Source organism: Capra hircus (assembly GCF_001704415.2).
Source record: "Capra hircus breed San Clemente chromosome X unlocalized genomic scaffold, ASM170441v1, whole genome shotgun sequence".
Taxonomy (NCBI): Eukaryota; Metazoa; Chordata; class Mammalia; order Artiodactyla; family Bovidae; genus Capra; species Capra hircus.
The window spans coordinates 12,072,986-12,143,598 of NW_017189516.1; the positions used below are offsets into that span (position 1 = coordinate 12,072,986).

General features: G+C 48.9%; 2 protein-coding genes and 1 pseudogene across 5 annotated transcripts; 1 reads left to right on the forward strand and 2 right to left on the reverse strand.

The window, feature by feature from the left end:
• Positions 1-1,834: 1,834 nt before the first annotated feature.
• Positions 1,835-30,942, reverse strand: FAM155B (family with sequence similarity 155 member B). The gene is made up of 3 exons (XM_018044030.1): positions 29,915-30,942; positions 5,042-5,213; positions 1,835-4,684 (listed from the first exon to the last, which is right to left on the reverse strand). Exons 1-3 carry the CDS (start codon positions 30,779-30,781, stop codon positions 4,299-4,301), a joined length of 1,425 nt encoding a protein of 474 aa, XP_017899519.1. The 5' UTR covers positions 30,782-30,942; the 3' UTR covers positions 1,835-4,298.
• Positions 15,121-15,844, reverse strand: LOC108634281 (annotated as a pseudogene).
• A 6,324-nt stretch (positions 30,943-37,266) lies between the features above and the next one.
• On the forward strand, positions 37,267-42,026 carry PJA1 (praja ring finger ubiquitin ligase 1). 4 transcript variants are annotated; one of them, XM_013976424.2, is made up of 3 exons: positions 37,276-37,412; positions 39,796-39,990; positions 40,555-42,026. In XM_013976424.2, the coding sequence occupies exons 2-3, from the start codon at positions 39,863-39,865 to the stop codon at positions 41,582-41,584; spliced, it is 1,158 nt and encodes a 385-aa protein (XP_013831878.1). In that variant the 5' UTR covers positions 37,276-37,412; positions 39,796-39,862; the 3' UTR covers positions 41,585-42,026. The 4 variants fall into 4 exon arrangements, with proteins under 4 accessions (XP_005700770.1, XP_013831878.1, XP_017899424.1 ...); XM_005700713.3 differs by having other exon boundaries at positions 37,267-37,412; positions 39,796-42,026; XM_018043935.1 differs by having other exon boundaries at positions 37,278-37,412; positions 39,802-42,026.
• The last annotated feature ends 28,587 nt before the right edge of the window (positions 42,027-70,613 follow it).

The following is a 70,613-nucleotide window of genomic DNA, read 5'->3' on the forward strand; positions in this document are numbered from 1 at the left end:
TAAGTTGCTGAGCACGGCTGCTGAGCACATGACATCATGTTATCTGTGGACCAATAACATGTCTATGTCTTGTTACTGGCTGTATTCCAGCACATAGCATGGTACTTGACTTATAGTAACTCCTTGATAGGTATGTTTTGAGTGAAAGAATGGACTAAGTCGAATACAGGCAGGATGTGATAAGTACCATGATTAGGTACAAAGTGGTGTAGAAGTACAGAAGAGAAGAGAGTGTTTAGCCTGGGAGAAGGGGAATAAGGAACTCTTTGTAGTAGAGGTGGCATTTGAGCTGGACTTTGAAACCGAGCTAAGGCAGTGATGGGTAGAGATGGAGCAAAGACATCCTGGTCAGAAGAAACCATGTGAGCCAAGGACAAGAGGTGAGAAGGTGCAGCGCTCATTCAGTGAAAGGTGTATGGGATGGGAGTGCTTGACAGTCTCAGACTGGTTGGATGGGAATCAGAATCCAAAGAGCCTTTAAAGTCTTGCTAGGAAGTTTGAACTTGATTCTATAGGCAATGTGGAGCCATCTGATGTTTTTGCTCATAGGTGTAATATGTTCTCTTTGGGAAGATTGGATGTGTATTTTACCACAGCAGTTCTTTCCACAAAATACTTATAGTGTGCCTCTTAAGTGCCAAAGCATGTAGTGCTGGGGAAGATGGATGAGAATCAGAGCAACTGAACAAGAGATTAGTTGGGAGGTATTGTAGTAGGACCAGGCAGAAGTTGCAGAGGGCCTGAAGTGGCCAAGCGGGGAGGCAGGGGTGGGAAAGAGGGGATGGACTCGGACACATCACACCGGAAGAGTTGGCAGAACTTGGTGACTGTTTTAGGTGGAGGTCAAGGAAAGAGTTGAGAGACTGAGACTGATGACAATAATAATGACCCATAGTTCAGCAGCTCCTTCATGCCAGCTGTTGTGCAGAGCCCTTGATATCTATCATCTAACTCTCACAATAACTCGGCTAGATAAGGACACTAAGGCTCAAGGAAGTCAAGGAACTCATGGCAAGTTGTGAACTCAGAGTCCAGAGACTGCACCCTAAACTCCGTGCTCTGCTGCTTTCTGGGGGAGTTGGGGGACTTGGGTTTTCTCAGTGAAGAAATCCGGTAGCTCAATGAGGACACCAAGACTCTCTCCCAGGTCGCACTCTCCCCTGGCCCGGGTGTGTGAGAATGTGGCTGTGGGGGACGCCTCTGTCCGCTGCCTCTCCTCTGCTACCTGAGCGCTTTCCCACCTGGGATGGGAAGATGGGCCTTGTGAGGTGGTGTGGGAGAGATGAGGCTGGGAGACTAGGAACAAAGGCTGCCATGAAGGTGAAAAACTGCTAATCCCTAGGCCATGTGGGGCCTGCATATTTAGCCCACAGAGAGGTATGTGGGTTTTTTGTTTGTTTTACACTTGAGCCAACATTTCAACATTCAAGGCTTCACATAAAAATCTCAAGTCTTGATATCCCTTGAAGAATGAGATGACCTGTCATCATTGGGCCCATATTCCCACAAGTCAGTCCCTGACTTGAGCTGTCCATGTAGACGCCTGCACCCTGCACTTGTCACCGCTTCCAGCCTCGGTGTCTGTACTTCAGCCCAGCCTGGCCCACTTCCTTCGCTCACACTTATCTGCCTGATCCCTGCTGGAGGTTGAATTTGGGCTCCCTTCTCTAGAATGGCCTGCTACAGAGGTTACTCTTTTTTTCTGAGACTTGAGCCAACAAGCAGCGGGGCAGAGGGGTCAGCATCTCCTGGTCCCGCCTCCTTTCCAAGCCATAGACTTTTTCCTCCGGCAATTTTGACGCCATGGAACAAAACCATGAAGGGAGGGTTATCATCAACTCTTTACCATTTATTTCTTTATGGGGTTAAACAAGAGCAGAGAGGCCTCTGCCCCACAGTGCAACAAAACAGAAAGCGGTACACATACAGACTCTCACCGAAACACAGAGGCAGGGGTAGGGCAACAAGTGAATCATAGCCAGGTGAGGGAGGAAGGGATGGGGACTACTAGGAATCCGACTTGGAGACTCAGTCATAGGAACTAGTGCAAGAAAGTCCTACTCATGAAGCACAGTGTAGAAAATGGCGTAAGAAAGCTGCCCAGCTCCGCTGCCTGTGACGAAGGGCAGAGGCAACTGGAGGGGGGGTAGAAGATCTGGGCAGTGGGGTGGATGGGGACAGTCAAATGACTTCGAAGTGGAGTGAGGTGCCCCTTTCCCCTGCCACTGGGCAAGGCCCTGGGCTGGTCTGAGCCAGGGGTCTCCTGGGCACTTGGTGAGGGGGAAGAAAGGGTGGAAGTCTCCAAGGGTCCATTTCCTGGGGCCCTAAGGCCCCCCCCTTTACTTCCCAGTCCCTTTTCCCCTCTTGAGGATGCAGGAATTAGAAGGCAGTACCTAGGGTCTCTCACATCTACAGAAGCATCTCTGGAAAGGAGCCAGCACCTCTTACCCTCCCCAGCTGAAAAGAGCACTCTAGGGATGGGGTATGTGGCTAGGCCTGAAATGCTGAAGGCCGAACAGGGAGTGTGTGGGCAGGGCACAGGGCTGGGGGTGGGTGGAGGGACACGCTGTGAGAAATGAGAAACCTGGCATGGGAGGGCTCTGCAGTCTCACAAAGCCTATTTGGGGACCCTGCTGAGGCCCCTGAATGATTCCCTCTCTACTACTGAGGTCTCTTATTTATCCTCAGCCAACCAATTCCAGCTATCCCCCTCTTGGTTTTGCCTAATGCAGCTCCAGGTCCACCACTCCCCACCACCCCACCTAACTCACTGGCATCTCATCCCAGACACAGGCCCTTCTGGCCTGTCCCAGAAACATAGTTGTGCCTCCCTTTCTTGTCTGTGCCTGTTGGTTTGTAGATGTCCCAGGCCTTCCATTCCCAGGAGATCAGCACGAGGCTGATGGCCCCCAAGGGTCTCTGCAGGCCTCTTCTCTCGTGCAGCACTGTAGCCTGACTAAACTCTTCAAGTCTCTTGGCCAAGGGACCACAGCACATTGTCTTTATCCAGTGGGTCCTCTTGCCAGTTTCTGGACTTTCTCCAGCAAGGGGCAAGGGTGGCTGGATTAGGGGACCCTGCTATAGGGTGAGGAGCAGTCAGGTGGTTCCACAATTAGGATAGTAACGCATGGGGTCAGGGATCGGAAGGGATAAATACTCTTTGGTAGGCTGGGAATGGGGACAGGCTGGGGATGGGGAGGCTCATCTCTGGAAAGCCCTGGGGCAACACCACCAGGGTTTCCTTCATGGAGGCCTGGGCTAGGATGAGTTGGGGGAGTTTGGGGACCCAGGCCAGGCTTGACCCTCTTGGGCTTAAGTCCCTCCTCCCCGTGGAGATCAGAAATGGAAACATCTTTGGCCCCAAGGCCAAGATCTCCAGGGCAAGAGTGGCCCTTGGGAGTATGTGCACCTTCTGTAAGATATGGCCCTTCAGACAGTGGCAGTCTGACCGTGTGCCCTCAGCCTTCTGTTTCAAGGCCCAAGACCCCAGTCCCTGTGCTCTTTCCCCAGAGGGCTCCTTTTGCAGCCTTTTCTGATTTGGGGCGGTGTCCTTGAGCCTGCCTCAACACTGATCATCTGCTTCCCCAGGGCCAGGTGGCGACAGGCCATTCAGCCATCTTTTTAAGCCCTCTGTGTTCCTCTCTCCTCTCCACTCCCGCCCTCCACTATTCCTATCACCTAGGGTGCTGGGGCACAGCTTAACTGGGGCCCCGACCTAGCTGCAACTGCATACGCCTCGTGTCCCAGCCTGGTCCTTCCCTGTGGCGGGGCCCCGCCCCGCCATGGGACACGGGGCGCTGGAGCGTGAGGAAGGCCACTGCATCGTCTGCCATTGCCTGTAGGAGTATGGGCAGGAGGGAATTAAGGATCGTGGCAACAAAAGGAATGCAGAGGGGAAAAGAGTTTCTCCCCTCTGTGCCCCCCAACATTCCCTGCAGGGCCAAGACCAGATAAGCAGCCTTCTTCCCTGGGGTCAGGGCTCTCAGTAGGGGTGGGCATTTCCAGCCCCCACCCCCTCCCCTTTTCTTTTGGCTAAGCTCCATATATGGAGCCTGGGGGGCGCCTGCCGCTCCTGCCTTTTTCTCCCAGATGAGTTTTGCAGTTTCCTGGGGCCCTTTGGCGGCTCTGCTGGAGCTGCTTTTGGGGTGCGGGTTGGTCGGGGGTGATGTGTGATCCCCCATTTCCCCCGCCCCCCACCTGGTCCTACACCTCCCATGGGAGGGGCCCCTCCCCCTCCCCCTGGGGGGGGCTGGAGTTGATGTCGGCGCGTGGTGGAGGTCTGATCTCCCTCCCTGTGGTCACTCTTCCCGAGCCAGGCCCTCGTCTAGGGCAGGCAGTGCCTCCAGGCCCGGTCCCCCACCACTCTGGCTGCTGGAGAAGGACACCATGGTATGCAGGAGCATGAGGACAAGGATGTAGAGCCGGATCCTGCTGGGGCTGAGGCGGGAGCCCCCAGAAACCGGCAGCAGGGAGGGCTTGTGGCCGAGACGGCCTGGGGGCTCGTGGCGGGGGTGGTAGTGGTGGTACTGTTGGTGGTAGTGGTGGAAATAAGAGTGGTGGAATTGCTGGTGGTGGGTTTTGGGGGCTTCAGACTCCTTGAACTTCTTCTTCTCCGACTCGCAGGAGACCCACTGCACGTCACAGCACTTGGTTTCTGGCCGCTTTGGTGAAGTATCCAGCAACCCTGCCAATGGATAAGGAAGGCAGGGTGGGGTGCTAAGGGGGCTGCTGGCTATGCCTTTCTGAGAGAGGTGATTGTCAAAGCTGGGGCTGCTCTGGCAGTCCTGCCCAAGACTCTTTCCCTTGTCCCTTAGTACCATCCCTTTCTGGACACTGTCTCCCAGGGACCTCAGATAGTTTCTCTGGGATAACTCCCTGGCCCTATTCTACTTCATCCCATCCCCACCTGGGGCCTCACTACCCACTCGGGCAGCCACTAACCTTCCCCTAACCCAGCTTCCCTGTTGTCCTCCCCGACCACAAGCCTAGCCTGGTGCCTGCCTTGGCCCACCTCCGCCCTCTCCCAGGGCCCTGTCTTTACCTGTACAGATAAAGCCAGGGAGCCCTCCGTATACCATTTCCTCATTGTCAGGGAGGATAAAGGGGCACCGGGTCTGCACCTCCAGGCAGTATTGCTTGCAGGGCACCCAGCGCTGGCATTCCTGCTGGGTCACGCTGAAGTATTCTGAGCACAGCCAGGCCTTGTAGACAGCCTGTGGGGAGAGGAAAGAGCGTCAGCCCAGGTGCCAGCCCCTTCCGGCGTCAGAGGAAAGTGATGAGGAGGGGTGTACCTGTAGTCTGTTGGGGGAGGGTATTGTGTGCTTACTAAGCCAACCCTAAGATCCAGGGGCTGGGGAAGAAGGGTTTGGGTCAAAACCACTACCTCCTACCCCAAATCTCACATTCATAGCCAGAACTCATAGTCCCCAGTCTGTAGTGACCAAAGACTTTTGATTTATTCACTGGTAAAATCACAAAATGACTCCTGTATCTGAGCTGGAAAAGGTCTTACCAGTCATCCCGACCAACTGCACCATTTTATAGCTGGTCCCAAGAGATGTCCTGACTTCTCTGAGGTTACTTATATTGAGGTAAATTTCACTTGCTTTCAATTCAGCAAACATTTCTTTGGCTGATGGTGTTAAGTTTCTAAACTCAAGAAAAGAGATGGAGAGGATAATTTTTGCTCTATCTGATTAAGGTGTTGTGTGGATCAAATATTATGACATGTATGAAAATGTTTTATAAATTCTATAGTGCAGTACCAATGCGAGGGGTTATTTTCTAATAAAAACAGGAATCTGCCTTTCTAAGCACCAGATGTGCCTTCAAGCTCTACTTAATCCATACTCTGTCCTGTTGGCTTCGGCCTTGGAGTGGAGCAGACACCACATTTATTTGCTTCAAACTTTGCTTGGCCATTTCACTTCACGTGTCTACTTTCTGCTCCTCATCTAGCCCTCTCCTGCCAGGCACTGGGTCCTAGCTAAGAAAGGTTTCCTGCACTGTACTCTTTGGCTATCATCAAGACCAGAGTTCCTCAATGGTGACATTCCTGACATTTTGGACTACAGGATTCTTTGTAGTGTGGGCTGTTCTGTGCACTGTAGAATATTGAGCAGCATTCCTTGCCTCTACCCAGCAGTTGCCAGTAACATCCTCCACCTCCCCATTGTCTCTGCCCATTGCCAAATATCCCCTGAGCAGGGTGGAGGGCCAGGGACACAAAACCATCTCCCATTGAGAACCACTGATCTAACTTCTTGCTCCTGAGAGTGTGGACCTGGACCAGCAGCATCACCATCACCGAGGAACTTGTGAAAAGTGCAGATTCCCAGGCCCTGCCCCAGACCTGACAAGTCACACCTGCATTTTAACAGGATGCCCAGAGCCATGCCCACATCCAGTCCCCATGTCTTCAGTTGCTCCTTGTATCGATGGCTCTCTGACTTCAGTGTGCCTCAGAATCCCCTGGGATACTTGTTAAATAGGCAGATGGCCCCTCCAATTCAGCTTCGAGAGGACTGAGGAGGGCTCAGGAATCTGTCTTTGGAACAAGGGTCCAGGTCATTGTGCTTCCAGAGGCCTTTCCACCACACTCTGAGCAACATGGTCAGAGCTTCTTACACAAACATTAAACATGTACACTCAAATGCAAATAACTCCACTGTGAACCTGGACTTTGGCAACGTAACCCCACACTGACCTTTTCCAAAGTGGGGTCAGGGGTGTGGTGGTGGGGAATGGTGGTAGTGGGTTGTGGTGCAAATTATCCTCCTGGGGAACACGGCTTTGCTATCTCACTGGCCTCTCAAATTTAACATGCTCTAAATCTTAAAATTCAGTTCCTGTCTTCTTTTTTTTTAACTCCAAATCTGCCCACATCACTGTCTTGACCACTTCAGGTAAGTGTCACAACCATGCATCTGAATATTCAAGCCAGAAACTTGGGTGTCGGCCACCATGTCTCTCTTAACAGGCTTTCCCACACACAGTCTATCAGCAAGGCGCGCCAAGTCTCCCTCTATGTCCGTGGCTCTGTGCAGGCCACTGTCAGCTGTCACCTGTATGAGTCTCCTATGTGGCCTCGCTGCCTCTGCTTTTGCTCTTTCCGATCTACTGTTTACACAAGAGGGATCTCAATATGACATTTGATCATGTTACTCCCTTGCTTCATATCCTTGAATGCATTTAGAATAAAATCCAAACTTTCAACCACAGACTTCAAATTCCTGCATAATGTGGCCTCTGTCTGTCTCTCCAACCTCATTTTCTACCTCTCCCTTCCAGCTCATCGTGCTCCACATGCTGAGGCTTGCTTTCTTTTCCTTGAACATGCCCTACTTCTTCCCACCTTGGGGCCTTGGCACACACTGTTCTCTCGGCCTGATATGCTCTTGATTCCCCATTTCTGGTCTGCCGGAGTCCTTCTCAACTTTGAAGCCTCAGTTCAAATGTTATCTCCTCAGAGCGGGCTTTTCTGACCACTCTGGCTAGACAGTGCCCCCTCGTCATTCTTTTCCTTAACTGTCTCTTTGCCACAAGTAGGAGTTTGTCTGCATCCTTGTTTTGTTTTTCTCTGTCAGCCTCACTAAAATGTGAGTTGTATGAAAGCAGGTGTAGGTGTGTCTTACTGACCATTGTGTACTCAGTGCAATATATGGAAAAAAACACAACTGTTCATGGAATGAACCAGACAAGTGTATGAGGACATGTCCCTACTCTCAGAGAAATTCCGGTTTCATCTAACTTGAAACTATGGCACATTTTCTATAAGAGAAGTTAAATCACTGGCCATGGGAGGGAAGCAAATAGGAAAGCTGGGAAAGATTTCAATAAGGGGAAAAGAGTTGAGCAGGGATTCAAAGTACGATTTTAGATGGGAAGGGCAGAGATGGGACAGAGACAAAAGGGCATTTTGGACTGAGGCAACAGCTTAAGCAAAGATATGGACGTGAGTGCAATGTACAATGTGTTGGAAGAACAGAGAATGGTTTTATATGAATGAAATGCAAAGGATACCAATTTCTTGTAAATGGACATTTATTTCCAGGTTTTCATTATCACAAACAATGCTTCAGTGAATAGTTCTATACACATCTCTCTCAAATACTTGTGTTAAATTTTATTTACATAAACTCTTAAGAGTGAAATTATGAGGATAAAAGGTCTGTGCAATGGAGTGAGAAGGGAGGGGAAGGAGGATGGAAAGGGACAAGTAAAGGTAAGAGGCAGGGGAAGAGGGAGCTGGAGTGGTAGGAGAGGGGCTCAGGGGTTGGAGAGAGTGGTAGTGGGGTCAGCAGGACAAGGGAGCAGGAGAGGAAGAAAGAGAGGGCAACAAAGAGTCGGAGCTGGAGCGGGAGAAACGGTGGTGCTTGCAGGATAGGAACAAAAGGGTTGGGGAGGAAGCAGGGGAATGAGAGATGGAGGATATAAGGGAGGCAGACAGGTATGGTGAGGGTGAGAGAAGATGAAGGGTAAGAAAGAGTAGGGGATAGTGGTGAGGTACAGGAGAGGTGGAAGAGGGCCTGCCAAGAGGAGAGGCAAGAAAGAAGGAGTAAGAAAAAGGGTTTAAGAGCCAGCAAGGGAATATGGAAGGTGAAGAAGATGGGAGCAGAGGAGAGCTGAGATAAGAAAGAAGGATAAGAGAGCAGAAGGATACGGGGAAGAAAGAAAGAAAAGACAAAAGGAAATCCGTAATGCTAAGGGCCCCAGGACCTCAGAGAGCCCCCTCCATCCTGTTGGCCCCAGAGTTCCAAGAGAAATCTCTCTGCCCACAGCCTCTTCCCCAATCTCTACAGACTGGACCCAGAGTCTACCTCCACCCTCACCCTGGACTGTGTGGAACAGCACAGTCCTCCACCACTGGGGTTCAGAGGCCCCCTCGGGATTCTCCCTGGGCGATTCTGGTTCAATATTCCTGCTTCCAGGTGAGGAGGTTGCAGTGGAGGGTCAGCCCTCCTCCCAGGAAACTGCAATTAGCCTAACAGCAGGCACTGGTGGCTGGCACTCCCTGTCTCTGCCCTAGGAGAGAGGCAGGGAGTTGAGGGAGGTGAGGCAGGGAGAGGGGTGGCCTGATTGTGGGAGGGAGGCCTTTCTCCTTAGTTAGATGACCCTCCCTCAAGCCCCACCCCCAGAGTCACCATGGCAACAAGTGGGCGAGCAGATTGCCTGAGGAAGACACCAGGCCTGTGGGTGGCAAGGCAGGAACAGGCAAGGAACTAGTGAAGGGAATGGAGGAAGAAGGGGCTGAGAGGTAATCCAGTTCCTTGGCTCAGCAGATAGCCAGCTGAGGTCACTGCACTGGTCCACATGCTTTAAAAGGGGCTGGGGTCCTTCTCAGATGAAAAGTCTGGCTTTCAGGGTGACCACCTGGACAGCAAGCCTGCCTTAGTCTCTGCAGCCCTCTTCCCTAGACAGGCCTAAGTCACTTGCCTCATCTCATCAGTGTTAGGACTGAGCCACAGGGGATTGTGTTGCTTAGGCAGCTGCAGGGGTCCTGGGCATTCATCCACAAGGAAGGGGCAGAGCTGAGAGAGCCAGGTTCGAGAGCTGTGGGGCTGGCTGGAGACGGGGCATGCAGGGCAAAGGAAGACATGTCTCAGAACCAGACAGCAGTCAGTTGGGAGACCCTTGGAGATCTTTTGCTCGTTTCTCAATTCTGACTGCATATTAGAATCACTGTCTTTTAAAAATGCTCCTGCTTGGCGCACATTGCACTCCAGACCAAGCAGTTAGAATCCTTGTGGGTGGAACCTACACATCTAGAGTTTTTCAAAACAGCTCAGGTAATTTTCATATGCAGAGATCTTAGCCTTGCTTTATTTTATAGCTGAGGAAACTGAGGCTCAGAAAAGGGGGGAAGGACTTGTCTACAGTCACACTAAATAGTGGCAGAGAGAGGAACTTGAAACCCAGTTTCTCGACTCCAACTCCAGGGTTCTTCCTACTGGACCATCCTTTCAGTGACTGCATTCTAAACTCAGGACACAGGTGTGTGGGGAGGGGAGGACAGCTGAGGAGAACCAGGTCTGCTCTGGGCTTTTCTTCAAACTCCAGCTCTGGCAGGAAAGGCTTCTTTATCACGCCCTGTACACTGTGCTTAAGCATCCTGGACCCTTGAAGTAGCAGCAGACAATGGGTGGGGTGGAAGCTTTGACCTGGCAGTGCCCTCTTTTCCCCACAGAAGCCCCTTCCCCACGTCCAGCAGGCTGCTGCTGGGCTCACTCAAGTTCTGGCAGATACAGCCAAGTTGCTATGGGAACTGGGAGGGGAAGGAAGCAGGGAGTAACTAGAGGGAACACCAATTAACCCAAAAAGGAAGCGGAGAAGGCTATCCCACCCCTCCTCCCGGCTGGGCTGTTAAACCACTCTTGAAATGGGAGCGGGTAAAATGAGAGGGATCCCCACCCATCCTGGGCTCTGCAGCTGCTAGTTTAGGGGGGAGTGGGAGGACCTAAAGAGCCTTAACTTCCTGCTCCCTGGCGTGCAGCCCTGGCCCAGGCATTCTCATTCCTATGCTCTTCTGGGAAGAAGCAGGTGACTTGTACAGGCCCCCAGGGTGCTGCAGGAATGCACACGAGTGTGTGTATACATACACAGCCCACAGCCAAGACTCAGGGCCAGAAGGTTTAGGAAGAGGGAGGCCACCCTGGACTCCTTGTTTTGGGGGCCAGAAAACCCTCCAGAAAGGAGAGCTTCAGTTCCTGCCAACCAGAAAGTTGGCAGTTTCCTTCTTGGATTCCAACTTGCTTCCCTCCCTAGGGCCTGTTTTCCCATCCAAATACTCCCAATAGACCTTCTCTTCATCGTTGCTTGTTGTCCCAACGCACCCCTGGGACACTTGGCCAGGAGCTGCAGCTGCAGAGACTGTGCAGGCAGAGTGGCAGTCTGGGCTGGGCTTGGGGATGAAGCCCACAGCACACAAGTAAACCACCCTGCCCCTAGATTTTACCTAAGGGGAAACTGAGGCCCAGAAAAGGGATTTGTTTCAGCCAACTCAGAAACATGCAAGAAATCAACTATTAATACAAAGCCAGGACTAGAAGGGAGTTACTCTGATGACTAATCTGATGTCTCTCTGCACTGAGTCCACACGTAGCATTGCGTGAAGGACCTCCGTGGGCACGTCCGAAAACAGCCACGTGCCCCTATTCCTGATTCTGGGCTTTCAAAGAGTTGGATCAGAACAGGGTAAGGTTAAAGTCAATCTCTCCAACCCAGGGGAGGGAGATAATGGACATAACTCTGGGAGTAGTTCTTTGGGACTGGCAAAGTCAGACTGAGATTAGAGGCATTACAGAGCAAATGCAGGTGGGTGACATGGCTTTACTTAAGTGGCTGTAAAAATAAGCAACAGCTTTCCTGCTGCTGAGAATGAGCAGCCATGAGTCAGAGTGGCCTGGTCTGGCCTGGAGGAACGACAGGGGAGATAGCTGGAGAGGCATATAAGAACCCAGAGCCAGTGTAGTTCCAGAGGGGCCAGTTACCTTCAAGCCTCTTAGGCCACCTGCTCCAAGACCAGGGGCAGCCTGGTTAGCGCAGAAGTGGTGTCCCTGGTGCAAGAGCAGCTCTCTGAAGAAGCCTAGATGACCCATATCAATCAGGTGAGCAGAGGAGGCAGGTTCATGACCACGCAAGAATGGAAAGGACTGTGACAATCATAACCCCACCTCCCTATCTGCTGTTGGAAGTTCCACTCCAACATCACTGCCGCATCTTATCCAGCTACTGACTGTAAACCTCTTGTCATAGCACACATTCTCCTATGGAAGTCTGTATCTTCAGACAACTCTCACAGTTAAAGAATTCTTTCTCCTTTTGAGCTGACATAATGCCTCTCTGTGGCATTACTCATGGCTCCTACTAGCTCTTCTGGGGCCATAAACTTCCTGTCTCCATGCCAGCCCTGCAGGAGGTATTTGTAAACTTCCTTGAATCAGGTCAGGTCTTCCAATTCATTTTTTTTCCTGCAATGATCACTTTTTGAACATGTTTGAGTGCCTGGCACTGTGCTGGAGAGCTAAAGATGATAGAGTTAGGGAAGACAAGATTGCTATCTTTAAGGAGCAAGAGAGACAACCTTGTGTATCAATCATTAGAGGTCACTGTAATAAGTAGTATGTACTTGGTACAAGTGATCCCATAAAGGGAGGAAGGATCAACTGTATTTTGAGGGGTGAGGCATGAGAAAATATCTCCATATGGGAGAGGCTAGAGTTGGGGCTTGGAAAAAATGAGTTGAAGTTCACTGGATAGAATATGGCAGGAGTAAGTGCACTTAAAGCAAAGGAATAAGCAGGTATAAAGGCCTGGAGGTTTGAAATACTGCCAGGTTCAGACACTGTTGGTAGTTCAGCATAGTTAGAGGGTACAAAGGGGGCCATGATGGGAGATCAGGTTGCAGAGGAAGGCTGTGCCCATAATATCATAATATATTATGATATGTTCTGGATGCCAGGCTTCATCCTGTAGGCAACAGAGAACCTTTCGTGAGTTTTAAATAACTGCTTTTTAAAAGACTGCTTATCACATCTATGACTAACTTTTTAGATTTATGTTCCGGAAATGTGGATGATGGATTATAGGCATCAAAACTGGAGGTAGAGAGATCAGCTAGGAGACTATTGCAAACAATCTGAGTGAGAGATGATGGGGGCCTCAACTGAGGCAGTAGCAGCAGAATTAAGAAATGGAGAGAAGGGGATGGATATGAGAAGAGATAAATTAGGGATATGGGGATTGAGGGTGAGGAAGGGGGTCAAGATGACGACCAGGTTTCTTGTTTGGGTGGCAGGATGAATAGTAGTTTCATTCATTAAGGAAGGGAAGGCAGGAGGAGAAGTAGATTTGGGGGTCAAGAAGAAGAATTCAGTTTTTGGTCATGCTGACTTTGAAGTATAGGTCAATATATACTAGGCAAGGTAGAATGTCAAGGAGGCAGTTGGACATAATGGTCTGAGTTCAGAAGGAAGGTCTGGGCTAGAGATAAAGGTTTGGGAGTTACCAATGGTTAAGGAGTTAATCTTCAGGAACATAGTAGGACTATACTTTCCCACACCTTTTGAAATTAGCTGTGGCCATAAGACTTTGGCCAATGAAATGTGAGTTGAAGTGACCTGGATCACTTCTGGGGAGAAGCTTTAAGAAGCTGGAGTGTGATTTGCCACATTCTCTTCCCTCTGCTGCTGACTGTGGAAGTGATGTTGAAATGGATCTTTTACTAGCCTAGGTCTCTTGGTGACTATCATGAATAGATGCTCCCTGACGACCTGTTTTGGACATATATTATGAGCAAGAAATAACTGCTGTGATAAGCCTCTGATATTTGGGAATTCCCTGGTGGCTCAGACGGTAAAAGCATCTGCCTGCAGTGCGGGAGACCTGGGTTCGATCCCTGGGTCAGGAAGATCCCGTGGAGAAGGAAATGGCAACCCACTCCAGTACTCTTGCCTGGAAAATTCCATGAATGGAGGAGCCTGGTGGGCTACAGTCCATGGGGTCACAAAGAGTCGGACATGACTGAGCTACTTCACTTTCTTTTTTTCTTTCACAGCACAACCTAGCTCACTCTGACTTATAAAACAATGGTGGAAGCCAAAGAAGTAGAGGATGTTGCCTAGGGAGAATGAACACATAGAGCAAAGGACCAAAGGTGGATCCCTGGAAAACATTAACATTTAGGGGGTAGGTAGAAGAAGGGAGTATGATGAAGATGAGGGGGTGGTTAAAGAGCTTGGAGAAGAAACAGAGGAGAGTGGCATTCTGTAAATTAGGGAAGGGAAGTTTCAAAGAGTAAGAGTGGTCAGCAGATGAGGACACGCTGGCAGTTTCAACATGGTGAGAGCAGTTTCAGTGGAGCAGCGGGGACAGAAACCAATTTAAAAGGGAATGTGAGGGAAGAAAAATGGAGAGAGCTATGTGTATACTACTTTTCCAAGAAGCCAAACTAGTTTCTCAACTATTTTGGGGGATGTAGTTTCCATTTCTGTTTTATCCTGGTTGTTCCTATTCAGACAAATTCCTATTTTTTTTTAATTTTTTTAAACAAATTAACTTTATTAAGTTACCACTTCAGCCCTTACATTGATTTGTTTACAAAAATATCAGTTTGAAATACATTATTGAAAGTGAATTCACACAATAAATAGAAAATAAGGATGCATGGTGCTGTAGACATATCAACCAACTTATCTTCATTTATTGTCCATTGCTATAGATAAAATTTGACACTGATTCAGCATTATTAAAATAGTCGAAGGACTGGGGAGAGGGTTGCAAACAAAGAGAAAAGTAGCTTAAAACTCTGGACCACTCAACAAAAAATTATTTATCTGGAAGCTAAACTCAGTTTAACATTGAATTATCTACACTACCCATAGGAACAATTTAAAAATAAGAAAGGTGCCAGGGAACCTTCATTAACAATATTTTTAAGTCAAAGTTTTACTTTATCTGATGACCACTCAATATCCTAAGCCATGAGGCAGGCCCTAAAACAATAAGTTATAAATAGTCTGAATTTAATAATTTAAACATGATATGGTTAATATTATACACACTTCATGAGTATCTCAACCAGCCTCTTCATGTGACATGAAAATTAAAAGGTTAAAATTTACAGTTTTGATTTCTGTTCAGAAGAGTGATGTCAGTATTCGGGCAACAGTGATGACACCCCTTTATTATAAATATGCTAATATACATATTAGTCTGAATTAAACTTGATTAAATTCTACATACATGTGGTTCCATATTTCAAGTGCAAATTTTCAATGGTACAAGTTTATAATCAAAGCTGGGTTTGACAAATGCTTTCTGACTTCCCTGATGGCTCAGACGGTAAAGTGTCTGCCTACAATGTGGGAGACCTGGGTTCGATCCCTGGGTTGGAAAGATCCCCTGGAGAAGGAAATGGCACCCCACTCCAGTACTCCTGCCTGGAAAATCCCATGGTCAGAGGAGCCTGGTGGGCTAGAGTCCATGGGGTTGCAAAGAGTTGGACATGATTGAGCGACTTCATTTTCTTTCACTTTTTCTGACTTCTAAAAGCAAATGATGAAAGCACTTCCTAAAAGTAAACAAACTAGTTGCAAGTAGGTGACCACTTTGTTTTTCTCTTTATGTGAGATGAACTTCATGAAGCATTAATTCCTGAAGTATATTTGTTTCTGTACCATACAGCTTACATGCTCTTCTTTCAAAGGCAGACACCATCTGCTTTACAACTTCATTGAAAAACCATGTGGCAAGCTGTGGTAGAAGTTTGCAAAATTCAAGAGAAATTGAAAAAATCCAAAGTACAAGTTCTTGGGTAGCCAGGAAGACCTGGGCTAAAATGCCAAACAGTCTCCAAATGATTGAAGAGCTTCCCATCAGCACAGTATGCCTTTACCAAATGTGGTTACACTAAGGTTACTACTGATATATAGTGCTCCACTGCAGGTAGAAACCCAATTTTTAATCATGTTTTGCAGAATTCAGGTCTCCTTGATATTACATCTGATTTTTTGCACCAAGGAGCAAAATGCTTGTTATCCTCCATTCCTAATACTACATCATACATTTCCTGCATAGAACATCCTATAATTCTCTCTGAATATTCTTTCCTTTCGTTTATTAATGGTGCAGTGATTCTGAAGAAAGTTCTTGTACATATCTCCTTAGGCAAAACTGAAGTGTGTAGTGGAAGAGTTCTGCTCATCAGTATACCACAGGGAGCTAAATATCTCACATTCTGCGCAGGCCCCTGTGCTGGAGTCGGGGCTCTGACTGCTACAGCCAACTTTGGACAACATCCCAAGACCACTGTTTTCAGGGCACTCTGACTGGTCCAAGCTGCCATGCCATCATCATTTTCTGACAAGTTCCTATTTTTCCATGTCCCTTGCAACTGAATGCAATCCCTAGACAGAGTTTATCAACAGAGTCAAGTAGAAGTATCAGCCCTCCAATCCTAGAAGCTCTGTTTCTGTTAATACAGTCTAAGAACACATTTGCTCTCTGGGAGACTATATTGTATTCTTCTGATAACCCAGTGGAGATGGAGGGAGGAGTTCTGCCTAGAGTGTGGGATCAAAGACATAGCTTAAATCAAAGTCCCTGGAAGGCGCTCAAGCCTTCTGGTGAGATATCTGAATAAATTATTTACATTCTTGGGACTGTAGGCTCCCTGAGGACAGGGGTTGTATCTTGCATATCTGTGTATTTTCCTCAGGACTTCACAAGGAACTAGGTGTACAGAAGAGATGCTTGCTAAGTGCTTAAAAGCCAAGCCTCTAGCAACTAGTCCAGACTGGAGGAAGGTGGAGATCCCCAAGAAAAGGATGGAAGCAATGGGTTATGTAATGTGTTACATGAATTTTACAGCTTTGATGGAGAAATTGGGAATGCATTAGCAAAAAAAAAAAAAAATCGTAGAAAACTAAGCAAATAGGGGGAAAAAAGAGGCAATTATTAACTCCAGGAAAACAAGTTGGCCAAAGAAGAAAATATAATCACAATATTCTACATGACTCAGCTATGAACAATATTTATAATCCTAATAATATAAATATGGAATACTGTTAAAACCAGAAATTATGGTATGACAATATTGGATATATATGAGAGAAGTGTGCATATGGTGTTGCTGGTAGTAAGACAGCTAAATCCCCCTCTATAAAAAGTCAGTACATATTTAAATCAGAAAAAAAATCAAGAAATAATAAAATTGGCATACTATTTAGAGATGGGAGGTAAATATCAGAAAAAACAGCTAAGAAGTTTAGAAGTATTTGACTCTGAAGAATGAGGCTTAGGGTTGGAACAGAGGGCTTCTGCTTTAATTATAAGCATTGAGATTGCTATTTATTATTTAAAATATATTATATTATATATAATTTAAAAGACAGATAGATGCTACAAGGATATATATATATATGTGCTAGATATACATATGTATATATGTATATGTGTGTATCTTCACGTGCACAGATATTTCAAACAGAAAAGTCAAAAAAATAGCAGCAGTATTGGCACATCATGAAAAATGTGACAATAAATATCAAAAGAAAAAGCTAAGTGTTTAACTGAAGATTCAGTATATATGTGTAGCTTATATGTCTTTTAAAATTATGAACATATATTACTTTGATAAAATGAAAGTAAAATAAGAATATAAACTAATATGCAGCCATGAACTTCAAAAACAACAAAACAAAGTCCCCAACACTTGACCTGATCAACCTTACCAGACTCAGCCCCAAAACCCCAGGTCCTAGTGTCTAGTCGTGGATCATCTATTCCATCACCACCATGGGCTTGGGCCAGGTTAACAGGCCAGCGAAATTAATGAGTGGTCCCATAGCCAAAGAGAAGAACTAGTGTGAGAGGAGGGGAAATTTGGTGGCCTCTGTACCCAAGTGGTGCAGGCTACCACCCACAGAAACGGTGCCACTGTGACACTGACAACCATAGCTTCATTTGAGCTGCACACAAATGTGCTGGGCATGAAATCCCACTGCCCACTCACAGGCATGCCTGTCTGCCACACGTGGCTAATCCTGGGCTCAGGCTCAGGCAGGTATCTCCAGCTTCCTGCAGGTATCATTTTGAAAACAGCTCCTTGCCCTTACCTTACTTCCATTCTCAGACACAGAACCTTGCTAAACAGATGACAGGCTGGGGAGAACAGAGACCTAATGAAAGGACCTGTCAGTTGTGCTTGGTCTCTGAGGGTGAGGGACATAAAGGCTTTGGAGTCTTCCCATCTCTGGCTCTTTCCTCTCCTACCTGAGTATGTCTCTGTGTTCTCACTCACTAGAATCTATCCAGTTGCCTTCTGGCTCCTAACTTTCCACCTCCACACTGAACATGTCACCTCCTGCTCCCAAATTACCTTTTGACTAAGGTCCGTCTAGTCAAGGCTATGGTTTTTCCTGTGGTCATGTATGGATGTGAGAGTTGGACTGTGAAGAAGGCTGAGCGCCAAAGAATTGATGCTTTTGAACTGTGGTGTTGGAGAAGACTCTTGAGAGTCCCTTGGACTGCAAGGAGACCCAACCAGTCCATTCTGAAGGAGATCAACCCTGGGATTTCTTTGGGAGGAATGATGCTAAAGCTGAAGCTCCAGTACTTTGGCCACCTCATGCGAAGAGTTGACTCATTGGAAAAGACTCTGATGCTGGGAGGGATTGGGGGCAGGAGGAGAAGGGGACAACAGAGGATGAGATGGCTGGATGGCATCATGGACTCGATGGACGTGAGTCTGAGTGAACTCCGGGAGATGGTGGTGGACAGGGAGGCCTGGCGTGCTGCGATTCATGGGGTCACAAAGAGTCGGACACGACTGAGCGACTGAACTGAACTGAACTGAAGGGAAAGTGTTGTTGATCTCAATTGAGTATTAAGCAGTCATTTAGATTAAATACATCTAATTAAGGTGAGAATAATAATAGCTACCATTTATTAAGTGCTTACTATATGCCAGGCTCTGTTCTAAGCAACTGACATTTATTAACTCATTGAATCCTCACAACCACCTCCTGAGATAGAGACATATTTACAGGTGAGAACAGGAAGGACCAGAGTTTAAATAGCTCATCCAAGGCCACACAGACAATAACAACAATGGTGGCTACCATTTCTTGAGCACTTTCCATTTCATAGGCACTGTGTTCTTGAGAGATTAGCATGTTATATGTTATTGAAACCTCACAATGACCCTATTTCTTAGTTTTGAATTCAATGAAAGTGAGGTTCCAAGAGAGATGAAAGGTCTCAAGAACTGTTTAATGCAGTAGACAGATTTTGAGCCAGAATTTGAAGTCAGGTTTACCTGGACTTCAGTGCCCAAGCTCTTATATATGATATTGCCTCTTGGATGGTCCCTCCATTTCACTATGACCATTGAAGTAATTACCTTGTTACTCAAATCTTTTTGATGGAATTTCAGGTCAAGTTGGGGAGAGATTTCTAGGAGTGGATGGGAGAGTGATTTTCTAAAATCTGTGTATGCAGCTCACTCCTGATATAAGTTTTCTTTGTAAGGGGGTGTGGGGTGAAGAACATTCAAGTACGAGGGGCTACAAAAGACCATTTCCATTCCTCCATCAAAGTACTCCCTTTCCTCTTTTCTCTAAATGTATGCATGTGTGCAAGCACAGACACACACACACCCTAGGAGTGTTGAAAAGAGGCAACTGTTCCTGCTTTAGCAACTGGTGATGGGAAGGCAGCTGTCTCCTTGTAGAAAGGTCTTCTTGTCTTTGGACATGAGATTTCCTGTCCTAGGTCTTACCATGTAGGGGCTCCTGGAACTGCCTTGCTCTAGAAGGCTCCAAAACCAGGGTTCAATCCTTTAGAAAGGTTTCAGGGCAGCCACACACTCTACCTAATTGCTCTTTCTCCCCAGTTTGCTCTGTAAATATTCTTCATCAAAAAGCCTTTGCTCTAGTCAGGTAGTTAGCCAGAGCTGGGTTCTGCCACTAACTGGCTGTATGAAACTTAGACAAGTCATCTGTAAGGAGGGAGAGACTCAGTCACTAATTTGCTATGTGACTGTAAGCAAAGTACTCTCTCTCTCTCAGCCTCAGTTTGTATCCAAGAAGATGGTCCCTAGGGAGGCAGCATGTATAGGGAGAAGACAGGGTCAAACATCTTTAACCTCAAACAGTCCTGTGGTCAAAGGTCAGGTCTGCTCTCACTAGTTATGAAACCTCACACAAGTTACTTAAATTCCCTGATCTATACTTTCCTCATCTACAAAATGGGAGATAGTAAGAGCATATATCCTTAACCTTTCTGCAAATAATGTCTGTAAATCAACTAGCACAAAGCTTTACCAATAGTAAAATTACACTAGTACAGATTGGGTAGTACCATTGCCTTCTGGTAACTAAATCCCTGGATTTGACCTGAATTCAAATTCCAGGTCCAACTCTTACTAGCTGGATGACCTTGAGTTAGTTACCTAACTCCTCTGAGCCAGTCTTCTAAGTAAAACAGGGATAAATATATAGCCACAAGACAGATGTAAGAATTAAGTGAGATAAAGTATATAAAAGTGCCTGGGATAGTTCCTTTTCTTCCAATGCACCCCTTTCAGCTCCAAGAGTCAAATAATAAATGAAAAAAGAAAACTGCCATAAATGTAATCAGAAAAAAACTCATTAATACACATAAAAGAGTACATACAAATCAATAATAAAAACATAAGACATAAACAGACAATTCACAAAAGAAGCAATACAAATGGCCCATAAATAAGAAAAACAAATGTTTGACCTAAGGAATGCAAATTACAACCAATGATATACCACTTTTAGCTCCAAATTAATAAAGTTTTAAAAAATATGATACTCAATACTGGACAAGAGTGGTAAATTAGTCTCACATTTGTGGTGAGGGTTTAAATTAGAATCACCCTTCTGGAAAGAAATTTGGTAAGAAAGGAATTTGTATGCCATAAGCTTTAAAAAGGTTAATACTCTTTGATTCTGTAAGACTCATCCCGAAAGTTCATTCTGCAGAATTAATGTATATGCTTTCAAGTGTATGCAAAACAAGGGAAAGAATCATTTTGTGTACAAATGCTGATGTAAGCTCAGAAAGAGGGATGGAAGGATACACACCAAACTGTTAACATCAGTGGCCTCAGGGCAGTAGGACTGGGAGAGGAGGGAACAGGAAGATTATTAAATATTTTTTTATAAACCTCTGTATTGTTAGATTTGGTACAATGAAGGTGCATTATTTTGTGATTTAAGAAGCTTAGCAAAGTACAGAAATAAGAAAAAAATGACTGAGGTAGAAAATTTATTAGAAAAAGAAAATTGTAGATGTGACAAAGACTTATGGACAAAGTTATCGATCACAACATTATTTATAAAAGTTGAAGGTAAATACCTAATAATAGGGAACTAGGTAAATAAACTGCACTAAATTCATGGGATGGAATATTATATGCTCATCAAGAATGATGTTTGTGGGAATTCCCTGGTCTCCAGTGGTTGGGACTCTGTGCTTTCACTGCCGAGGGCCCAGGTTTGATCCCTGATAGGGGAATTAATCCCACAGGCCATGTGGTACAGCGAAAAAAAGAAAAAAATGTGGCTTGTGAATATTTAATTACATGGAAAGATACTCAGTATAACTTTAGCAATAAGTTAGAAAGACTAGAGTAAAAAACCTAGATGATTTTAACTATGTAAAAAATATATAGTCACATCCATTAGGATGGCTACTATCAAAAAAAAAAAAGGAAAAGAGTAAGTGTTGATGAGGATGTGGAGAAATTGGAACCCTGTGCATTGCTCATAAAAATGTCAAATGGTGCAGCACTGTAGAAAGCAATATGGAGGCTCCTTAAAAAGTTAAATATAGAATTACCACGTAATCCAGCAAGTTTAGGTATACAACCAAAAGAACTGAAAGCATGGGTTCAAATAGATATTTGTATACCAATGTTCATAACAACATTACTCACAAGAGCCAAAAGATGGAAGGAAATGAAAATATAGGTCCACATAAGAACTTGTCCATGAACATTCATAGCAGTTTTATTTATAATTGTCCCAAAGTGGAAACAACCCAAATGTCCATAGAGATGAATGAATTTTAAAAATGTGGTATATCCAGACAATGGAATATTATTCAACCATAAAAAGAATGAAGTACTGATACATGCCACCACGTGGATGAACCTTGAAAATGTTATGTTAAATGAAATACGCCAGACACAAAGGACAAAAAGTATATATGATTCCACTTAAATGAATTATCTAGAATAGTCAAATTTATAGAGATGGGAAAAGGAACAGAAGTTACCAGGGGCTGGGGGAGGAGGAATGGAGAGTTATTGTTTAATGGGTAAAGACTTTCTATTTAGGAGAATAAAGACATTTTAGAAATGTATAGTGGAGGTGGTTGTACAACATTGCAAATATACTTTAATGCCACTGAATTGTACACCTAAACATGGTTAGAATGGTAAATTTGATGTTATGTTTATTTTACTACAGTAAAAAACTATGCCACAAAAAGACATATTGGGAGGAAATACACTAACATTAAGAACATCTCAAAGACCCTTTTCAAACTGTTATATTTCTATTTTCCAAAACATTTCAAAGATCATTTTTTTGGTAATTGAGGAAAAAAAAAGTTTTTTTTTTTTCTTTTAAGATTCTGAGTCTATAATAGTTCTGAAGGATTAACCTGGTTGGAAGTTTTAGCTGAGTTCAACACTAAGCAGATATGCTCACCTTTCACAGATCAGCCAGGTAGCCATGCTATCTGCTGGAAACCAAATACAGAGACAGGGAACAACAGTAACCCCAGCACTGCCGCATGTCCTTCTCCAAGCAGAGCTTGGTGAGTTTGCACTTCCTTCTACCTCTGAGAGAAGCTCAGCCATCCTAGGCCAGGGCTCACCAAAACCCTGGCATGGGAACTGTGTGTCCAAAGCCCAGAGGCTCTGGGCTAACAAGGTCTCATCGTTTTCTCTCCCAGCAAAGGCTGGGCAGGGCTCAGCCCTGCTTAGGGGGGCATACTCCTCTCACGCTCTGGTTGATCCTTCTAGCAGATTTGGGTTGAGAATATAGTAGATACCTCCCCTTCAGGCAAGAGGAATCCAGCTCCTCCCATCTCCTTGGAAGAGCCTTTAGAAATAGAAGGGATCAAACACCTCCCTTTCTCATCCTTTGTCACAATCCCAAGAAGATACCAGTGATTATCACTGGGGCTCAAGGACGAGAGACTGGGGTACTGAACAAAGATGGTGCTGGTAGGTCCCCACTTTGGATCTGAGCCACTCCAGGGGCTCCCTACAAGTTGGCAGTAGGTGTTGCTGGATCCCCTTGCACTTGGTCAGCTTCTCACTCCAGTCTCCCAACAGTCAGCTGGGCATTGCCTCTGACAGCTGGAGGGAGTTTATTAAGAATTTCTTTGTACATGTGTGACTGGGGAAACAATGGACAGCCCTGGGTTTGTGTGTCAGTCCTCCCACCTTTTAGCTATGTGACCTGGATGGGTCCCTTTCTGTTGATGAACCTCAGTTGTCACATTTGTAAAAAGGGGATTATAAGAGTACCTGCCTGCTAGGATGACTGTCAGAATTAACTGAGTTCATGGACACACATAAAGCCCCTGGCATCTCCCAGGCACTTTCTCTTTCTTCTTTGGTGCCAGCCTGCCTTTGCCTTCTGGCCCAGAGACTTGTGGTTCAGGTTCCAGCTCCTTTTTCCAGAGTCCATTCAAACAGGAGCTTTGGCCCTGGCAGCACCTGTTACTCCATAGTAACTTCTTCCTTCCCCAGGGCCAGCTGCAATTCACCTGGTACCCTTGCTCTCCCTTCTCAGCACCTGTCTGGCTCAAAAATTCAGGCTTTTCTGAATCCCCTTACATGCCCAGGAAGAAAAGTCTGGTCCAGCATCACTGCACACACCCTGGTTTGCACCCCTGTAACCACAGGAATAACACATCTGTTCCCAAGAGGCTTCCCGGGTCAGCGTCAGAGAATGGTGCTCCTGGAGGCCCACATTTGTCTATCCCAGCCTCAGAAGCTCCCTCTGGCTTTCCAACAAACACCTGCAGCTGGAATCCACATGTGGCTGAGATGTGAGCTGGGGGCAGGGAGGGGCAGGTCTGATTCCCAGGGTGCAAGGGCACACAACAGGTAAACAGCCTCACAGGGTGGGAAGATAAAAGACTGCCCTGAGGGAGAAGTTTTTCTAGGGCAAACTCCCACCCTCGAGTCTAAGGTGTCCTACAGATGCACCCACACACTGAAGGGTGGGTGTGCCCTTTCCCTGAGATATACCTCTTGCCCTTGTCACCTCCATGCCCCCTCACCCCTCGCATCCCTCACACCCTAGTCACTGTTTGCCTCTCTGATCCCCATCCCTCTTCCTGTGGTTACAGCTGTCAGAGGCAATGCCCAGCTGACTATTGAGAGACTAGAGTGAGAAGCTGACCAAGTGCAAGGGGATCCAGCAACACCTACTGCCAACTTGTAGGGAGCCCCTGGAGTGGCTCAGATCCAAAGTGGGGACCTACCAGCACAGTCTTTGATGCTGCAGGAGGAGACCAACACACACCCACGTGGCTTAGAAGCACCCTCCTGTGCTTGTGATGTGTTTGGAGACCCTTGGCCCTCCTTTAGTCTAAGCCCCACCGGCACCCACTGTCTTCCCTTTCCTCACCCTTCCCTCCACTGTGTTCAGCAGACTCTTCCAGCCAGACCAAGAGATGGATGGGAGGCTGCTGGGCTCCCTTCCTCCACCTAATTCCCCCCACCCCCACCTTCAGGAGATACCAGTGTATCCTTCCTGGAGGTTCCCGTTGCTATGGTGACTATAGTAGTCAGGCACCAGCCTGTGGGAAGGATGGGAAGTTGCCATGAAGAAGACTGTCTGTGTGTCTATGTGTCTAAGCATGTGTGCACATGTCCACCCTGAGTGGGGAGGAGAGAAGGCAGGAAGGCGAAAAAGAGCAGCGAGGGAGAGAGAGGACAGGAGAAGAGGGGACCAGAAGATCAAAGGGGGCAGGAAGAGGGATGGGGATCAGAGAGGCAAACAGTGAGTGGGGTGTGAGGGATGTGAGGGGTGAGGGGGCATGGAGGTGACAAGGGCAAGAGGTATAGTGCTTAGGGGATGAGGCCAGAAGAGGATCACAGTGGGGCAGGGTAAAGGTTGGGGGAGTGTGAGAGACAAGGGGAAAGGAGCAGGATGGGGGATGGGAGAGGGCTGGCTGTTAGAAGGGAGCAGTGAAGGGCGAGGGGGGAAAGGAAGGGATGGGAGCAGGTGGGGGTAACTATGGGGAGAAGCGGGGACTAGAGGAATGTAGGTGTGGGGATAAGAAATAGAGAGTGAGGTGCAGGTGTGGTTTGGGAAGGGTCTAGGGTGACCTTCTGCTTCTCTGGTGGCTCAGATGGTAAAGAATCCGCCTGCAATGTAGGAGACTGGGGTTTGATCTCTGGGGTCAAAAACATCCCCTGGATAAGGGAATGGCTACCCACTCCAGTATTCTTGCCTGGGGAATTCCATGGACAGAGGAGCCTGGGGGATACAGCCCATGGGGTCACAGAGAGTTGGATACGATTGAGCGACTAACATAGGGAGACCTTCCAGCAGAAGGTTGGGAAAATTGTGTGGTCCTTGGTGTAGGGATAGGGGATGCTAGTGGTGGGTCAGAATTGGGGGGAATGTGGGGATTGGGAGTGGGGTGGGTCAGGACAGGGGTGAAGGGGTTCAGAGTGGTATGGGCAGCAGGAGGCCACTTTCCCATTCCCACATTTACGCTTCTACATCCTGTCCGAGCTACAAACACTTTTCCCTATTGCTGGCCCTTCCCAGAAGCCCAGTGCTCCTGTCTGTGGCCAATGAACTTCCACGGATCTGGATGCCCCTCCTCAAAGCTTTGCCATGGTTTCTAGGAGCCTGCTTCTTGACTGACCCCCCTTCCTTCCTCCACCCCCCAACATGTGAACAGGTTCTCTGCCTGTAAGAAACCTGGGTCAGGGAGGCTGACTGTGGGGCACTGTTCCCTGCCTGCAAGCTTGGGTGACAACAGGGACCACTTGCCAACTTGGGGCTCCTGCCCTTAGCCCAGTGCCCTGAGCTTCCTGTTCGCAGCACTGGCGTTAGCCTGGGAGTCCTGATTGGTAGGAAAGCTATGGCAGGTGGGAGGAGAGAGGAAGGCAGGGAGGCAGAAACAGCTGCCAGCCAGAGTGGAGGAAGAGCAGGGCCCCTAGAGTAAGGGCAGAAGGCAAGGTGCTGGCTCTGCCAGCCCCTTCCCCTGCTTGTGGGTGTTAGGCCTCCTTCCTGGCCCTCTCTATTCAATCTTGCTGCTGAGGGAGCAGCCTCTGTTCACGAGCCTGAGCTCTGAGCTGACACAGACCTCAGAGGTGGCTGGTCCAACCTGCCCTATAATCTGGAGTCAGTCATCTCCACAGCATTTCCTCCAGGGGTCTGCCTGAATCAGCCTAGACCTTTCCCCTGGAAGCAGGAACTCACCTCCTCTCAAGGCACTATGTTTCTTCTCTGGAAGGAAAAAACTGTTAACTGAACAACTCTGACATGCCAGGTCTAGGTACTGTGCAGATTTCTTATTAATAGTGAGCTCACAGGGCCATTCTGATGAATTAGCTCCATTTTACAGATGAGAAAAGTGAGGATGAGAGAGCTGAAGTCCCTAGCTCAAGGTCACATGGGTAATACATAAAACAGCTGGGTTTGAGCCTAGGACTTTCTAACCATGAAGTCCCCTTGGGGTTAAGCAGGACATGCCTCTTCTTTGGCACCCCGACAACTCTTCTGAGGTATGAAGTCAGAGACCACACCCTCCTGAGTCTCCTCTTCTCCTGGTGAAACAGCTCCTTCAACTATATCCAGGAAAACTTGGGTTTTAGCCTCCTCCTACCTGCTCAGTGTGAGACCCAGAACCAAACATACAACCTGCCAGGTGGGTGCGGGCCAGTCTAGAAGAAAACAGAACCAGTGCATCCCTCCCTGGCCCTGTGGCTAGTGAGAGAGCTGAGCACTGGCCTTCTCTCGGGCTTCTATCTCCTCCTGGATCAGAGCTATGAGAGGAAGTCAGGGTTTTGTTCTCATCTTCACCACTGTCCCCATCAGACTACACTGACTTTAGAAGAGGGAAGGGGCAGGGGTGAAGGAAGAGGCAATCAGAACCAGGCAGGGCCTGGCAGGGTTGGGAGATGGAGAGGGTTGGGGGAGTGAGGAGGTGGTCCAGTAACTGTAGGCAGGGCCAGGAGGGCCAAGCAGAGCGGGAGGCAAAGGCTGAGGGGGTACCTGCACAGGGAGGTAAGGGAGGGGTGGAGAGTGGCCCTTGGGGTTGGGAGAGGCCAGGGTGGGGATGGGCATCAGCCTAAGTTATCATCGCCCTGCTGTGCGAGAGGAAGTCAGTCGCACATTAAGGAAATGTCGCAGCTGGTACTAAATTGGGAGGTGTCACAGGCAGCAGTGAGGACAGGTATGATGTGTGGGGCCCTGTGTGGCCCAAAACAGGGGCAGACACTGCAAAGGGAGAGAACAGGGTTTCTGGGGCTGCCCGGGAAAGATCTGAGATACTCGGGACAGGCCCCTGGGGACGGGGGTGGGGGGGGTGGGGGGGTGTCACCTGGCCCTGGAGCAAAGTCTCCAGATTTGGTTTCCAGCAGCAGAAGAGGCCTCCTCATCCTGGCCTGGGGCTGTGGGCTTTCCACCCTGGAGAAGCTTGGAGGTCGGGGCATTATCTCCAAGGGGTCCCATTTCGGGGAGGGGCTGGACAGGACGGCTTGAAGCTGTAGGCTAGACTAGGGATCTGCAAAAAAGGTCTGGGATAGAGATGGGGCACTGGGGTGAAGTGAGAGAGGCTGCAGGAAGGAGGGGAACAAGGCTGTCTTTTCCTGTAGAGCCTGTAATACAGCTGGAATTGAGAGGCCTGTGGGTGTGGGCCTCAGCGGAGGGAGAGCACATCCTCGGAGAGGGTGGGAAAGACAGGAAGAAAGCCATGGAGCTTGCACTGCCCTTCTCCCGGCACAGCAGGCAGCAAGAGAGCAGGCGGAGTTCACTTGAGAGGGAGAGAGAGAGTGAGAGAGCGAAAAAGACAAGGAGACAAAGGAGAGCAGGGAGGACCCAGGCCACTGTGGACTAGATAAGACACCACGGCCAAAGCATGGGCTTAGCACCAACACCATGAGGGTTAGAGGCCTGGTACTCCTGCTCGTTAGCCAAGTGGCATTGGGGTAAACTGCTTGAGCCTGCACCTCAGTTTCCCCATCTGTAAAATGGAGCTAATGATGCTGGTATTACCAGCCTCCCCAGGCAGTTGTGATCTCATAATATATGTGAGAGAGGATAAAAACCCCAAGCAGGACATCACCATCAGATGTTCTATTATTCCTACAAAATATTATCAGCTACCTCTTCCCACTTCAATTTCACAAGTCTCAGAATGTGGGCAGAGCCAGGGTTATTATCCTTGTTTTATGAATGAGGAAACAAAAGCTTAGAGAAGTGAAGTGACGTGCCCAAGGTCACACTACAAACAAGTGGTAGAGATAATCAGGCCTCCTGAATCCAAGAGACCAGTTGCTTTTCTCCATCAAACTGCCTGGTGAAAATAATCAATGGGCGGGGTTATTATTTAGTGCCACATCAGACAGTTTGAAGCCAACTGTGACCTGGAGAAAAAGAAAACCCCATGAGAAAGTTGTGGCATGGTCTCTCTTTTATCCTGCAGATTGTGGGAAAGAAAATGTCAGGGCCATGGGGTCAGAGTGAAGACCACAAAAAGACAGACATCCTTTATTCCACTTGCTAGTGGGCTGCATCCTTCTGTTTGTACTGAGTGTGTGTATCTGTGGCTGACATTAAGGGTGTATGTCTACCCCTATGTGATAAAATGTGTCCTTTTTTCACGTGACGGTACTTCTGCCTGTGTGGCTCTGAAATGCTGGGGAGATGTGCATGTGTATGACACCATGTCTGATTCAGTGGCACTGTTGGTGGGTGTGCTGACCTCTCTCCATCTCTGTGTGACTTTGCCTGGGGTGGTGGTGCTGTTTGGCAGTGTGTGCATGTCTATCTGTCTGTACACCTTTAAGAAGTGGAATATCTCATTTGGTAGTGTGAGTGAGGCAGTGAGTCAGCTGAGGCTGAGGGAGGCGGGAGGGAGACTGCTAGGTTACGAGAACAGGAAAAAGGAGAACAAGAAAGTGAAGTCAGGAGCAAGGAGCTACCCCTTTCCTCCCCAACCCCCTGCTCAAATCCCTAAGGAGCCCACCAAGAGCTTGGAACCCGGCAGAAGGCCACGGTGTCACGTTGGATGGAAAGGGGCACTTTCCTCCCCTCCCCAAAGCCTCAGAGGGAGACAAGCTAGGCTGGGAGGTAACCGTCTTCCTCTCAGCCCCCAGTTCTAGGATGGGTGAGGCCAGCACCCGACCTGGCCTCCTCTTCACTTGACCCTTTGACCTTGCTGTTCCTTTTCCTTTCAAAGGCAGGCCACCTGGCAGGCTGCACGAACAAAGGAGTAAGCACCATTTCCCAAACGTTTACAGCCCCCACACACTCACTGTCCAGAATGACCCTGCTCAGGGTCAAGAAGTTTCTCAACACTCAGCTCTGCCCCAGGTGCATTCTGCAGCAGCCTCGCCTCTCCTCTGGATGTCTGTCCCCAACAGCTAGAAAGCCAGCTTTTCCTCCACTGCCACCCCAGCATGCTGTGAAGGCACCTGAGACTTGTAATGCACCAGCCTCCAGTGACCCTCTCACAAGCTGCTGTGCCCGGCTCCCAGCTCATTCTCTTGTCGGTGGAGAGGAGCTAGCAGCTTCCTTTCTTGGGAGAAAACAGACACCCTGGGGCTCCACTTGCCTAGGCTCTGACCAGCCACCTCAGGTCATATAAGGTCAGCAGTGTGCTGTGTCCCACGACCAAGCGCCCCTCCCCTCACCCACTGGCAGGGGCTGAAGAGTGAGGGTTAGATGGCAAATATTCTTCCCCCCACCTTTGGCCTTCCCCTTGTAGCAGCCAGTCCCAGGGCTTTCCATTCTAGCCCAGGAAAGGAAAGGGGCATCGCTGGCTAAGGATGGGGGCTGGAGGAGCCAGAGCCCTCTTTCCACCCCTTTGCTGACTTGCCCACCCCCCGAACCCTTCCCGCCTCATGCGGGGGGCGGCATGCAAGAAAGCCCTTGTCCGATGGTGCCCAAAACCAGAATCAACAGAGGTTGGCCAGGTGGTTACCTGACCTAAATCCCTGAGGCCCCTTCTCCGCGGAGGGTCCCACAGTAGCACTACCCGTGGCCCACTGAGAACGGTGGGGGTGATGGGAGGCGGTCGGGTGGGTACAGGGGGAAACCTTTTTTCTCCCGGTTCCACCGCCACCGTTCCCGCTGCCAAAGCGGCAGCCGTTGTGGCCGCGGACGCCAGTCCCTACCTTACAGCCTTTCGTGCAGGACCGGATTGAGTACTCTTCTGCCTGTAAGTATTTATGCAGCACGAGGTCGAACTCGTCATATTTTTCCTGAGCATGTCGGTCGAGCCGCTGGTACGCCTCGATACAGTTGCTACACACCTCCCAGGCCCCGGAGCCCGGGCTAGCCACCACGGCCAGCAGGTCCCCCAGCAGGTTGTCCAGGCTGCAGTCCAGGCTGTCGGGGCGGTCCATGCCCAGCAGCAAGTCCCAGACCGTGTAGGTGTCGCAAAAGGAAAGAGTGAAGTTCCGAAAGTGGCCTTTGAGCAAGTTTTTCTTGGCGGCGGGGAACTCGGCCGGGGCACGGGAAGGGGAGTCGGGGGGCCGCAGAGGGGGCGCTGGGGTAGTCGGTTCGAAAAGTCTCTGCAAAGATTGCAATTTGGTGCAAGCTGCGTCCAGCCCCGTGGGTTCTGGGACGCCGCCGCAGTCCGGCCCGGGACCGGCGGCGGCGGCGGCGGCTTTGGTCAGGTTGCTGTATCGCGGGCCGCAGGTGCCCGGGGGCGCGCTGGGCTGGCCAGGAGGCGGCGGCGGCGGCAGGGGCAGCACCGCGCGAGGAGGTACCGGCTGCCGCTCCCGGCCGGACCCCCAGGGCGGCCGCATGGCGCTGCTCAGCTCCCTGGCTCGGGGCCGGGCCCCCGCGCACAGCCACAGATGGTCAGCGAGCAGCACGGTGAAGAAGAGCAGGGACGCCAGGGACAGTCGCCATCGCTGCGCCCGCTCGGAGTCGGTGCAAGGTTTGTCGCTCGGCCTGGGAGCCCAGCAGCAGCAGCAGCAGCAGATAGTCAGCGCGGCGGCGTCTTTTCCGGGCCACATCCAAGCGCCCCTGAACATATTTCAGGGGGGTCCGGGCTGGAGGGAGCAGGCGGGCGCGAGGCCGGACGGCCGTCTCGGGCGGGCGGCTGCGCGCCGCTCCGCGCTCCTCGGCGCCGTCCAGGCTCTACCTCGGGGGCTGCATGGCGAGGCAGGCCGGCCGGCCCGGGGCCCCGCTCAGGCCGGAGTGGCGGGGCGCTCTCGCGCCGTCCTCGCGCCCGTCCCGCGCTTCCTTGCTCGCCGCCCGGGCGCGGCCGCCCGGCCCGCTAGGCACTGCCCAGCGTCCCGGCGGGGGGCGGTGCGGGGCACTGGGGCGGTGGCGGCTGAGGCGGCAGCGCCGCACTCCTCATAGTGTCGGGCCCCTCAGCTGCCCCGAGCTCAGCGCCGCTTCACTCCGCGCCGGCGGCCGCCCGGCTAGCACTCCGCTCCGGCCGTCTCGGCTCGGCGCAGCTCTGCGCCCCTCAGCGCCGCCGTGCGGGCCCGGTCGCCGCGCTCCGCTCAGCTCGCTCGCCCCGCGCCGCTCCGCTCCCGCCCGCCCGTCCGCCCGCCCGCCCGCCGGCCGCCCGCTCCGCACCGCTCCCTGCCTCGCTTGCGCCCTCCTAGGCCCGCCGGCCGGCCCGCTGCCCGGCCCTTCGGGCTTCGCTCGCGCTCTGGCTGTTCGCCGGGGCCGGTCCGGGGCCAGCTCCGCTCCGGCTCAGCGCCCGTCGTTTCCGGAGTTCCGGCTCGGGCGGGCCACCTAGCTCTCCGCGGCGCCACAGGCGCCGGACGCCGACGCGGGGCTTTACTTAGTGCGCCTCTAGCTTCCGCCTCGCGTTCGGACCGCTGTGGCGGCAGCCGAGCGGCACGGCCCCGTGGCTCCCGCTGGCCATGCCCCCTCAGTCTGTCGCCATCTTCCGCTGTGCGGAGAACACCTTGAGAGCCCGTGTGCGAGTGTGTTTCGGGGGGAGTGGGGCGGAGAAAGAGCCACGAAGAGGAGGAGGGAGCGGGACTGGGGCCCCGACTGCGCCTGCGCCTCAGGACTTACGCCCCCCCGCCCCCCAGCCGGCTGCAGCCTGTGCTGTTTGGGGATGTTTCCAGTCCACCCCCAACTCCATTCACTTCAGCGCCTCCGTTCATACGCCCGCTCCCCGCGTGCACACGCCGCACGCTGAGTCCCAGGCCCCGGCGCTCCCCCTCCCCCGCAGACCTGGGCGCCCGCCTTCGTCCCCGTAACGGCCGCTCACTCCCCCACGAGGGCTAGGGGACTTCTGAGGGTGACTGTTAGAGGCAGAAAGCAGGAAGCACCTTCGCAGTGTCTCTTTGCCACCCTGGGTCGCCGCCCCCGTTCCCGTGACTAGGCGACGCTGGAGCCGGCTGCGGATCGGACCAGTCCCTTGTTCTAACTCCGCTGTCGCCCTCGCTGTCCTGCCTGAGGCCAAGGCGGCCTCTGGTGCTGAAGGACAGCTCCCGGCTAAGCTACCGCAGAGGACAGAGCTTGGAGAGAGTCCTGGAGGGGCAAGACAGTGGGGAGTAGCGATGGGGTGTCGTTTCTGCCCTTAGTAAGATTTCCAGCAACCTCTCCCTGTCCTAGCTTCCTGGCTCCCCCTACAGACTGCTGAGAATAGCTGAGAGAGAGTTAGGGAAGCTACGCCGCCAGAATGGAACCATGTGCTTGGGGCCCTCATAGTCACATGGCACTAGGAACTCAGACGTACAAACGTCCTGCCGCGCCACTAACCTTGTTTGGATTCCACCAGATTTCAGACTGAGCTGGTTGTTTGCTTCCTTTTCTCATTGCCTCCTACCCCAGTAACTCCCACCTCCAATTTTTGATCAACCACTACCAGCAAGGATTTGTTAGTATTAAGAATACCAACAATAAAGAAAATAGCCTTTGTTGAGTATATACTAGGTGCTAGGCACTTTATATTCATCATTTCATTTAATATTCACAACAGTCTAAGTACATAGGCATTGGTCTTATCTTCGTTTGTATATGAGGAACCTGAGATTTAGAGTGGTTGGGTTGTCTAAAGTCACACAGCTAGTAACCAATGAAGCCAAGAGAGAAACCTCTAGAGCCTTCAACACTCCAGTTAAGTCCTGGAAAGATAAATGGGTGGAAGATGGTCTTACATTCAAGGAAACTGTAGTCTTCATGAGGAAAATATAGATAAGACATATATTTTGGTTATTGGGAGGACTCCTGGACTAGAGACTTGGGTTCAGGTAATGTACCACTGCACATGCTTTGTGTCCTTTAGAGAGTCTTCTTTCTCTCTCTGAGTTTTGGTTTTCCCGTGAGTAACATGAGGGGATGCCCAGGGCTGAATGAGATGGTTGGGCATCATTAGCATTACTCAGAGGTGGGCTTGGATGGATGCATGAAAGGTTTCTGGAGGAGGGAAACTTTGAGCTGGTTCTTAAAGAAGTAGCAGAATTTGAGTGGGTGGGAGGGAAGGGCATATAAAATAAGAGGATGCAGGTGAAAAGTCTCAGGGATGAGGAGGAGCTTTGTATGGTTGTGAAGCCACAAGTGTGACAATTTGGCTGTATTAGTGGTGAGAATTTGTGGGGAAGAGAGTAAAGGAATATGAGACAAGGGACAAAACTGTCAGGTGTTTGGGAGGCTTATTCAAGTATTATGCTGCAGGCTAGGTAGAAGCCTGATATGGATCAAACATGGCTCTGCCCTCGAGATGCTCCCAGTTGAATTAGGGAGGCAGAATTTTAGAGAAAGAATTGCAACCCAGTATAATAAGGATAATATGCAAGACAGAGAGAGGGCTCCCTCCTTAGAGGGAGGGACTGATCAACTCTGCCAGCATCTGTCAGAGATGATTTTGCACACAGCCAACTGAGTCGGGAAGCATTCATTCATTTATTGGGCTTCCCTAGTAGCTCAGATGGTAGAGAATCCACCTGCAATGCAGGAAACCTGGGTTCAATCCCTAGGTTGGGAAGATCCCCTGGAGGAGGGCATGGCAACCGACTCTAGTATTCTTGCCTGGAGAATCCCCATGGATAGAGGAGCCTGGTGGGCTACAGTCCATGGGGTCGCTGAGTAAATGGATTTATTTACTCAGCAAACATCTACTGAGGATCTGTTATATTCCAGACACTGTACTAGGCATCAGAGACACAGACAGCAGTAAAATATGTGTCTTGGGCTGAGGGAGTTTAGTCCAAGTCTTAAGAAATGAGTAAGAGTTGGCTAGACAGATAGGAGAGAAGGATGTGAAGGATGTCCCAGGCAGAGGGAATGTCATGTGTAAAGGCCTAGGAGCAAAGCCAAGAATGGCGTGCTCAGAAATCTGCAAAGTAGTTCATTGTGACTAGGTGTGAAATGGGAGCAATGCCAAAAATGAGGCTGAAGATTTGGCAGGAGCCAAATCATGAAGGGCCCTGGGTGCCATGCTAAGTAGTTTGGACTTTATCCCAAGGGTACTAAGCACCATGGGAGAGGTTGAAAGGTTTTCAGCAGGAGGTGACACAATCGGGTTTTCATTTTTAGAAGATTGATTTGGCTGTAGGATGGAGACTAGGTTGGGTGGGGCAGGGGGTGGGTTGGGAGGACTCAAGGCAAGGAAACCGATTATGAGACTGGTTAGTAGTCCAGGTAAGAGGTATTGAGGCTGAACAAGGCCAGCAGCAGCAGGAGTAGAGATAAGAAATGCATCTGGGAGGGAAATGACAGGCATAGAATTGAATGAACCTAGGACTGGCCTTGGAGAAGGCAATGGCACCCCACTCCAGTACTCTTGCCTGGAAAATCCCATGGATGGAGGAGCCTGGTAGGCTGCAGTCCATGGGGTCACTAAGAGTCAGACACGACTGAGCGACTTCACTTTCACTTTTCACTTTCATGCATTGGAGAAGGAAATGGCAACCCACTCCAGTGTTTTTGCCTGGAGAATCCCAGGGACGGGGGATCCTGGTGGGCTGCCATCTATGGGGTTGCACAGAGTTGGACGCGACTGAAGTGACTTAGCAGCAGGACTGGCCTGGATATAAGGAATCAAATAGAGACAGGGCTTGAAGAAGGAGGATGAAACCAAAGGGTCTGAGTTAGTGACATGGGCACAATTGCCCCTGCCCGCCTAGGAACTATCTTTCCAGAGCCATTCTTTGTTTAGTCCTTGGAGGGTTCAGTGTTCTGTTTAAAAGAAGGCTATCTGTTTACAGATACCCAGTTCACAGATGATTGGCAGGACCACAATGATTGACATTCTTGAGTGCCGATGAAATAGCAACACCAGGCCTAGGCTATCAGCTCTGAGCACCTCTGGAGCTTTCTGTGAGAAGTCACTCAGGCAAGACTCCCTGCCTTCTGTCCAGCACAGACAGGGTGAAAAGTGTCTCACAAAGGCCTATCTATCACAGGGACGCAATGTAGCAATAACTTATTCACACAGTACCCAGTGCACACAAAGGAGAAGTGGTAGCACATCCAGTGGTCAGAGGGAGTTCTCCTGCTCTAGATGACACAAGAAACTGGGATGGGGAAGGAAAGGCACTGGCCTCTAATCAGGCCCCTGGAACGGACCAGCCTTGTGGTGGGGTGGGGGGCTGGGGGGTGGCTGCTGCTCCCCAGAGCTGGTGGGTCCTGGCCAGCCTTCTTCCAAGCCCTTTCTCTACACCTGCTCCCAGATCAGCAGAGTCTAAAGCTGGAGAATAAAGGTGGATCACTTCTGAGGGGAGCCCAAGAAGAGCGATAGCCTTCAAACTGGGCAAAAATATTAAATGAAAATAATAATATTTAAATTTTTCTTTGAATGTATTTATTATGCTATTCACATAATGTAAAATACATGAAATAATAATGTATATTGGTAAGAAATAAATACATACATATAAAAAAAGAAAACGCATGCACAAGAAAGAGACTTCCAAATGGTTCTTTTTTGGGAAAAAGAGGTAAGATGAATAGGATAAAGTGAGAGATTCAACTGTAATATTTTGTTTAAAAAACAGAAGAATCTGAGGATCCAAACAAAATAAAATGTGCTTGGTCTGTGTAACAGGTACATGTGGGCAAATGTATATTTTATTCTCTGTACTTTATATTTGAAATATTTTAACAAAATACATAATTTTTTGAGTACAAAAGTACATATACATTAGATGAGGCTTATTAATTGGGTTGTGGAATCTCTCTATATTCCTGTTTATTTTGCAGTCTATTCACTCTATCTATACCAAAACAAGTGTGGTTAAGTCTTCCACTATAATTGCAGACTTTCTGATTTCTATATTTCTAATGATATTAATGCATGTATTTTAAAATTACAATTACATTATTTGGTGTATAAATTTTACTGGCTATATCTTCTTGGTGAATGAAACAACATGATTTTTTTTAATGCTTTTTACTTTGAGTTCTTAATTTTTCTGATATCAACATTGCTACATGTCTCTTTCCTTCCTTCTTTCCTTCTCTTTTTTCCTTTCTAAAATTTCTTCTTTCCCCTCCCTCCATCTTTCCTTCTCTACCTTTTTCTTTCCTTTCTTTCTGCTGATATTTCACTGGAAAATATATTTTTCCATTCTTATTGTTGCCTTAGGTGGAACATATAAACAGCATATAATTGGATTTCTAAAAACTAAATGCTTAACTTGAGAGTTTGCTTTTACATTTTTTATGGGAGACGTTAATCCTTAGTACACACTGACATACCTGGATTTATTTCTGCCCCCCCTCCCTTTTTAACATACTTTCTTGTTGCGTCTCATCCCATTTCTGCGTTTTGTAAGAATGAATTTTTTCCTTTGTTCTACATGCTATTTCTTCAATGGTTTGAAAGTTATACATCCTATTTCTATTCTGTTATTACCCCTAAAACTCCTGTTCTTCTATTATGTATTTTATTCCCAGTAAAGAACAAAGCTTTGCTATTGTCGTGAACAAAGGTAAGTCTTACATTTGATGCAAGTATTAGAGATACATGTAAAGCGCGATATATAAAAAAGACTTTGGAGTTCAGTAAAATTGTGTAAATCCAAAAGGCATAGCTATAATATTTTAAAGGGCAATTTAATTATAAGGACGTGAAGCTATGTTGTGCTGCAATGACTGATCATTTCTTCTGGATAGAGAAGCTCGATTAACAGCAATAAATTGTATGATAAACAGTTCAGTTTGCTTCAACCACCAGGTTAAAAATTTTTCTGCTGACCACAACCCTAAATACAGTGATACTTCCACTACAACTCATAACATAGGACATAGGATAGGGTATATTAATATGATTACTTTCATATCGGAATGAATCAGAAGGAATTTGCAGCTTTCACTTTATATCAGACAGCAAGGACAGCAACCATGCAAACCCCAGAACAGAAGGGTATATGACTAAATGTTTAACATTTGTTACAGCTGGCTGTTGGTTACATTTTTCGCTGTCCTTTTCTGTATCCTTGACGATTTCATCATTTCAAATGAAATAATGCTTTCGGGCCCACCCTGATTTGTTGAGAGCAGCTGCCGCCCCCGCCACATCAAGGGGGCGGGCCGCCGCGACGCCACAATCACTTCCGCCGCCGCAGTCGCGCCTGCCCCACTGCTGTCTGGAGGGGGAGGAGCTGGAGCCCCAGGAGCAGCGGCTCTGGCGGTCGTGGAGGTTGGAGGTCCGAGAGATCTGTTCTTCCCGAGAGCGTGCGGGGTCGCGACTGGGTGAGTGAAAGACTTTATTTCCTCGATCTCTTCAGACGTGACGGTGGGGCCAGTGGCCGAGCATGAGGGCGAGTGGCCGGGCACCAGGGTAAGGATGTGGGGGTGGGGGGCTCTAGCGAACAGATTTTCGGGCTCACCCCTCGGGAAGGGGTGGGGCGGACGCGGGACCTGACCAAAGAGGGAGGCCTGTGTCCTCCATTGGCCCAATTTAGGACTCATCCTCCATCCCTGGCTCCTTACGTATGGCCCGGCCCCCGCTCTGGTGGCTTGAGTCGCTGTTCAAGAGGGGAGTGGTGGTCGCGGCCCTCTGTGCCTGTCCTCCCCTCTCCTCCTGCCTCCCTTCTTGGCTCCTCTGTGGAGCGACCCGTGGCCTTTCCCCATTTTGCAGTTGTTTTAATGAATGGTAAAGGATGAAGATTTTTAGGCAAATATATTGTGCCAGGAAAAGAAATGCTGTCAGAAAAACAAATCATTCCCAGGGAAAACTGTATCCCCGCGCTCCCTTTCTTTTCTCCCCCTTCTCTGCCGCATTGGTTTGGATCTACCATTTGAGCTGATACACGTTCCCCTCTCTCTCATTATGACATTGCCGACCCCTCCCATCCTAGTGTCTTGCGTGCACGCACAGGGACACACACACGCACATGCCCACACACACACGCACATGCTCGCACATACACGGGTGTGTGTACCCGGGCGCACATGCACGTGTGCGTGCATGCGCACACACACACACACACACAAGCACTCACGCATGCCCAAAACCTTCCAATGCAGCTGTCTTACCGCTGCCCCCCATACTCAAGGTTCCTGAGTGTCCCCTCCCCCCTACATGCTTGGACACACATGTACAGACACCCTCTCAGACATTGTCACACTCCCCAGTGCCTTCCCCTGAGAGAGACACAGAATGACTGACAGACACACAGCCTCCCACCCTCTGGTGCCTTTCCTGCCTCTCACCACCTTCCACAAACATACCTCCCCTCCTCCCTGTGCCTCTGCATGCTCTGGTGAGCACACAACACAACACACACACACACACACACACACACACTCACACTCTCTGTGAGGCTTTACCCCTTGCCTGCCACTGACACACATAAGGATATCCTTGGATTGCTGGCTCCTTTTCCCTACACCACTTAACATGCATACTCACCCACACGCTCTTTCCATACCCCTCTCAGGTGCTCCCTGTCTGCTACATATGTCTAGACAGCCTCTTTCACTGGTCCCTGCCATGCACATACTCACACTCACATAAATCCCTATCTTGGAACATCCCCCCTTCCTGTCGCCACATCCATGAATACAGATGCTCTTTGATTGCTGGTGCCCACCCACCTGCCACATGCATGTCCCTCTCCAGTGATGTCTCCCCATTGATGCATTTGTTCACACTGACACTTCTCGATTGTTGCCTCCCGTTTTGATGAACACACACACAAACCGGAGGACACTCCATTCAATGCCACTATACTCCTGGCCTGCCACAGACACATAAACATAGGCATCCCTCCCTAGAGCTCCAGCCATCACACATCAGAACCACATGTGCATTCTCTTTCTGCCATATGTTCACATGCCCCTCTCCTCTGAAGCCACACCATGCCTGTCATTTTCATACCCACATCCACAATGGGTCTCATTCTGCCCAACAGTCATGCCTTTTCCCATGCTGCTGTCACCAGCCCTTTCCGTTTACAAACACAGGAGTCTTTCCTCTTCATGATTGTTGGTCCCCTTCTACCCGTCCCACTGCTCCTGACAGACACTAGGCACTCTCACATACATAGTGATGGTGATCTATATTTTCCACTCTATTCCAATTTGCATTTCTCCTGTATGTCTACAGGGCTCAGAAAAATGCAGGCACCCCATAAAAAAACCACAGCCATCTTTCCTCTTCCCATGTTGGCACAATTCCAGTGTTTTGCCCACCTTCTGAACGTCCAGTCACCCTCCATCTTCCATCAGATTCTCCCATAAGTCTGGCTTTCCTACAAACCCAGTTTTGTAATCATTTTGCCAACATTACAAATGTGTTCCAGGTCTACACCTGACAGTCACTTGAATGCTATTCCAGGCCTTAGAAGAAAGTGAAACTAATTTTAAAGGCCCCTTATTCTTTTTTTTTTTCTTTACCTGCTGAAGTGAAAATAAATCTCCCTGCTCCTTTATTTTGAACTGATTTGACCTTTCCATCTCCAAAGTGTGTGCAGGGAGCAGGAGCCTTCCCACTCAATCCCCATCCATGTTGGAAACCCTCCTAAATAGAGCAAATGGGTCAGGAATCTAGCAAGCCTATCTGGCCCAAGCCAGCAGGAAGGTATCAGTCCAATACAGGCAGGAGGTATGGAAGAAGGCATGCTTATGTCAGTTTCAGGCCATCCACAAGCCAGCAAGAAAGGATTTCCAGGCAGAGAAAGACGCCATCTGAAGTCCCAATGCACAGATCAGCCCCCAGTCAAACCACCAAGAGGAGCCGATCACCGTTTTCCACCACTCGTCGTAGTTGGGATGACAGCGAGAGCTCAGGAACCAGCCTGAATGCTGATAATGAGGACTACTCCAGGTACCCGCCCAGAGAGTACAGGGCTTCGGGGAGCAGAAGAGGAATGGCTTATGGACATGTTGACTGTTTCGGGGCAGATGATAGTGAGGAGGAGGGGGCTGGGCCTGTTGAGCGAGTGTCAGTGAGAGGGAAAACTGGCAAGTTTAAAGATGAGAAGCTGTATGACCCGGAGAAGGGGGCAAGGTCTCTGGCTGGGGTGGCCTCACAGTTCTCTAGTTTTAACCATGACGTGAGAGAGGAGCTTGACAAGTTAGACCCAGCCCCTGCAGCACGGTCCTCTGCTAGCAGAGCTGAGTTCCTGCAGCCAAATAGCATGGCCTCTCAGCCGTCTTCTGCTGAAGGCAAGGTGGTCACAAACAGCAACAACCTGGAGAGGGAGAGACAGGAGCCGAATTTACCTGCATGTCCCAGCAGGGCTCCTGTGAGTATTTGTGGTGGGGAAAACACTCCAAAGAGCGCAGAGGAACCGGTGGTGAGGCCCAAAATCAGAAATCTGGCAAGTCCTAACTGCGTGAAACCAAAAATCTTTTTTGATACCGATGATGATGATGATATGCCACATAGCACTTCCAGGTGGAGGGAGACTGCCAGCGCTGATGAAGGCCGCTTGGATGGCCTGGCAAGAAGGAGCAGAGGTGAGGGTTCAAGTGGCTACCCTGAGCCGAAGTACCCCGAAGACAAGAGGGAAGCCAGGAGTGACCAAGTGAAGCCCGAAAAGGTGCCTAGACGGCGACGAACCATGGCCGACCCCGACTTCTGGACATACAGCGATGACTACTACAAATACTTTGAAGAAGACTCTGACAGTGACAAAGAGTGGACTGCGGCTCTGCGTCGCAAGTATCGTGGTCGGGAGCAAAATCTGTCGTCCAGCGGCGAAAGCTGGGAGACTCTGCCAGGAAAAGAAGAGCTTGAAGCCGAGCAAGCCAGAGTGAATGCCAATGCTGGTGCCAGTGCTGGCAGCAGTGGCAGCAATGAACTTGAAGAAGTTCGAGGGCCCTCTCTCCAGGAAGAGGAAAGGACATCCCCCGAAGAAGGAGAAGTTCCTTGGCTCCAGTACAATGAAAACGAGAGCAGCAGCGAGGGGGATAATGATTCTGGTCAGGAGTTTCTGCAGCCTGGTGTCTTCATGCTGGATGGCAACAACAACCTTGAAGATGACTCCAGTGTCAGTGAAGACCTCGAAGTGGATTGGAGCCTCTTTGATGGGTTTGCGGATGGGTTGGGGGTAGCCGAAGCCATTTCCTACGTGGATCCTCAGTTCCTCACATACATGGCACTTGAAGAACGCCTGGCCCAGGCAATGGAAACTGCCTTGGCACACTTGGAGTCTCTGGCGGTGGATGTGGAGGTGGCCAATCCACCAGCCAGCAAGGAGAGCATCGACACTCTTCCTGAGATCCTGATCACGGAAGATCACAGTGCGGTGGGGCAGGAGATGTGTTGCCCCATCTGTTGCAGTGAATATGCGAAGGGGGAGGTGGCGACGGAGCTGCCATGCCACCACTATTTCCACAAGCCTTGTGTGTCCATCTGGCTTCAGAAGTCAGGCACCTGCCCTGTGTGCCGCTGCATGTTCCCTCCCCCACTTTAAGACCAAGGCTCTTTATTCCTGGTCTGATGATTTTCCCCATCTGAAATCCACAATACTGCAGGAGCCCTCTCCAAATTAACCATTGCAATGAAATCAATCAGTCGATTAATCTCCACCTGTTGATTCCTTGTGATTATTTCCAGTGTGAAAATGATTGTGTATGATTGCATTACAAAAATCATACTGTGTTTTAGAGGTTAGAAAGGGAAAACCAAATTTTCTAAGTGCTACTTGAGATTGCAGCAAGAAAATGCATTTTCTAACCTGAGCAGTGAAATGTTGCATTTTTTTTTTCAGTAGAACATGTTGATGTTGATTGTAATGTCAAGTTTATCTGTTAACTTTGTCCAAGAGGCATCATCATTTCTGTTGCATGTTATGGGTTAATGTTCCTGTAATTGCAGTGCCGTAAAAGCTTATTAAAGTTCTCCTTTTGGTTTTACATGGTATAGTGGAATTGTTTGGTTTCGTCTAAAACCGTGGTACTAAGTGACTTTATAATTGATTTCTTGCATTTGCCTTCAAAATAGGGTTTTTGGTGTTCCCACTAGGAAAAAAAAATTAGTTTCATTGGAAATACTGACTCCAACAACAACAAAAGTAAGGGTAATTATTTCTAAAAGTAGGAGTAAAGTGTATGGCTGTTGAACTACTAAAGGGACAAAGTTTGAGTAAAGAATATTCTGTCAGTCTATGAGAAGGAAAGAAACAGTGAAAAAGCATAGTAAAAATAATGATGGTAGGAACACATTCAAACAGACTGTAGAGGTGAAGGACTTAAAATTCTCTTTTAGAAAATAGCAAGTCTCAGAAAGTAAAGCAAGTCTCAGAGGAAATGGGTAAAAACTAAAACTGTATGCTGATTGTATACATTAACACAGTGACACAAAAGGAACAGAGAAATGTATGCCAGACAAGTACTATGAAAAACAGAGGTACCCACCCACACAAAGTGAACAGGTTTGAACCTTTGGCCATATTGGCTTCAGATCTCTCTCTCTCCAATGACTATACATTTTCAGGTACAGGTGAAGAACTTCGCCTGTTCTTTTTACCTGCTTCCACAGAGGTAAGCACTATCCAGGAAATGGTGTGATTACTTCTTGTCTACCTTTTTTGAAGTGTGTGTGTGCATGTGTATTTGTGTACATATATATGTATATGCCTGTATGTATCTCTATAACCAATATAGAGTTTTTTAAATGGACATAATTGCTAAAATGTATCATTTTGCAGCTTTATTTTTTTCACTCAACATTGTTTCTGAGATTTCGTCATTTTGATACATGCCTTTTAACTGCTGTATACTAAATATTCCATTGTACACTTACCACAAGTTATTTATCTATTCTCTCATTGGTGGACATTTAGTTTCTTCCCAGTGTTTTGCAACAGTGAGCATAATTAAAAGATGTTCCTCTGTGCACATGTGTGAATTTCTTTAGGGGTAAGTACATGGAGGTAAAATTTGGGCATCTTAGGGTTAGAGCATCTTCATTCTAACTAGATATTGCCAAACTGCTCTCCTAAGTGATTGTACTAATTCAAACTCCTCCCAACAGTTGGAGAGCTGTTTTCAGCATCAACAGCTTGGCTACTGCTAACGATCAACCTCACTGGCAATCAGTGCTGTGTAAATTAATGCGACAATGAAACTGATTGTGTCCATCAGAAAGTGATAGTTTTTCTTCATGATAATATCTAGTTTGGACTACAAAGAGAAGAAATGGCAGCACTCGTGCTGTGGGTGTGAATGTAACAATAGCAGCCTTTTCAGGGCAGTTTGGGGAGTAGCTTCGTTTCAAAATGTAAAGTGATGCATGTCCCTGAGAGCAAGTTAGATTTTTTAGTTGTATGGAGTTAATACTATGCAGCAGTTAAAAATGGTATGCACTGATATGGAAAGATCTCCAAGACATAATGTTAAGTAAAAAAAGCATATTGTGGAGCAATATGTATAATCTTGATGTATTGATAAAATAAAACCTTACAAAACCAAACTATATATGAAAATGCATAAAAGTGTCTGGAAGGCTGCAAACCTAACTGATGGCAGTGGTTGCCTCTGGGGAGGAAAAGGGGCTTGGAAGAAAATAGTAAGGAATGGGGCTTTTTTAAGAAAAGTTAATCTGCTTGATATTTTTTTCTGTGTCAGTGTTTTTCCATGACTGTTAACAAAATAAGTCAAATCAAGAAAGTTTCCAGTTGATAAAAAATAAAGGATTTTTCTCTCACTGCAAGCACGGAAACCTGTGGTGGAAGCCACAGTCCTTTTTTCTTGCAGCTGGTCAAGCTGCTATTTATAACTTTGTCTCCCAGTCATTCTGTGTCCCCCCTGGCCTTCAGCCAGCACCTCAGCTGTCATGCTGTCTCAGAAGTCTGTGACCTTGGGGGCCCCCATTGGGTGGGGTTGTGGTAGTTGGCCTAACATTAACCTTTGTGGTGCCCTGACTGGCACCACACAAGGAGATGTTTTAAGAACCCCCTTAGGTCCTGATTGCCTTCCTCCCTGCTTGTGGAGCGGCAGCCCCAGTTTTCCTTAGTCAGCCTTGGTACATCCATGGAAAGGGACCTCTCCCCAGGGCCTGTCTGAGGAGCCTATCACTGTGGAGGGTCACGCCAGAGGTGAGACTCTCCCAACTGGAAACACCAACAGGGCTCAAGACACAGGCCCAGGGCCCACGCAGTGTGAGCTGACACCTCAGTCTCAGCACAAAAGACCCTTATGCCTGTTTGGAGGGACAAAAGCAGAGGAGCCCAGGTCTTGGAGCATTTGCTCGTGTGTTGCTCTGGTGCTGAGGGTGGTGGTAGCCCAGGGGGCAGGATTCGCCCTGCCCTTGGCTGCCCATTTCCCTTGTTCCTGCCAATTTCTAACCCTCTACCCTCTCTGACAATTCCCCAAGCTTCCCCATAGCTTTCCAATAAAACCGTTCTGCTTAAGTTAACTAAAGTTGGTTTCTGTTGTTTGTAACTAAGAACCTCAAATGGCACACTTACCAACACCATAGCCCACTTTGGGGCCTGTTTTCCTAGTCATACAAGATATCCCAAATGACCAAGGGTCAGGTGATTTCAATTTACAGTGCTGCTGCTGCTGTTCTTGAGTCACTAATCATGTCTGAATCTTTGTGACCCCATGGACTGTAGCCCTCCAGGCTCCTCTGTCCTTGGGGTTCTCCAGGCAAGAATACTGGAGTGGGTTGCCATTTTCTTCTCCAGGAGATCTTCCCAACCCAGAGTCTGAATGCTCATCTCCTGCTTGGCAGGTGGATTCTTTACCACTGAGCCACCTGGGAAGCCCTTGTTTACAGGTCAGTGAACCCCTTATTGGCACTTCCTGCTGTGGTCCTAGAACAGTAGGCTTTGGGGACCACTACACACAAAGCAGTTATTTTTGAGGGTAAATTATTTGGTGGATTCATCAAAGGTGCTACCCATCACACTGGACATCTTGATTTCCTGGATGTGAAATAAATAGCCTCCCATTTTGGTCACTAATTTGGAGCAGAAACCACTTCATCTTGCAAGAGAGCACCTCAGCTTCCTGAGGTGGTCCCCACAAATGGTGCTACTGCTGAGCCATCATAAGGCTTTTCCTTGCTCTAAGGCACAGCCTTCTCTCACCCTCTGTTCCAGCTAGATCCTTCTATTAATTCATTTGTGTCTGGATCTCTGACCTGAAATGTCCTTCCCAGCCCTATCCATTCCATCCACTCTCTAACAAGCCCTGTTCATGTGCCAGTTCCTGAAAAGATTATTTTTTAATAGCTCTAGCTCCTTTCCTCTCTGCATTCTATCCCTGTGAGTCCTTGTGGTCAGGAGCTCTCTGTGTCTGACTCATTTCCATAGTCCTGGCACTCAGTACCAAAAACCTTTGCTGACAGGATGAATGAGTCCCCCCACCAAGGTAGGCTCAGAGCAGGGGCTATGTTCAGGGAACCGGGGGAGTGTTTCAGGGAGCTGACCCCCAGATGCATGTGACCTGGCTTCAGCCCCATCCCCACCCACAGCCTCTTTAGGCCCTGCCCCCTCCTTCTCCCCTTCATCCCCATTGGCCACTCCTTTACACCCTTTGTCCCATTTTCTGTTTGTCCTAGTATGGAGCAAGCCAGCTTCTGGTACCATTGAGCAATACTTTCAGCCTGCCTTGGCATTGACATCTGCAGAATGAGACTTTGCTGCAGGTTTCTGCTGACCCCTGCATGCCTCTTATACTATTTCTGCCCTCTGGACCTCACTATCCCAAAGAGGGATGGAGAATGTTAGTGAGGCTTTATAAACCCTGCCATTTGGATACGATTTCTCCAGACCTCTTTACACTCAGTCATATCCCTGGACCCTCCTGCTAACCCCAGGAGGTGAACCGTCAGGAGACCAAGGTTCAGAAGGGAGAGCAGGAGTACGTGTGCATGGCAGGGATGCCTTTTCTGTGCCTGACCCGGTCTCAATGTGGTGAGGAGCAGGTAGGGGTCTTGTCCTCAGCATAAAAGTCCAGCCTGGTTCCAGTTTGGCCCCATTCAGGGATGCTGGCCACAGGCAATCCAGGCTGTCAGCCTCCCAACAGCTCAGTGAGGGATCAGGCAAGAGAAACCTGGGGGTGCCCCAGACAGGAGGACACTAGGCCTTTCGGTGGGAGGAAGAGGAGAAACCAGACCCAGATTGTAGGGGAGTTCTTCCACAGCAGCTAAGGACTAGGAGACAGGAACCTCTTACAGAGATTTGGAGGAATATGGCCCAAGCAGGGCCTGGGAGCCAGTCTGGAGGAAGGTAGGGACTGAGCACCAAATACATGAAGACAAATGTCCAGGGACCTAGAGGAAGCAAGACCAAGGCTAAAGCTTAGCCTTTCCCTCAAAAAGCTCATAGTCTAGGCTGGGAAACAGATATGTAAAGAGAGGCTTACAGTCTACCGTGCAAAGCACTGTGTGGAGGCAAACATGGGGTGACCGGCAAGAGTCATCCCATGGAGGCAAAGAGCTATGCTGGCTGTCCTGGGCAGGGGGCGCTGGTCCTTGTAGGCATCCTGGATGAAACCACTCTGAAAGCATGAATAGGCATTAAGCAGGTGAAGAAAGGAGGGAAGGAGGGTAGGATAGACCCTTCCAGCATTGTCTGTTGGTGGGAGTGTCAATTGGTTTGTTTGAAAGCCCCTTTAGTGAAATATGGACTTCCCTGGTGGCTCAGATGGTAAAGAATCTGCCTGCAATGCAGGAGACCTGAGTTTGATCCCTGGGTTGGGAAAATCTCCTGGAAAAGGGAATGGCAACCCACTCCAGTGTTCTTGCCTGGAGAATCCCATGGACAGAGGAGCCAGGGGGGCTACAGTCCATGGGGCCACAAAGAGTAGGACACGACTGAACACTTTCACCTTAGTGAAATATATTAACATTTAAAATCCTCATGCTTTCTGATCCAGCAGCTCCACTAGTAGAATTTCTCCTCCATGAGCAAAAGCACAAGGTTGTTTGTACAAGGATATTTATTGTTGCATTGCTTGTAGCAGCAAAAAACCAGAAAGCATGTCAATGTCCATCACTAGGGACCTGCTTAAATAAATTATGGCACAGCTATCGGATGCTTTGCTAGACAGCAGGAGGCAGACCTACAGCTGTTGCAGAGTGAGTATCCCCAAACCAAGAAGTTGAAAGTGAGTCATAGAAGTGGGCACAGTTACCAGGCATGTTTCACAGAGAATACATGCACGTCAGTGCTTTCCTGTACATAGACTCTCTCTGGAAAGATACACAAGAAACAGGCACTGAGGTCAGGGGCGAGAAGCCCCATCCTTTACTGTATGCCCTTTGTCCCTTTGGAGTTTTTGTTAATTTGATATTTTTAAACCCTTGTATATATGAACAATAGAAAAGAGGGAGGGAGGGAGGAGGGCAGAGACCTCTGGTGAAAGCAACTGAATGAACAAAGTCAGGGGCATGACATAGCAAGGTGTGTGTGCATGGCCCCCTCAGGAACCAGAAACTTCAACGTAAGCAAGCCTTATCGAGAGAAGAACCGCAAGTTCGGCTGAGGACACAGGGTGGGGCTGGAGGGTGGCCCAACTCTTAAACCATGTCCACTAACATCTCAGGTATGTAAAAGAGATGTCCAGATTGTATATGTGTGTAACAGAGGAACTATCAGGAAATCTACCTCAGCCATCATGTTAGCTAACAGTGGTAAGATTACAGGTAATTTTAATTTTCTTTCCCTTTTGAGGGCATTTCTCAAATTCTCTTCAGCAAGCAGGTGATCAGAACAAAAAAGGGAAAAACGAAACTGGAATGTTCCTAGAACACTGACTCAAGCCTCTCAAAGCTGGCTCTTCCTGATGGAGGCCAGGCAGGCTTCGGGCAGTTCAGGCTAGCGAGAGACCAGGGCATTTGGAGTCAGGCTTTCGTCAGAAACAATTTTCATGCTAATTCACTGTGAGTGGTGAGCAGGGCACACACCCTTTCTCAGCCTTGGTTTGCTTATTTATAAAATGGGACAAAAGAATCCCTATCTCATAGGGTGGCTGGAATGAGCAAAGGAAATAACAGATGGACAGAATACACTACACTATACAAGCATAAGGGGGTGGCTGTTATTGGTTGTTATCATTTCTCCTGGCTCTTTTTTTTTTTTTTTTTTTTGCTGGAGCTGCAGGAGCCTGGGGCTCAGAAGAAAAGCCACTACTCCCTGGGTAGAAAGAATGCCCCCACATACATCATTCTCTCTTCAGCAACTGAGCAAGGCTGACTCCGGATGCCTGGCCCTGGTCTGGAGAAAAATACTTAGCAGGAGTCCAACATTCCCTTTGGAAGCAGAGTGCGGCGAGATGGGGGAGGAGGAGGAAGCAAAATGTTTGCTATTTTTTTTCTGTGCAATTGACTCTGCTGGCCAAGGCCCTTTGCTAACCACTGTCTGTATGCACAGATGGCGGCTGAGCCCCTCTAGTGAAGGGCTTGGCTTCCTGTTGAGCGTGCCCACCCCATCCAGGCCCGCTGAGGAATGTGGGCTGGTCCCAGCTGGATGGGCTCTGTGTCTGCCCTGGCCCCTCCCTGAGCCCTGGCCTGACCCCTCCTCAGGCCTGGATGAAGGAGCTTCTGTGTCCTGGGGCCCTGCCTGATTAGGCACGGTTGCTGCACTGACTCCTCCCTCACAGGCTGGGCACCGGGAAAGAAAAGCCTGAGGCTTGCACAGAGTCCTCCTGGCTAAGAGTGAAGCTCTTCTGGGTCTGTGGGAGTCGGAAGTTCCCACTGGTCTCTTTGTCCCTAAGTGAAGGAGTCCCAGAGTGACAGGTTCAGGCTGGCGAGGGTGGGGGCTTCTTTGTTTGGGCTCTTAGTGAAAGCCTAGACCATATACCTGCATATCTGATGGACCCCCAATCCTGATCCTGTGTGGGTTCTGCAGAAGTAAAGCTTCTTTCATTGGCTGCAGGCAGGCAGAGGGGTAAGGCCAGTGGTCACCAAAGTGTATCATTAGAGTGTTAAAAAGTACCTTCGTTCACGGCCATGGGTGGGGGGCTGGGGCTTTGTCTTTTCTGTTTTTATTTTTTCTCTTCTCTCCATTTAAAACTACTTGTTAGGTCTGGTCCTTGAGTGAGTCACTTCACCACTCTGGGCCTCAGTTTTTTTCACTAGTAAAATGGGACAATAACCTCATGGGACCACTGTGAAGAGGACATGAGGGACTAGTGTGGTGGCCATATATAGGAGACCCTCCAGAAGTGACATTTCCTTCCTATATTTACTAAGCACTTAGAGACCAAGACCATCTCTGCCCTCAACAGTTTCAGTGGTTTGAGTCCCCTTGGCCTCTAGTCCAGGTTTAACCTTGAGCCCTAATTCTGCAGGGGATTCTAGCCCATCCACTAGACTCAGGTATTGCTCTGGTCCTATTAGATTTCAAAGCTCAGGCTTCCTCCTGCCTCAGCCCAGCAGCTGGAGCCCACAGCTTAGAGACAGTCCTCCCTGGGCAGCCTGCCAACCTGCTACCAAATACTTCCAGAAGTATTCAATATATTGCACACTTTTCACAGCAGCTCTGCAAAGGAGGTGCACCGATCACTAGTCTCAAAGATACCTGCTTTCAGGTCCCAGGTGTGCATTTCACTTACTCTGTGATCTTGGGTAAGTACCTTAACCTGTCCATGCCTCAGTTTCCTCATCAGTGAAATGAGAGTTCCATAATAGTAGCTCCCTTTGAGGGGCAGTTGAAAGTGCTGAAAACAGTTTCTGATGCATATTAAGCTTTCAAAACCTGTTAACTGCTATCCTTAGGAAACTAAGGCTCGATCAGGAAAATGACCTGCTCAAGGTCACACAGCTAGGAAATGGCAGAGCTGGGGCTGGTGCCCAAACCTTACTGATAGTAACAAACCTACCACCCTTTGCCTCCTACCTTTTGGATTTCTGGATTCTTCACCTGGATTTATTATGCCAGGCTTCTGCTAGCTAATCAGGACTGTGCTAGATTTCCTATGCAGACTTCTTGGCAGGGCCTTTGCAAGCACCCACTGCCTCCCAGGCAGGCCTCCCTCTGGGCTCCGATAATCTGGTTTATCATCAGGCCCTGCTTCACTCCGTACTTTAAATAATAAAATTAACCATGCTAATATAACACTGTGCTTGCACTTTAAATATATATATAAATATTAAAATGCATAAAAAATGGGTATCAGTCCTCATAGTAGCCTTACGAGGTAGGTGCTATCATTACTCCCATTTTCCATGTGAGAAAACCAAAGCACAGACAGATTAAGTGATTTGCCTGAGGTCTCACAGCTATGAGTGGTAGAGCCAGAAATCAAACCCAGGCACTGCTCTTAACTGTTCTGCTCGGTGGAAAGAGTTTTGGAAACTGGTCCATCCAGGGAGCCCCATCCCACTGCAGTGAACTTAGACATGTCAGACACAAAACTCCATGGGAGCACGAGTCAGTTAGATTTGTTCACAGCTGCATAGTCAATGGCTATAGCACAGCGCATGGCACATGGTAGACACTTATGAAATCCTTATTCAATGAATGAATGAGAGAGTGGTGGCTATGGGGAGTGAGAGTAGAGACAGATTCAAGAGATAAGAGGGAAAACTGACCAGATTAGGAAACTGATCCAATTTGGGGGTATGAGAAAGTCTTGGATGACTCCCAAGATTTAGGCTTTTGGGTGACTGGATGATGAGGTCATTGACTAAGATAAGAACCCTATAGGAGGGACAGAATGCAGGGGTGGGGAGAATGGCATTGATGAATTCAGTTTTAGGATGTCGAGTTTGAGGTGCCTTTGAGACATGCCAGGGGTGTCCAGGAGGCTGTTGGGTGCAAGGCTCCAAACTTAGAAGAGGGATTTGGGCCTTTGCCCAGCCCCCTCCCATTGCCCCACCCCCTTCAATCACACTCTAAACCTCTGGCCCAGCGGCCTTTACTCTTCCTACTGGGAAGGAAAGGAAGGAATCTTTGATGGTGGGAATGGCGTGTGTGGGGGGGTGCTTTTCTAAGCCAAACAAACGCATACACAGTGCCTGCTTGTTGAGGATCAGCTTGCCTGGCTCTGGGCACATGTCGGCCGGCTTCCAGGGTGGACCCCCCTCCCACCACCCGCCAGCCTCTGCCGCCTGTTCCCTGCCAAGGTGAGCTCTGACAGGGCGACTTGTCATCTTTTCAACACCTCATTTTTCCCTCCTTACTCACTGCCCGGGGAGAAGTCCTTCCTGTTTGCACACCTCGGGGGGCTAGGCCAGGAGGAGGAACAAAAACAGCCTTCATGGTGCAGGGGGAGGGGAGGGCAAAGGGAGAGGGGGAGGGGAGAGGAAGAGAGGGAAGACATGGAGGGGAGGAGGAGGGGAAGAACGAGAAGGCTACAGACTCAGCTCCTGCCTCTGCTCGGCCAGCCCATCTCACACACACACACACACACACACACACACACACACACACACACACTTCCCTCATAGAGTCCTGGCACTAGGGAGGCTCATCCCCAAGTCACCCAAGGAAGTCAGGATCCAAGCTGGCTTTAGAAACTGGCTATCCCATCTTCCCTACCTCCAGCCCAGGTTTGGGCCTGGAGTTGCACAACTCAGAGTCTCCTGGCTCCATCTCCACTCCCAGCCCCCTGCTCCCTCACCCTGTATCTCTGGGGGTCAAGCTCAGTGGGTCTGCACACCCAGCCCCGGCCCTGGGCTCCTGTACCCCCATCCCCTCCCCTCTCCTGAGAGCCCCACCCCCATGGGCCGCCGACCTGCAGGTAATCCCCTTCCTTTTCCTCCGGTGGCAGCTCCAGCCCCTTCCAATTAGCCCAGTCTCCGATCTCCTCCGCTGGGAACAGCCGCCCCTCCACCCCTTCCCTCACTCTGCTCCCACGTGGGGAGCCCCACTCCCAGGCTGGGCCGCCCCATTCAAGGCGCCCTCCTCTATTGTCTCCGCCTGCTAGTAATGTGGGCCATTAGCATTTCTAAAGCCCACTTCTCCTGGTCGCCGCTTTGGCTCAGCTTGGGCAGAGGAACTTAGCCCTACAGAACAACTAACAATTCCAACTAACCTTCAAGAGCACTTTGGAGTATATAATTCACGTTTCTATATAGCCATTTCATTTGCTTCTCACAACAGCCCTTAGCGGTGGGACACTGACATCCCAAGAAGTTCGGTGATTTGCCCAAGGTCACAAATTAAGTTCTAAAGCCAAGATTTCAACTCAGGTTTGTCTCATGCCAGAGGCCACATTCTTTCCACTACACCACCTTGCCTCTCTGTCAGAATGAGCTTGTTTCTGCTCAGCTGGGCTTTCTTAAAAGGTGGGTATGGAGGCTAGATGCTCCTGGGTGATGGTTGCTGGATTCAGTCTGCAGGGGAGGTCCTGGGTGGTTTTTCTGTTGCCGCTAACTCAAGGATTCCTAGGTGGTGACACAGCCTGGCTTAAAACGCAGCATAGAGAAGTGGTTAAATGCTCTGGAGCCAGATGCTAGGTTCAGATCCTGGCTCTGCAGGGTGGTTTTAGATAAGTGACTTAGTGCCTCAGTGTTCTCTTCTATACAATGAGGAGAATAATAAGGGTACGTACCTCATAAAGTCATGGTGAATATTAGTGAGTTAATATGAGTAAAAATTCTATTAGTTTTGCCCTGCTTCATTCTGTATTCCAAGGCCAAATTTACCTGTTACTCCAGGTGTTTCTTGACTTCCTACTTTTGCATTCCAGTCCCCTATAATGAAAAGGACATATTTTTGGGGTGTTCGTTCTAAGAGGTCTTTTAGGTCCTCATAGAACCATTCAACTTCAGCTTCTTCAGCGTTACTGGTTGGGGCATAGACCACCATCCGTCTAGTCAAGGCTATGATTTTCCCAGTGGTCATGTATGGATGCAAGAGTTGGACTGTGAAGAAAGCTGAGCACCGAAGAAGTGATGCTTTTGAACTGTGGTGTTGGAGAAGACTCTTGAGAGTCCCTTGGACTGCAAGGAGATCCAACCAGTCCATTCTAAAGGGGATCAGCCCTGGGTGTTCCTTGGAAGGAACGATGCTAAAGCTGAAACTCCAGTACTTTGGCCACCTCATGCGAAGAGTTGACTCATTGGAAAAGACTCTGATGCTGGGAGGGATTGGGGGCAGGAGGAGAAGGGGACGACAGAGGATGAGATGGCTGGATGGCATCACTGACTTGATGGACGTGAGTCTGAGTGAACTCCGGGAGTTGGTGATGGACAGGGAGGCCTGGCGTGCTGCGATTCATGGGGTCGCAAAGAGTCGGACACGACTGAGCGACTGAACTGAACTGAACTGAACTGACTGAATATGAGTAAAGTACACAGAATAGTACCTGGGCATCACTATAGGAGCCTGGTAGCATTACGATGTGCTCATCTACAATTCTTCTGAAATCTGGAGCAACATGATGTGAAGAGAGAATAGTGAGAATAGTTTTATTATCAGATAGCTTAGGATTCAAATCCTGGCTCTGCCATTTACTAGCTGTGCAACTTTGGCTAAATGACTTACCCTCTCTGGGCCTCAGCAATAAAATGGAGATAACCATGGTTCTCACTTTCCAGAGTTGTTATTAAGACTGAGATTTGCCAAGTGTTTTCCCCAAAGGAATAATGTTGTATACATTTTGTGTTTTAAAATTATGATTAATAATTCTGTTCAAGACCCTATTTAAGATCTTTAAATCCTTTGCCTCTTCTTGCCTCACCTCTGACTCAGAATGCCTGTTATCCTTCCTAGGCTCCAGTTGTTTCCTAGTGTCTGGTCTACTCCAGAACCATGGTAGACAAAGCATTTTCTGAGCTTCCACTTGGACGCTGAATGTGCTGAAGATAGCCAGAGGCCGCCAGGAATTTGCACATTTGCACTTCCGTTTTCTAGGTAAGCCCAACACTTGGAAGTTTATAGACTCTGTTTGCAGCTGTTAGTTATGGCATCAGGGCCTCCCTTACAACCATTCTGGGTCACAGTAGCACAGGGCAGGCTCCACTAAGTCCCACCTTGAAGATGGGGGAAGAAACTTGCCTATACCTCCAGTGGCCAAGAGCTGAGACCAAGTCCTGAAACAATGCTCTCAGGGGTAATGCAGAAACTAAACACCCTTTTCTTGTATTCTGGTACCCACTGCAAAATGTTACTCCTCTAAAAAACATATCCTGGCCTATTTCACCCCTATAAACAAAATCTTGAATCATCACTGAAAAATCATTTCTTGAACTGGAAGTAGAATACCTATTTTAATTCTACAGACATTTGACCTTGGTGATAAGAAGGTCTGATCACATGGACCACTGCCTTTTCTAACTCAATTAAACTATGAGCCATGCCGTGTAGGGCCACCCAAAGATGGACAGGTCATGGTGGAGAGTTCTGATAAAACGTGGTCCACTGGAGAAGGGAATGGCAAACCACTTCAGTATTCTTGCCTTGAGAACCCCATGAACAGTATGAAAAGACAAAAAGATATGACACTGAAAGATGAACTCCCCAGGTCAGTGGATGCCCAATATGCTACTGGAAAAGAGTGGAGAAATAACTCCAGAAAGAATGAAGAGTTGGAGCCGAAGCAAAAACAACACCCAGTTGTGGATGTGACTGGTTATGAAAGTAAAGTCCAGTGCTGTAAAGAACAATATTGCATAGGAACCTGGAATGTTAGGTCTGTGAATCAAGGTAAGAGAAAAGAAGAGAAGCTAACAGCAAAGGAGAAAAGGAAAGGAAAAGATAAGCGTCTGAATGCAGAGTTCCAAGGAATAGCAAGGAGAGATAAGAAAGACTTCCTCAGTTATCAATGCAAAGAAATAGAGGAAAACAATAGAATGGGAAAGACTAGAGATCCCTTCAAGAAAATTAGAGATACTAAGGGAACATTTCATGCAAAGATGGGCACAATAAAGGACAGAAATGGTAGGGACCTAACAGAAGCAGAAGATATTAAGAAGAGGTGGCAAGAATACACAGAAGAACTATACAAAAAAGATCTTCATGACCCAGATAACCATGATGGTGTGATCACTCACCTAGAGCCAAACATCCTAGAATGCGAAGTCAAGTGGGTCTTAGGAAGCATCGCTACAAACAAAGCTAGTGGAGGTGATGAAATTCCAGCTGAGCTATTTCAAATCCTAAAAGATGAAGCGATGAAAGTGCTGTGCTCAACATGCCAGCAAATTGGGAAAACTCAGCAGTGGCCACAGGACTGGAAAGGTCAGTTTTCATTCCAATCCCAAAGAAAGGCAATGCCAAAGAATGTTCAAACTACTGCACAATTGCACTCATCTCATATGCTAGCAAAGTAATGCTCAAAATTCTCCAAGTCAGGCTTTAGCAGTATGTGAACCGTGAACATGCAAATGTTCGACCTGGATTTAGAAAAGCCAGAGGAACCAGAAATCAAATTGCCAACATTCGCTGGATCATGGAAAAAGCAAGAGAGTTCCAGAAAAACATCTATTTCTGCTTTATTGACTATGCCAAAGCCTTTGACTGTGCAGATCACAACAAACCATGGAAAATTCTTCAAAAGATGGGAATACCAGACCACCTTACCTGCCTTCTGAGAAATCTGTATGCAGGTCAAGAAGCAGCAGTTAGAACTGGTCATGGAACAATAGGCTGGTTCCAAATCAGGCAAGGAGTACATCAAAGCTGTATATTGTCACCCTGCTTGTTTAACTTATATGCAGAGTACATCTTGAGAAATGCCGGGCTGGATAAAGCACAAGCTGGAATCAAGATTGCTGGGAGAAATATCAATAACCTCAGATACACAGATGACACTACCCTTATGGCAGAAAGCAAAGAAGAACTAAAGAGCCTCTTGGTGAAAGTGAGAGAGGAGCGTGAAAAAGTTGGCTTAAAACTCAACATTCAGAAAACTAAGATCATGGCATCTGGTCCCATCACTTCATGGCAGATAGATGGGGAAACAATGGAAATGGTGAGAGACTTTATTTTCTTGGGCTCCAAAATGAATGCAGATGGTGACTGCAGCCATGAAATTTAAAGACGCTTGCTCTTTGGAAGAAAAGCCATGACTAACCTAGACAGCATATTAAAAAGCAGAGACATTGCTTTGCTGACAAGGGTCCATCTATTCAAAGCTATGGTTTTTCCAGGAGTCATGTATGGATGTGAGAGCTGGACTATAAAGAAAGCTGAGCACTGAAGAATTGATGTTTTTGACCTGTGGTGTTGGAGAAGACTCTTGAGAGTCCCTTGGACTGCAAGGAGATCAAACCAGTCAATCCTGAAAGAAATCAGTCCTGAATATTCATTGGAAGGACTGATGCTGAAGCTGAAACCCCAATACTTTGGCCATCTGATGTGAAGAACTGACTCATTGGAAAAGATCCTTATACTGGGAAAGATTGAAGGCAGGAAGAGAAGGGGATTACAGAGGATGAGATGGTTGGATGGTATCACCGATTCAATGGACACTAGTTTGAACAAGCTCTGGGAGTTGGTGATGAACAGGCAAGCCTGGAGTGCTGCAGTCCATGGGGTCACAGAGTCGGACACGACTGAGTGACTTAACTGAACTGAACTGAAAAGAAGGTCACTTTACTCCAATACTAATTTTAGACAGGTTGCATTTTCTTTAGAAGAATCTTTTTTAATGCGCCAACACTGTTCCAGTCGGGTTGTTACCAGTCCAAACCATTTGGAAACGTCCTTGTCTGCTCAACTCTCAGGATCAGAACCATGCCTAAAAAACTTCTCTGGAGGCTCTACGGTTTCAGTTTCAGCCAGTGAGTCTGAATGGGGTGGGAAGGCAGGGGCATGGGGGCCGTGGATTACAGAACTCCCAAGAGTGTGTGTAGTTGGTAAAAGTACATTTCATATGCCTAGTTTTCTCCCATGGTCTAGGATCCATACAGTAAAGCTTCTATCAAAGCCCTTTTGGTTGGTGTGGGATCATGGAAGGGGATGAATGCAAAAAAAAAAAAAAAATTGGAGCTGGCCAGGTTTTCTAGAAAGGCAAAGCCTGATTGCTCACTACATCACTGAGCTTGCCTCTGCTCAAACTGCTCTTGTGATTGGAAAGGTGACCAGTCTAGACCAATAGACCAATCTATTTGCACAGATTTAGGAGTTTGTCAGTGATAGTCCAAGGCCAAGTCCACTGTTTATGAGGAATAAAGGGCCAAGCTCCAGGTAACCAGGGATATTTCTAGAAAAGGCAGACGAAGCCGCAGTTGTATATTCTTGAGAAAGGGGACTCATCACTCACTGGCTTTTGTTTTTACTGATAACTAGATACTATGGGTGTGTGGGGGGAACAGGAAGGGTGTGGGAATAGAATGTTCCAACTCGAAGTGTCTTTAGGCAAACCTTCTCACTGAAGTCTCCAGAGAAGGTGAGGGGGTTTACTCAAGCTTACCAGTGACTTGGCATCAGCACCAAGAGGAGAGCCAGGGTCTCTGAACCCCCAAGTCGGTATCCTTTCTGCCCCCGCCCCTCACAGTGCACCATCTCCCCCCACCCCGGGTTACTTCAGTTACCTCCATCCCAGGGGTTCCTCAGATCCGCAGTCTGCCTCTAGATATATGCTATTCAGTTTGGTAGCGCCCAGGTTGGATGTGCTGGAAATGTAAAAGACACACTGGATTTGGAAGACTGACTGTGAAAAGAGAAAGTAAAAGATCTCATTAATAATTCTTATATTGATTACTTGTTGAAATGATAATATTTTATATATAGTGAGTGAAATAGGACATTATTAAAATTCATTTAACTTTCTTGTTTTACTTTTTAAACCTAGCTACTAGAACATTTCATACATGGCTTGCATTATATTTCTATTGGACAGCAATGTGCTAAATCTCCAGCAGCAGTAACCATCCTGTCAATTCTGAAGAAATCCTTGGATAGGGCAAGATAGGTAATGGAGGAATGTCCCAACAGATGCAAGGAGCCAGGGTCCAGACCAGCAGGCAGGAAGGTCAGCAAGTCCCGAGTCAGAATCTAGGCTAGAGTCAGGCAGGTGGGTGGTATCTGGGAAGGAGACTCTGATAGGTAGCTCGCGGAGGCAGAGCCACAGGGCATGAGGTTTGGAGGTCTGACTGCAATCCTGGGAAGACTGGGAGGATGGGCTGACAGTAGCAGTCCTGGAGGGCAGTGATTATATTCTTATGGATCTGATCTCTACACTGGGCTGAATCCCGGTTCTGCCAATTACGAGTTCTGTTACCTTAGCCAAGTAACTTAACCTCTCTGTGCATCAGGTTTCTCTCCTGTAAAATGAGAGTAATGCTTAGAGTTCCTATGTCACAGGATCCACGTAAAGCCCTTGGAACAGTGCCTGGCACATAGCAGCTATACATTATGATCATTACTCATCGGGGAAGTAGGGCTTTCCCAAGTGGCGCTGTGGTAAAGAATCCACCTGCTAATGCTGGAGACACAAGAGATGTGGATTCAATCTTCCTGGGTCAGGAAGATCCCCTGCAGTAGGAAATGGCAACTCACTCCAATATTCTTGCCTGGAAAATTCCATGGACAGAGGAGCCTGGTGTGCCACAGCTCATGGGTGTTGCAAAGAGCTGGACACAACTGAGCAACTGAGCACACACTCATTAGGGAAGCAAGCCAGGATTGTATTCTTCTGGTGTCCTTCTGCAGTCCTAGGATGGGCCCAGTCTGATGCGTTAAGGGGCTAGCTGTTAGATATGGGGTACAAGACAGGCACACACTGGTGTGAGACCGGCTGTGGATGATGCTGACCCCCCAAACCAGGAGTCCAGCTGAGGAAGTGTCAGCTGAAGTTTCAGCTGAGACTGGGGTCATGGCCACAGCTGTGTGTGTAAGAGGCAGCAGGCCAGAAAGCAAGGCGGCTCAGCCCAACTCAGGTCCCCACTGCTTTTTCTGGGACCATCGCTAGATGTGAGAAGCTTTGTCCCATCTCTGCCATGCATAGGGATTTTGGGCCTTGGCTCTCTAAAGGAAAAATCACACAGAGACATATAAATCCATCTGTAGCTCAAATAACAAGACCCAGCTCTTGCTGCAAAGCAAGAAGCGGCACTTGACTGCTCCAAAAGCTGCCGTTTCTGTCTGTGCTCGTCTCTGGGCTTAGAGAGCACGTCCAGGCAGACACAACACTCCATTGATATTCTCGGTCATGCCCAGGAGTTGAGCTCGTCTTTCCCCTGATAATGGGGCTGCAGCCTGGGTCTGGCCCTACAGATAGCCGAATCCTTGAAAGTGGGTCCTGCTCCCCTCCCTTCTCCTCTCATTTCCCCCCCACCGTCCTGTTTGAGGCCCTGCTGAGAGGGAAGCACAAGTGTCAATAGTAGACTCGGAACAAAAAGGATTTAAGAAATACTTTTTAATATCTGGTCTAATCCGGCGAGGCGTGAGGCACTGGAATAGGAGACCCGGTGAGGCTGGGATGATCCAGGCTGAGGAAGGGAGTGATTTCTTGCTCCCCCATGGCTGATGTTCCCCCTCAACTTCAGAAGTGGGAAAGAAGGCTTGCCCATCTGGTTGGAATTTACTGTAAGAAAAAAGAGAGATGGAGAGGGAGGGAGGAAAGGAGAGAGAGAGAGAGGGAGGAGGTGTGAGTACAAGAGCATGGAAAAAGAATCTAATCTCCTTAGCCATTATCTCCCCAAACCTGTTACTTAGTATTGATCTTTGACAACACCGGCCTGGACACCGACACAGTCAGGAGTTTTCAAAAGGCCCTTGGGGCCAGGGCTTTGAGTGGACAGTGGATTGTGGGTGATGGCTGGGCTGCTAGTTTTAATGGTAGGTGAGGCTAAACCAGCTCCAGAGGCCCAAGTAGTGGAACAGCCATCACCAGAAACTTACGGAAACAGGGTATGTATATGTACATCAAGCGCACGTGCACACGAGCGGGCACACATGTGTGGTTGGGGGGATTTATGGACAAGCCCTGCCAGCAACACAGAGGGCATCCAGTAACAGCCTGGCCTCAGGTGGGCCAGGAGATAAGGGCTAGGGTGGACCAGGCCAGGAGGCAGGCGGGTCTTAGAGGAGGGGGAGCTAGACAGACACAGTAACAGGGCTGGACACGAGACTCTCCTGCTCAGGGGAAGGCCTAGCCAGTGGCAGGCTGGAAGCTATGTTGCCAGAGACAAGGTCACTGGCCCTGTCACCTGAGCTGGGTGCTCACCATTGGATCACACTGCCCACAGCCAACTCTGGATGTTTGAGGCTGGCCTGGGCAATGGGTGGAGGGCAGGTACTAGTAAAAACTTTCCTCATGGAGGAATATGGCTACCAAGCAAATCCAGAGAGAACTTTCAGACTTCACAGAGAGCCTACGAGAGTCAGCCCAGACCCTCGGTTGGAGTTGGGGCCAGACAGACTGAGAGGGCTGGAGTGCCTGCCTAGAAAATCAGAGAACATCAAGCAAGGGGAGCAGCGTGAAATGAAGGGAGAACTGGACGGGGAGTCAGGAGGCCTCCAATCTAGACATTCCAGAGTCTGGTCTGCTGCGCCACTGAACAATGTCTTCCCCACTCTGGGCCGCACAGCCTCTATCTCTGAGAGGGCCAGACTCCATGATGGCAAACGCCAGCCCTGATTAAGTCAGGACTCAGCGAATCAAGATATAGAGATTCTATTCATGTCTGCAGACATCTTTGAATCCTTTCCATCTGAAACTCAGTGGGACCTCCCAGAGCAATCATCCTTCCAGGCACACCCCCTCCCCTCAAACAACTGCCCAACCCCGGATAGGAATCTTCGCAAACCTGTCTTTAGGAGAGGGTTGAGCTGCTTCCACCTCTCCCATCTTACCTGCATCTCTGGAAATCCTTCCTGTATCTCCCTTTCATCCCTATTTTATACTAGGGTACTCCCGAAAGTAGTGTCTCTAGGGTCCCATTTTTAATTTCTTTTGTTTCCCCCAACCAAGGAGAGGAAGAATCTGACTGCACATCTGTTTGGAATTTGGGGGTGGGGGTAGGGAAACGAGGCAGTGGCAGCTTGCTTCTCCTGCACTCCATGAGTTCCAGGGTGGGGAGAATGGTGAGAGCCAGGGCCTCCCCCTTCCACCCCCCATGGTCCTTGTCAGCTGCCTTCTTGGTCTTTCTCATCACTGAGACAAACAAACAATCAGGAGGCAGACCTGAAACCTGTGTGGAGACGGCAAACAGCGTGGCCGGGCTCCGGCCTTAATGGGCCCCAGCCCCGGCCTGTCTGCTCCCGCCCTGCCTGCCTCCAATGTGTTTCTGATTTGTACTGAGCTAGCGGCTCTGCCACGCTGAATGTGGCAGCTGCCTCAGCCCCTCCTCTAAGGGATCCAGGGCTGGGAAGGTTGGGAGAAGCCAGCTTGGTATAGAGGCCATGGCAGGAACTTCTGAGACATATACACAGACATGGCTGGGGGAAGGGGTGGGAGGAGGGATGGATTTCATCTGGCTATAAACAAACATGCTTCTCATTTAGGGACCCAGGGGTGCCAGTCACCAGATTCCATTTACCCATTTTCCGGGGGCAGGCAGAGCTAGGATTGGAGTGGGGATGCTTAGTGACTAGAGTGGACTGTTTTCAAGGAGTCCCACCCCCAAAAGGTGGTAGGGATTTTCTGAGGCTAGGAAAGGCAGAGGTGAGTGTGAAGAAAATGAAATTCTAGGAAGTCTTGAATCCAGAAAAGACACAGGGTATGGAGACAGGAAGTTTGGTGTCTTCAAAATAAGTGAGCAGAAGGAGCCAGAGAAGGCAATGTTTCTGATGCTTCCCCACTCCAAATCACCGATGCAATGGACATGAACTTGGGCAAACTCTGGGAGATGTTGACGGACAAGGAAGCCTGGTGTGCTGCAGTCCATGGGGTAGCAAAGAGTCGGACATGACTTGGCGACTGAACAACAACACCCCAAATCCTAGAACAGTGGAATTTTGGATGTCATGGGGTCATTTACTGTATACCCTACTTGCTCCAGAACAAGTGTTTATCAAAACATGGTCCTTGACCTGGATGGTTTGGCCTGGGCCACCAAGGGGAGCAGGTATCCTGTCAGTTTGCTTGCTTGCTTTGCACACCTACCCTTACATTGAGATGGGTGACTTCTTGAGCACCTGGGTAAAGCATCCTGGCACATTTTCCTTTGAGCTTTCATCCTAGCTCTCTGCTTTAAGATAACACCTATACATTCTTCAATGCCAGGGGACTAGCTAAGGAGATAAAGAAGTTGGCCACTTTCGGGGCAAAGTAGTTCTCTTAAATCTGCTAAAATCAGCTTCCTTTTTCACCACCCCCCCCCCCACATCTTTCCCAGGCCTTTAAGCCATTGCTTCCCATCTCAGGGCTGGCTTTATCACTGAAATTCAGGCTAAGATTGGGGCAAGGTCAGAGCTGAATTGAAACAACTGGCTTCATTCTGTATATGGAACCAGGGTGTGTAGAGATATCCCTTTGGCCCCAGCCCTGACAGCTGTTCAACCAGTGTTCTCCAGCCTGGACATAGCCTAGAGACAGAACTGATGAGGCGTTAGGCCTGGGGGGCAGTGGAGTGCTTAGCCAGCTGGGCAAGAAGATGAGAGGCTACAGAGAACCTCAGGTTCTGCCCACAGAGGAGAGCCCTGTGGGCTGACAGGGCCAGTCTGGGCCACTGAGATGAGGGCTTGTCCCATCTTTGCAGCCTCTTTTCCATTCATGTGAGTGTGGGAGGGTAGGGGAGCAGAATGTCCTTAGGAAAGCAGCCCATGGGACCCTGTGGCTTTGTGGCTATTTATTCCTCCTGCTTTTTCTCAAGCCCTAAACATTTCTCACACTGTCTAGCCAGTTCCAGTTATGCAAGCAGTATTGTGTGTTAACAAGAAAAATATCCACCAGGCGTGTGGACTCCGAGGGCCTTTGTCCCCCAAGCCACCCAATACTTCCTTCTAGCTGTAATGCCAGGCCCTGCTGTGAGGTGGGGGGATGGAGACTGTTTCCATAACCCTCGCCTCTGTCACACGGTGGGACACGTACCCTGGGCTTGTGTGTGTTCATGCCTGTGTATCATGTGGCGTGTGTGGAACACACGCCTTGGCCCGTGGACCTTTGGGAGTGAGGGGCACCTGGCTTAGCCTCACCAGTGTCAGGATGGGCAGAAGGGGCCACAGCAGATTTCTCTCTCCAAGGGGCATGGCCTCTATTCACAGCCAGGGGGCCCCACCTCTGCTGCCCCAGTTCATCTCTCATCTTTCTTATTTTTTCTCCACCCTTCCTGGTTTCCCCATGGGTCTCCCAGGCCCAGAAACCATTGAGTCTGAGGCTGAGGGCACTGCTGTAGAGGTGACAGAGACAGGTGGCAGCCAGGAGAAACAGCAGATGCTGACACCTGGTAAAAAAAAAAAAAAAAGGCAAGTTCCAGGCTGAGCTATGCCACTAGTGGGCTATGGGATCTTGGCAACTTCATGCTCCAATCTGAATCTCGGTTTCTCCATCTGAAACAGAAGGGAAGGTAGGTAAGGTGACATGGCCATGAGGGGCTCTGCTGCCCATGCAGATGAGGAACCAGGGCCCCATCTACTGCACATATAAGGAAGAGGCTCAGGTTCTTTCCTGAGGCACCACTTTCTTTAATCTCTCTGCATGCAGCCAGCCCTGTCTGTGAGGTGGGCTTGGGCTGGGCTCCTTCATGGTGATAAAGGGAGACAGAGCCCATTCATTCATTCATGTACTCATTCATTCATCCATCTAGTAATCATGGATTGGCACCCATGGTGTATCAGGCACAGTCCAACAGCATCCAGCCCAAGAGACTTATCATCCTCATATCTCTGTAGTTAGAGGCCTCTGCCTGGCCCCTCCACAGCTCAGCAGTTCTCCTCCAGGCTCTAGAGAGGCTGCCCCCACTTCCACCACACCCCACCCCAGCCCAGGCTAATGTCTAGTGGCCCGTGAGCTCACACTTTCTGGAAAGCTGCCTGGCTGCTTCCCCAGGACGCTCCCGGTCTCTGCCAGAATAGGCCTCCACTCCTGGGCTTATCTTTTGCAGGCTGTTTAACCCTGTCTCTTTTCCCCTCCTGTTCTTTTTCTAAACAATAAAGATTCCTCCTCTTGCTCTGCTTTATCTAAGGTATGGCTGGGCCCCAAGCCTCCCAGGGGAGACTTCTGAATCCAGCCTACAGTCATACAAATACCACACACACACACACACACACACACACACACACACGCACGCATGCACACAAACACATGTACACACACACATGCGAGCACACACACATCCCAGCTCTGTTGCACTGCGCTCCCCTGTGCTGCCCCCCTCCCCCGTCTCCCCGCCCCAGGTGCACCTCTGAGCCCAGCTCTTCTCTGCGCAGCCGTGGACAGTCATACTGACAAAGAGAGACAGACCCAGGGCCACTGGCAGGGAGGATCATGTGATTCAATGTGGGACTGGCTGCGTGCTTGGGCAGGGGTGGTGGAGGGGATGCAGGGTAGAGGGGATGGGAGGTGGGTAGGTGGTGGTGAATGGGGACGGAGGAATATGTATCAGGGGACAGCCAGCTGGGGTATGTGTCAGAGTGAATGGGCCGGTGTGTGGCTCCATGTGTGACCCTCCCAGAAGCCATCAGCTTGCATTAGCGCACACATGGTTGAGCCTGCACGTGGGCGCAAGAAGCAGCAGGGTATGGGCTAGGGTAGAAAAAAAGCACTGGCTGCAGGGGCAGAAGAGGTTTCTGGTCCCGGCTCTACTGCAGGGTTTCTAAGTCCCTTCTTCATCTTTGGGCCTCAGTTTCTCCATCTGTAACTTGAGAGGGTGGAATCAGAGTTCTCTAAGAGCTACTGCACCTCTAACCTAGAGGTGTGAGTTCCTCAACTTTCTGTGCACTAGGACAGGCTCAGAAATTCTTACCTTGATGCAGAAGGAGGACACCAGGGGACAACATGCACAGTCACCTCTGAAATATGAATGCGGCTCTCTTTACTGTCTTGTAAATCTCAGACTCTCCTTGCACTTGTGTGTTCCTAGAGCCAATGTCAGGGCAGAAGTGGAGGAGAGTGGGGCTGTGTCTAAGAAACCTCCCCTAGTTAAAGAGAACTGTGGGTGAGAGATCCAGGGCCCTTAGCCCTGGGCTGAAGGGAGGGATCCAGGGATGCTATGTGTTCACAGACGCATAGAGGAGACTTCTGGGGGAGAGTGCAAGGAGCCCATGGCTGCTGTGTCCCCACCAGGAGGGCTTTCAGGAAGGCAGCCATCCAGTGGAAGGCAGGGCATTTCTGGAGGCCAGCAAACACTGTGATTCTTTAGAGGATGGGTATTACAGATAAAGAAAAATTGCAAAGCTTTCTGAAGATGCTTTTACTCACACTACATAGGACTTGAAATATGCATTTAGTAGTGGTAGTATTTTATTGGGAATGGCTTAGTGGGGCTGAGGGGAGATGAAAATCTCCCATAACCTTAGCACTAGCATCCCTGGATGACCTTGGGCAAGTCACTCCCCTTTCCTGCACCTCAGTTTGCTCATCTGTACAGTTCTGGAGTGGCAGGGGGCAACTTTCATTGGCCTCAAGGGCCTACATAGCCAGCTGTCACATGCAATAATTCCAGGTTTTCCCAAGACCTTGAGATGTGGAGGAGCTATGGGAGGGGAGTTCCATTCATATTCCAATGAAAACAAGAGGCCAGGCTTTGGAACTCAGGCAGGAAAGCATACTTTCTAAGTCTTGACTGGAGGTTAGAGAGGTGAAGGGACTTGCCCAAGATCACAGAGCAAGTGGGTAGGGCCAGGTCTTCTGGGTCCCAATTCATTGCTACTCCATACATTGTCCCCCCACCCATACATGGCTGATTTACCTCGGGGTGGGGGGTGTCTAAGAAAATGGGTGAGAACTTAGAGAGCTCGCAAGAGCCACAGCTGGGTCTGAGAAGGTTAAATTCCCAGCTGGAAGCATTCATCGAGGCCTCCAGAAACCGGGCAGTCCTTACAGCTTGCAAATAAGTACTTCAGGCCACAGGAAATGATCCCAGACCACAAGGCCCAGGGATTGCACCAGAGCAGTCCTGCCTGCGTGTCAGCCAGCTTGTGGAAGAGGCAGCCTGGGGTGGGGAGGGGAAGAAGGCACCCTCCAGACCCTGGCTTTAGACTCAGCTCTATTATTCTGCTAACTAAAAAACCTTGGGCAAGTCATGACCCCAGCCCCATTCTGTGAACCAGTACATTAGACAGTATCTACTCAAGGTGTTGCTATGAGGTATAATTGGATCTCAGGAGTGCCAAGGCATAGCAAACTGTAAAATGCTGTTTAGGTGGGAGGGAATGTTCTGTTCTTGTACACATGACCTCTGGGTAACTTCAGAGGAGGTTACCCTGGAGGTACCATGTTCCAGGGCCACTGCTTTGCCTTTGGGGAGAGTGGGGAAAGCAGGTGATTATCTTTTCTGTGTGGGGGAGGTGAACGGATGTGCCCTTGGGGTAGGGGGGAGTAGGAGCTGGGGGCCTGTGGAGCAGCCTTTCATGTGGAAGCTGAACCGAGGTGTCCTGAGGCAGAGCTGGGGCCTGTGGGCAGGAAAGCCTTTCCACAAAGCCGCCCCACATCGCTGAGTCCCGCCTTCCTTGACCACAGCAGCGTATGGGGACCTGGGGGAGGAGGGGCGGGGATTCTGGCCTTTTCTCTGAGAAGAGTCTCCTTCTAAGAGGGTCTGGGCCAGAACACAGGATTTCCATTTCAATGCTCCCTGGCAAACTGCCCTCCCCTGAAATCTGCTAAAGGCTCACGGAAAAGCCTTTAAAAACACACTAATTACAAACAATTCCTTGGCTTCTCCTGATTTCCCTCCACGCGGCACTGGGGGTGGGGCCAGGCAGGGCTGGGATGGGGAGGGGGCCGAGGCGGGGAGGGGTCACTTACTCGAGACTGCAGCTTTGTACCGTTAAAGGCTTGCGGAGCCTAGCCCCAGCCAGATCAGTGACGCAAGGGGGCCAGGACTGGGTCTCCCGCTTCCTTTTGGGTATCCAAAGGCCTAGCTGGGCCTGGCCTGGGCTCAGAGAAGCTATGAAAGCCTAGAGCAGTGGAGGGGAAAATGCAGTGGGTCTCCGGGAAGCCTGTTGTCAATGGAGTCAGAACTGGAGTTTCAAGGGGGACTGCCTGCTCTCGGCCAGCTAGGCCTGGATCCCAGGCACCAGCAGTCAGTCCTGCCCTGCCCCCTGCTGCCTCTGGGCCCATTAAACCCAAACCCCTGTAGCCAGTGTAGCCATAAGCTCCAGAGTCAGGTGTGAGAATGATGGCATCATTCCTGAATTCCCACCTCTGGTCCCCCAGGGAGGGAGTTGGGATGTCAGGTAACAGGTTTCTGAGCTCTCCAAGCCCAACAAAGCCTTTGCAATGGTTCTCAACAGCTCTGGCCTAATCTGGGAGAGAGCCTGGGGCATCTTGGCTAAACTTTGGTTTGCTCACAGCAACCCCTACAAGCAGGGCCCCAGCCCCTGAGGGATCATTCTGAGCCTTTAGGAAGCTGAATGAAAGGAACCCCATTAATCTGTTCTGACTGGCTTCAACTAATGTCTTTGTTCATGAAGAGGTGGGGGGGGGGTGGTTATTTCATTCCTCTCAGGCCTTTGTCTGATAATAACAATAATCACCAACACATACTCTATGCCAGAAGCAGTTTGAAACATTTACATGTATTCCCTCATTTAATCTTTGCAACTGTCTCTGTGAGGAAGAAACCAAGGCACAGAGAAGTTTAGTGACATGTCGAGGGTCACACAGCTGGTAGATGATGCAGCTGGGCTTGAAATCCAGGCAGCATGACTCCAGAGTCTTAATCACTGTGTCTACCATTATGAATGCCTGCCCCCTGTGCCAGGATTCCACATGTGTACTCTCATATACAGCAATTTCATAAGGCAGATGTGAATGAGGCAAGAAAGACTCCTGGGGTTACATGCCTTCCTCAAGGCCATACCATTGGTAAGGGTCAGAGGTGGTATTTCAAAACCCGGCCTTGCCTGGCTCTTGACACACTAACTTTCCTGCAACACCTTTGTCACTGTTTCAAATATTGTAAGAATTCAGATGCAATGTTGTATCTGTTAAGTGCCTACAGACGTACAGGCATTTGTCTGATTGTTTTATATACATCTCCTCGTTTTAGACTTACATCTACCAGATGAGGTTGGGGATGTCATTTCCATTTACAGATGAGAATACTGAGTCTCAAAGACCTTCTCTTTTGTCTTTCAATCCTCTGGGCGGGCCATCCCCAAACCACTGCAGCATTCACATGGCCATTTCTTAAGGGAAGAACCCTCTCCAGCCAAGGTCTCATTCTCCTCAGACTCCAACTGGAACAAAATGGAGCTTGTTGAAACTGTCACGTATTGATTAGATGTTGGAGTCCTGGCTCTGCCACTTTGGAGCTGGGTGACTTGGGGTAAGTCACTGCCCTGTGTGAGACATGGCTACCTCATTCCAGGTGTGTGAGGCTGATCGAAGGACAAAATGGGATGGGCAAGCATTTTGTAAACTCTTGAGGACTTTACAAAAGTAAGTGGGGTCTCTGAGATGGAGGTCCTCAACTCTGGGTTTCTTTCCCTAGCATTCTGGCATGACCTCATTGCACACGTGTCCAACACATGCATTGGCACCACTATTGAAACACACTTACAAGCACCGGTAAGCTTCAAACAGATGGGTGGGAGATGATTGCCCTTGCCCTTGAGTTATCTGTCCTCCAGGCATCCACTAGTTCCTTTAATCCTTCCTTCCAGGACAAGATTTTAAGGCTCCCTTCCGCAAGGCAGTTAGATAAAGTATAATGATCAGGGAGTTTGGCATAATACAGACCTAGGTTTAAATCCATGTTCTGTCAATTTCTAGCTGTGTGATCTTGGGAAATTTCCTTTTTCCACCCTGAGCCTCAGTTGCCTCATCTGCAAAATGGAGATAATATTAGTACTATCAGGCTGGTCTGAGGCTCAAATGCAAACTCCTCAGCTAGGCGCTAGAGACACAAAGATAAATAGACCTCAGTGCTTGATATCATGTTGCAGGGAAGGAAGGTCAAGCAGTAGGCAGATGATCTCAAGTGCCACAGTGGAATTTAGCAAGGGCTCTAGGGACCCAGAAGAGGGCCACTTATCTTAGTCTCAGAGGAGGAGGTAGCTTCGCAAGGATGGTAATGTGTGAGCTGGTCCTTGAAGGGGGAATAATAGCTAATAACAACTAACACTTATACCGCACTTAATATGTGCCAGTCAGTGTTCTAAGTGCTTTACAAGCATGATCTAACTTACTTCCTTATGAGATGAATACAACCTTATGAGAAAAACTTTTGTTATCCCCATTTTACAGATTAGGGAAACTAAGGCACCGAGAAAGTAAGTGACTCGCCTGGTCAGGCGGTCAGGCTTCCTAACCCACAGTCTTATCCAGTCCACCAAGCTGCCCATGTGAGTTGGAGTTTGTCACCTGAAGAGGAGGCTGAGAGTACCAGTGTGACATGCAAAGGCACAGTACATGCCAAGGCTCAGAGGTGAGATAGGTGAGTAGGGCCAGATCCGACAGGGCATTGTGTGCCAGGCTGAGGAACTTAGAATCTACTCTGGACATGATGGGGGAATCACTGGTGGATTTTAATTGGGGAACTACATGCTCAGATATGTCTGCAGAAAAGGGCTCTCTGGTTGCAGTGTGGAGGCTGGTCAGAGGAGGTCGCACTCTGGTGGCAGAGAAATGATAAAGGCCTGAATTAGGGCAGTGTTTGTAGGGATGGAATGCTTGGGATGGATTCCAGAGCTATTAAGGAGGTAAAATTGGCAGGTCGTGGTAATTAATTAGATGTGAGGGGTTAGGGAGAGGGAGGAGAGAAGGTTTCCAGCTTGAGAGCCTGAGTGGATTGATATATGAGACCAGTAGGAGTGTGGCCTGGGAGCATGATGAGTTCGATCTGGGGCAAGGGGACTCTGCAGTGTCTTCAGAGATGACCACTGGGTAAATGTCTATACCAGCTGTAGCTTGGGGGAGTGGTCCAGGTTGAGGTGATTTTTGGAATTCACTTGCCCAGAGGAGGTACTGGAAACCACAGGAGGGGCTGAGCGTGCCTAGGGAGCATCTATGGGGGAGATGAGCTTGCAAGCAGCACTTTGGGGAACACAACATTTAAAGAGGGGGCTGCTGGAGAAGAGGGGCCTGGGAAAGGGACTGAGAAAGAAAAAAAAAAACAGGTAAGAGAAGTAGGAGGATGAACCAGGGAAGATGCATCTAAATAGAGAGGATAGAATTAGGACATAGAGATTTTCAGAAAGCAGGAGGGGGTCACAGATATCAGATTTGGCTGAGAGGTACACTGGAGTTAAGGAGAGAAAAGCATCCACTGACTTTTGTAATTCAATCTCTTGGGACAGGGTGAGAGCTGAAGTGGGGATGGGAGCCTGACAGCAGCGGTCTGAGGTGACAGGGGCAGGTAGGGAGGTGGGAAAGGGTGAGTGAGGATCCTGGGAAAAGGAGACACAGGGTCAAGAGGCAACCAAGAGCACATGATGGGAAAGTGAGGCCCTTCCCTTGGGTTTCATTGCTCCCTGTCCACCTCCTGCCCCAACCCTGGCAACTTGGGTTTCTGCCCTGGGCATGCTGGGGTTTGTCAGGGCCTTTCAA

Bases quoted from the DNA above. Each gene is read 5' to 3' on its own strand.
- PJA1 (XM_005700713.3), top strand. From the start codon at position 39,863: ATGCACAGATCAGCCCCCAGTCAAACCACCAAGAGGAGCCGATCACCG.
- FAM155B (XM_018044030.1), bottom strand. From the start codon at position 30,781: ATGTTCAGGGGCGCTTGGATGTGGCCCGGAAAAGACGCCGCCGCGCTG. The intron at 5,214-29,914 runs GTAGGGACTGGC...CTCTCCCCACAG, and splicing joins CCTGCACGAAAGGCTGTAAG to GCTGTCTACAAGGCCTGGCT. The intron at 4,685-5,041 runs GTAAAGACAGGG...ATCCATTGGCAG, and splicing joins CCCTGGCTTTATCTGTACAG to GGTTGCTGGATACTTCACCA.